This window comes from Callospermophilus lateralis, chromosome 6, assembly GCF_048772815.1.
Source record: "Callospermophilus lateralis isolate mCalLat2 chromosome 6, mCalLat2.hap1, whole genome shotgun sequence".
NCBI lineage: Eukaryota > Metazoa > Chordata > Mammalia > Rodentia > Sciuridae > Callospermophilus > Callospermophilus lateralis.
In genome coordinates, this window is record NC_135310.1 from 39,992,044 (window position 1) to 40,064,132 (window position 72,089).

General features: G+C 37.3%; 2 protein-coding genes and 1 non-coding gene across 6 annotated transcripts in view; 1 reads left to right on the forward strand and 2 right to left on the reverse strand.

Moving 5' to 3' along the window:
* Positions 1-4,710, reverse strand: part of Ncoa7 (nuclear receptor coactivator 7) — a 148,441-nt gene extending 143,731 nt beyond the window's left edge. For all 4 annotated transcript variants that reach the window (XM_076858280.2, XM_076858279.2, XM_076858278.2 and 1 more), the window contains exon 1: positions 4,442-4,710. The gene's annotated coding sequence lies outside the window, so the exon portion shown is untranslated. The remainder of the gene's footprint in view (positions 1-4,441) is intronic.
* A 10,705-nt stretch (positions 4,711-15,415) lies between these two features.
* On the forward strand, positions 15,416-15,487 carry Trnae-cuc (transfer RNA glutamic acid (anticodon CUC)). Its single transcript has one exon. It is a non-coding gene; the product is annotated as a tRNA-Glu (tRNA).
* Positions 15,488-30,158: 14,671 nt separating this feature from the next.
* Positions 30,159-40,819, reverse strand: Hey2 (hes related family bHLH transcription factor with YRPW motif 2). The gene is made up of 5 exons (XM_076859768.2): positions 40,560-40,819; positions 38,700-38,778; positions 38,486-38,569; positions 35,980-36,061; positions 30,159-32,166 (listed from the first exon to the last, which is right to left on the reverse strand). The coding sequence occupies exons 1-5, from the start codon at positions 40,640-40,642 to the stop codon at positions 31,481-31,483; spliced, it is 1,014 nt and encodes a 337-aa protein (XP_076715883.2). The 5' UTR covers positions 40,643-40,819; the 3' UTR covers positions 30,159-31,480.
* Positions 40,820-72,089: the final 31,270 nt, after the last annotated feature.

A 72,089-nucleotide genomic window follows, 5' to 3' on the forward strand; every position in this document is an offset into this window, starting at 1 on the left:
GGATTCTTTAGAAGGTTTGAACAAGGAAGTTTAGAAAGAACAATAGCTGAAATACATAGGAAAGAAGAATGCAAATCACAGTCAAAACATCTGAGGCACTGGACAAGGGTAATGGGAATGAAATCAATCAGAAAAATGGTTAAGAGACAAATTAGCAGGCTTTATATTTATATTTGCCACAAATGCATAAAATGTCACTACAATATTCTCAACTGATATCACCATTACTCATGGAGAGGGGAAGCAGATGCATATTCATTTATACCTTTCAAACCACATGAAGGTATTACCTATTTTTTAAAAAAATGAATTTTAGAAAAAGATATGGAGGTTTTCAGAATGTGATATCTCAGGTAAAACCCTCTTCAAACTTCCTCCTATGTTTGAAGTTGCACTTCTGAAATCAGATTATTTTTATATCAATGACTCAGACTACACCAGTGACTGCTGATAAGAGACAACCTCCCTGTTGATGTAACATATGTACCAAACTTAACCTGGAATCACATAGTGGTAACTAGAAACATTCAACCAGCCTAATAGTTGTTTAAAAACACAGAATAAAGAAAGTCTGGTCACTTGGCCCAGGAAACACAATCTTTTAAATTTCATGGTAAATAAAAGAAACTCAGAGAATATCTGATTTATCAAAATGCCTATGAATCACCAATGTAAAGGTCAGATTCCAATTTGGTTTGGTGAGTTTTGAGCTAGTTTGGGCCAGCCCTTTGGCTAAAAATGACTTTTAAAAAATCATATAGAATCTCCCAGTTTCATATACCGTATAAGGCAGGTGGCTTCAGATGTATTTGACTTAAACCGGATGACTTAAATTGAATGGACATAAACTTAACAGCTAAAAAAATAAGTGAAATTCATTTTTACAAAACCATGTAATGTTGTTTGGCTATATATAACTCAAACACTAAATTTATAACACTTATTGAAAACACATTTAAAGTAACTTATTGATTAAGGTTGTTGATTAAAATCACAGTGCATCCAGGGATCAACTCTCAAATGTTTTCATTTATTTGGTTTTATGTTTTATATTGTACCTTGTTCACAAAGGATGTGAGTCAGCTTAATATAATTCAATAATTTGTGAAAATATAATTAGATAAAAATCAGAATCAAAAGAGACAAGATAAAACAGATATACTCAAGATCAAAGGGGAAAGTTAGAACATTGCTATTTGGTTGTAGGTTTTCAGGTGGTTTTATTAGAATTGAGTTCCAAATTTTACTATTTCTAATTGCCAAGTAAGAAATGAAAACAATCAATTATATGATTCTCATTTTGCATAATGTAAAAAAACAAAGACAACACATTAATTGTTTAGGAAAGAACAGGTTTTCTTTGGCATCTAGAGCTAAATGGAATTTCTTGCAAGAGTATTCATACAGGAACAGTAGAAGGGACCATGATCATAATCACTTATATAGTGATACAACAGTGGGTCTCTTTTCACTTGTCTTTATGATAAAAATGTGGACATGATAGAGGATGGGGGCAGAGGTTTGAAGGATGTAAAACACAGTAACCAAGTTCACAGTTTCTGAAGATCTGACTAGACTCCTGGCCTAACAATTAAGATTAGAAGGGAATTGGTGAATATTATGAACTTTGTTCAGCTGAACCTCTGTAAACATCGTTTTTCTTAAATAAGCTTCTGATCAAATTTACAAATAGACAATACATATTCTCTGGCATGTGCAGAAACAAAGGCATTTTCTATTCCTGTTGAGGGGAGACAAGCACACAAGAATTATTCCTCAACCATCTATATTTCCTTCCTTTGAAATTCAAAGTTATACAAATGTATTCCTGTATATTTTACTGCAATTGTAACTGTGTCATTCTAATATTTGTGAATTGAGTGGATTCTGTTTAATTTACACAAAAAGCGAATTATAGGCTGATTTTAAAAGGACAGCAAATGACATTTAGCAAGGAAAGGAGAGGTTTTCTAAAATAAAACTTTGAGGAAGACTCAGAAAGATATAAGACAATAAATCAGGTTCTAGGATTGCATTCCTTGGGTGCTTGTGGAGTCAGGGCTACAGGAGGTTCTAGAGGCAGGACCCAAGAAGTGAGTCACCCAATCCCAGAAACATTGCGCATTTGGATGCAGGACACACACAAAGAAAAGAAATGCCTCTTCCATTCTGCAATTCTTTATGATTCCAAGGCCCAGAGTTATACCACATTAAGTGCTCAGTTTCCAGATGTCAAATGAACAAATGTTTATAAGTAACAAAGAGTATACTGTAACCATAGAGGAGGGCTCTTCTGAAATGTATAAAGTGAGCAAGAAGGAACAATGTAAATTAACTGCGCAAAACACTTGATTATAAATTGTGTAAAATGTAATTATCTTTATTGCATGGGGGCATCTACTTTGTTTTAATAAATGATAACAAATTAGGTTTTTTCATAAGTTCCCTTCGACTTTGTTTCCCAAGTCTTTCCACCTTTTACCTAAAAGTATTTTTCCTTCACCTATCTCAAGTTGATTTGAGATATAATAATAAGAAAATATGGTTTACCATATTGGGTGAAAATAAGTTTTTTTAAAAAATTTTAATATGTAGCCAGAGGAGTAATGATGTACTAAGATGACAAAGGAAGAAAAGAAAATGAGACCCATCCCAGATAATTTTCTTAAGTAGAGACCAAAAAAAGTTTCTACTGACTCATATATTTATGCAACATGAAAACAAAAACAAAAATCATAACACAAAATATCATAGGGCAAGAGTAAAGCAAATGAAATGTAATGCAGTAATCCTTGATTTTTTTTTTCTTTTTGCCCCCAAATAACAGCATTTGAAAGGAGGAAGGCATTGAATCTCTCAAACTCCTCAATTCCCTGGTTGGCAATCCTCAAGACTGATATGCTTCCATAATGAGGAAAGAATTTAGAAATTTGTGTCTAGAGCTGGAAGTGTTGCTCAGTGGTAGAGTACTTGTCTAGCACGCCTGAGGACTTGTTCAAACCCCAAGCACTAGGTGGTGGGGGTAAATTGTATCTAAATCACATATTTTGAATCACTTGGGAATCACAGACACATCTAAATGTTTGGTTTTTACCTTTAAACCACACCCCACCTCTAAAATGAAGTTAATATGTCACTTATTAACCAAATCACAAGTTTGATCACTAATGAGGCTGTAAAGTTTACAACCTCAGACATGAAATAAGAAGGAGAATTGCCTCAGTTAATAAAACATAGAACAACAGCACGTGATCCTAAAAATGCCAGGATTCAAATATAAATGCTGAAATAACCAATTCTGCCTATTTGTACAAAATCCAATTAAATTTCCCTGACCACAGAAAAAAATACATTGTGGGTTTCTGATGAAGTTCAAAACAGTACACTCAGCAAATAACTAATGAGCATCTACTACTCATCAGACGCAGGGTTGGAAAAAAAACACGAAGATTTTTGTCCTTTTTCTATTTATAATGATTAAGTTTTGTAAATCTCTAAATTTAAAAACGTGAATATATAATTGCGTTTACAATGATCACTTAAACTCTAAACCTTGTTGTTTTACATGTAATAAAAAACGACAGCCTGTGAACAAAGAATCTTACTAAAAATTCTACTATATGAACTCTACACCTAGCGAGGAAATAAGACTTCATAACCAGTTTTTCAGAAACGCTAACCATAACACATAGTTGCAAGTTGGGCTCCGCACAAGGCTGCCTCTGCTGGCTGAGCTGGCGCATCCTTCCAGCAGAACCTCAACTCCCGACACCTGTATCAAACTTGCTACTCTTAAACCCATCCTTCCTGTAAGCAGGAGGCTTTATCTAAGGAGGCTACACCGGAATATCTCTGCCTCATTCCATCTCCTGAATAATCTGACTTTTAGAAAGACCTCTAAGCTGGCCCTAAAATGTTGACGATAAGGGTTTGCGCCATCAATTTCATATACCATCCGGCCAACTGTGAAATACACAAAAATCCACAGCCACTTTCATAAGCCGCTAAAATAACGCTTTGCTCTTCTGCACGTCTGGTGAAAAAAAGACAGGAAGAACGTATCTGCCAACCCAAATGAAAAGAAAAAAATGCAGTGACATATTTCTACCTGAGCTGCTGAAAATCCAACGGTCTTCTCCCCAGATAAACTACATGCCAACCTGTCCTCCCCACCTCCGCCCAGCCCACACTCCACCGGTCCCCAGGGGGTGGGCGGGAAGGGTTAAGCTCTCCTTCGCCCCCAATCGGCCTCCCGAGCTGAAAAAGAGTGTTTCAGGTTAACAGGGGGCTGCGCCGAGCGCCATTAGCACACCTCCGAATGCTCCGCCGAGCCCTAGCGGGAGGCAAGTTTGGCGGGTCCTGGCCCCTGCCCTGGCTTCTCCCCAGTAGCAGCATAAGCTGCGGGTGGCCGCGAAAGCTGGGCCCCGCCTCACCCACCTACCTACAGGGCGGGGGCGCCGGCTCCTCGGGTCCGGGAGAAGGGGCTCGGGCGCACGCATTTCTGGGAGCGGTGGCCTCTGCGGCTGGGCGCGGGGGAGCGCATCCTCTGGGGAGGGTGGAAGGAGGGGTCAGGGGAGGACCCGAGTCGAGGAGGAGCAAAGGCCGAAGGAAGGAGCGCCCGGAGCGCGCGCCCGCGGTGCTCCGATTTCGGAGCTGGTGCGAGCAGCAGCGAGGCCTCGCCCACGCGCGGCGCTTCGCCGCCCCTGCAGCTGCGCCTACGGTCAGGGCATCCGCCGCGACAAGCTTGCGGGCCTGGCCGAAGGCGGGGAGCTGCGGGTGGCGCAACGCGGTGCAGACGCCAGCCTTTAGCTCCGCCCGGCCCGCGGCACGCTCGGCGCCCCTCCGCTGCGGCGGGGGCCGGGGAGCTCGGTGGCCAGGTTCCGAGGGTCAGGCTGTAGCTGCAGCATCCTCCTTGCGCCCGCGGCCTCCGAGCTGAGGGCTAGGTAGCCGGGTCACCCCCCGGCTGCTGCAGCCGGGCTGCCACAGCCGGGACCTGGCGACTCCGCCCCGGAGAACTGCGCGCGCGGCCTCCGGCAGGCCTTGGCCTTTTGTGACGCCTCCTGAGCGAGAGCGCATTGTTGGCCAGGCAGCTGACCGCGGAACCTGGGGGTTTGCTTACCTCGCCCCTGGCGGCAGCCTCTACAGCTGGCCGGCCTTGGGTCCCATTCTTCGTGGGATGTAAAGCTTTGAGAGCAAGCTGGAGTTAGAGCGTCTCCTCGAGCCTTAAAGCCCCTTGACTTTTCCTTCCAGTTCAGGGACGACTGGCCACAATAAATTCATCCTTCTGTCTTTTCCGGCGTTGCGCTTAGCAAAGGGGCCCACCATCTCCTCCCCCTCCCGTCCCCAGTACAACATCCTGGATGCTGCCAAATTGCAATCATTACGGCAATAGGAATGTAGCAATTGGGCTGTCCAGCCAGCTCTTGGCAGAGACCCTAGAGAATCTTTGTGTGAAGGTTTACATCAGCAGCAGGGCCTATGCCCATGGGGTTTCGCATCCGCATTAGATGTTGTTCCCTCCACAGTCCCATGACTAGCAGTGCAAAATGACTAGGGAGATCTGGCGGTGAAGTTCACCCTTAGGCCTGGGCACTGGGGGAAGTGGGGCGGACCCTCCCTGAAGATCCTGCAGCTGGTCTGATAAGTTGGTGTGTCAGAGGCCATCTACACAAAGTAGATATGGGCCTCCTCCTTGCCTTGTTGATGCTGCTTAGGCTGTAATAGCCTCTCTGGAAGGCGGAGCAAAGCATTTAACAGTCCTGGGCTTTGGGATTTCAGTGGCAGGTGGTGATGTTACACCGTCTTGCAAATATGGAATCATAACCCAGTTCTGCAGTGAGCATGTATAAATATGGACATAGGTTTTGCATCTTTCTGGTCTGAGTGTGAAGAATGAAATTTTGCTTTCTCTTTTTAAAGGCATTGTGGGTTTTATTTTTGTAAATCATTTAGTGTTTATCAAGGAGAGAAAATTAGGTTTCTAAAATATCAAAGCTGATTTAATGTATCCGAAAATAAGTAAAAACACAAAACGTGGCATGATAGCTCCAGAAAGTTGGAGCTGCTTCCACAATTCTTTGATGAATACTTTTATGATTTTGAAATCTAAGTGTAATTAAAATGGGACCAAACAACCCCCTGCCACCATCATGTTGCATATCAAGTTCAAATTGTGATACAATAGTTTTGATATTATTTTAGCTGAGTTCTTTTAAGCAAATTGGAGGTTGGGTGTGGAGCAGTGTGAGAGCTGCACTGCTCTGGATCAGGAAAGACTGGCCCATGACTAGGCTACTTCCTAAGAATCTTTGGCTGATCTAAAGCCCTGCATTATTGTCAAATGATACTCATGTTGTTGTGTCCTAATTCAGAATGTATGCATATATAGCAATGTATAAGTACAGGATGAAGTCACTTGGAAGAAAAATTTGGCAGTTACTCTTTTTTTTTTTAAGAAAATTATAAGTTCCAGATGTCTCTGCAGAAAATGTCCATTGAGTTACAATTTCTTTTTACTGTTTTCCATTCTTTCATCACCAAGAGCAGCACCCTTCTATTTCTCTCTATAGATCTCATGTTTTGTCAAGAAACAAGCGGTAATCCTGTTTTGTGTGTGTGTGTGTGTGTGTTTTAAACCCAACAAAGATATATAACTATTTTAAAAGTAGTGATTGTCACTTATAAAACATTTGTCAGCCTTTCAAAAGCACTACAAGTAATGTTACTATCTTCACTATCTTCATGAGCTCCTCTATGATTACATGCTGTGTCAATGCTAATTATAACATTCTATTACAGTGAAGGTCCTGATATAATAAAAATTTCTGCTCCCCAGCTTGGGGGAAATCTTTCTCCTAAAGGATTCTTCACTCATTCTATTAACTGAGCCTTTGCTGACTTATCTAAGCCTTGTCTTTATAGAGAAATTAGACAAGATATGACTGTTTCCATATCATCTACATCTGTGTTATTCAATATTGTACCCACTAGACATGAGGGGCTATTTACATTTAAATTATATACAATTTAAATTTTGAATCATCAGCCCACTAGTCATATTTCAAGTTCTAAAGAGCCATACAAAACTCATGACTACCCATTTGGACAGTACAGAATGTTACATTTTCATTATTACAGAAAATTTTAGAATAGAAGGTCAAATTTTAGTTGGTAGATAAGATATGCATAAAATAATGGGAAATGAGAGCTCACTAAATAGTTCACTTCAAACTGAACCTCATTAGACAATCTGTTTCTTAAGAACATAGTAATCTTTAAGTTTTCAGACTACACCTCCATGGCGTGCTGATCTTGGGTGAATTACTTAATCTCAGTTGCTTTTTCCTTAAAGGGGAGATGTAAGAATACTGAATTCATAGGGTATATACAAGGACTAAATAAGATAATTCATGAAAGGTGCTTAGACTAAAGTCTAGAATGTGGCATCAATAAAAGTTACTTATTGCTATAACAATATATGATATTATGACAAAGGTTTTTAAAAGTATATCTCTAGCACCTCTGTACCTGGGCTAATGAAATATGCTTGGTAAAAGCTGAGCTAATAAAGAAATGTAATGCTATGTTAGTTTCATGGATAAGAGGGCCTCTTTTAAATTTAAAACTGACCTTTCTTTATTTGATAAAAGACAGAAACCATTGTAAGACAATTTAGATTGAACAGTCATCTTACTTTTTCTGTGATAAACAACACTTGTTTGATGAGACTTTAGGATAGATACAGAGAAGCAGAGATATTTTTAGTTCTTAAAGGGAAAAAAAAAATGAGAGAAGTCACTTCATCTGCCCTGACCTTTGTTTGTTTATTTGTTTGTTTGTTTGTTTTGGTATCAGGATTGAACACAGGGGCACTTAACCACTGAGCCACATCCCCAGTTTTTTTTATTTTTTATTTTGAAACAGGGTCTCACTAGGTAGCTTACAGCCTCAGTAAGTTGCTGAAGCTGGCTTCAAACCTGTAATCTTCCTGCTTCAGCCTCCTGAGCTGCTGGGATTTCAGGCATGCACCACCATGCCCAGCTCCTTTGTTGTTTTCAAACACATCACTGGTAACCTCTGGCAGAACTGGAATTCCAAGAATATTGACAAATACCTCTCTGACATTTTGCCAAACAAAAGGTTCCCTGGATAAGTAGTGAACTTGCAATCACTGGAAGTATTGAAACTTCTTAAGTTTTCCCTACAAAGGAGTGGAGATTTGTGCATTGGGTAAAGAGTTTAGGCTATTGGACATCTCCGCTTTTTCTAGAACAGAGAGAAACACCTCCTTTCATATGCTTGACTGGGGCTGGTTGAGACAATAGGCCACAAACACTGATGACATCTGTGTGGGCATGTGAGTGGCCACCCACCTCTGAGGAGGTAGAAAAGAGTTCATGATGTTATAGTGTTGAAGGCAGTGGCTCAGTTTCACAAACTGGGATCTCTGGTTCATTGATTCATTAAATTACCATCTTGGGTTTTGAGAAGAATGTAGAAGGATCCTTCTGTGGATGGACCACTGTTCAATACTTTTCTTTATGTCTTATAAGTCTGAAGAGGAGATGGAAATCATTTTATCACTTGAAAGGAATCCGAGAAAGAATTTTGTACTGAGAAAAAAATTTGATACATATACAAGTGGATTGTTATCATTGAACTTAGGGCTAACTTTTTACCATAAACCTAATAAATTTAGTTTTTCTTTTATTCACAGCTATTGTCTAAAATATCTGCTTTTGAACAGATTTCTACTGTCTTATTTCTGCTAAAAATAATCTGCTTGATAGCTTGAGAATTCATCATATTTTTTTTTACACTCTGAAAAACATTCAGATAAGCCGAGTCATTGGTGCTAAGACATAGTTTATAATTCTGAAATGAATCCCTAAATTTATTTATTTTTTTTCTCCCCTAAATTTAATATGACAAAAATAATGGTTATTTGGATTTACTGAGTGAGAGGAATTTATGGTGAATATTCTAAAAAGTAAAATTTTTAAAGGAAATAATTCTAGATTCACAAAATTATGCAGAAAAGGTAGGGGAAAGTTGGGTGTGTTGGCACATGCCTGTAACCTCAGTGACTCCCATTATTGAGGCAGAAGGATGGCAAATTAGGAAGATTCTGTCTCAAAATTAAATAAATAAATACAAATAAAAAGGAAAAAAAGTGATAGGGAAGTAGCTCAGTGGTAAAGTGTCTTTAAGGTTCCATCCCCAGTACCAGAAAACAGCAACAGCAAACACACACACACACACACACACACACACACACACACAGAAGTTGCACATTTCACCTGAGGGCCCCCACCTGCCTGCGCCTGCCCATGGTAATATCTTACATAACTGCATTACAATATCAAAACTGGAAATTTGACAATGGTACAATCCACAGAGCTTGTTTAGATTTCACCAGTTTTACACAAATTCTTTGTGTGTGTGTGTGTGTGTGTGTGTGTGTATGTGTGTTTGTATCATGTGCAATTTTATTGTGCATATTGAATCTTGTACCAACACAATAAGATACAGGACTGTTCTATCACTGCAAGACTCCCATGAACCACCACCCCTTTACAGTCATATCAAACCTCCTCTTCATCACATCCCTAATTCCTGGCAACCATCTGTTTCTGTCTCTATGATTTCAAGAATGCTATATAAATGGAATCGCACAGTACATAACCGCATGGATTGGCTTTTTTTTTTTTTTAACTCAACATGATTCCTTTGATATCCATCCAAATTTTTATATGTATCAATAGTTGCTTCCTTTTTATTGGTAAACATCCATGGTATGATGTACTGTTCTTTGTTTAATAATTCACCCATTAAAGGACCTTTCTGTTGTTTCCAGTTTGGGGCATTATAAATAAAGCTATTGCTATGAACATTCATGTGCAGGTTTTGTGCAAACATAAGTTTTCATTTCGCTGGGACAAGAGCCCAAGAGTTTATTTGCTGGATCATATGGTAAGAGAATGTTTTTTTTTGTTGTTGTTTGTTTGGTTGGTTTTTTTTAAATAAGAAACTGTCCTACTATTTTCTAGGTTTGCTGTACCATTTCATAGTTCTATTGGTATTCATGCATGCTGAAAGTTGTATTTTAACCTATTAAGTAAGTTTACTAAAGTGTAAGTGATGTATTTTTTTTTTCTATGCTGTAATTGCTTGGTGACTTGAGTCCCACCAGATTAAACTCTAAAATCAGGATCCTGTTTTGTTCATCTTGGTGAATTTGGGGCCCCTTACCCATTGCCTGGCATTTATTAGAATCAATAAACATTGTTGAATGGATGAACAAATTAATGAGCAAAAGAATAGCTGAGTCAGATGGACATCAAATTGAAAAATAAACTTGTAATAAATTATAACTGAATTTGAACTAAATATCAGTTTTCTTCTAGTATATAACAACATTTTCAAATCAGAAATTGGCACTCTTTAAAGGTGAATCACTTATGGGAAAATTAATAAAAACTAAGTGCTTAATTATGTTGATCCAAGTTTATTTGTTGTTGTAGTTTGGTGACAGCAAAAGATTGGAAACAATCTATGTGCCCAATGATATGGATCTGCTTCAAAATCTACTCCACAGAATACCAGGCAGCCATCAAAAATAATGTGGAAATACCATGAAAATAATGGGTCTCTTTCAAAAGATACTGTGAAAAAGGTTAGAGTAGGTAGATTATGCTTTTACTTGTGTAAAATAAAATGGAAATTAAAAAGAAATTAAAAAGAATAGATATCTGCATGGACATGTTAATTCTCCCTAAGTTATAAAGTACAGAGGATATCTGAACCATATTGTGCCAGAAAGTTAAGAGGTGCTCAAAAACTTACAGGGAGATGCCAAAAGAATACAGGAACTAGCTTGGAGGGACTGTCTTCTGGCAAAATTTGAGGCAATTTGAGCATTAAATGAATAATGCCAGCAATAGATTATTATACCTTGAAAAAGAACTAATAAAACAGATAAAGAATGTATGACTTCAAACAGATGCATAAAAGTAAATAAAAAAGTGGAAAGTTCTTTACAGAAGAATGACAAAATTAAAAATATCATCATTTGCAAAAGTAACAGCAATCATTGATTCAGGCAATGATCATCAGTGGAAGTGAAAATCATTAGGTGAAAATTGAAGAACAGAACCATACTACAGTCTCAAAAGTGTTACTTGAAGTGATAGTTGCTTTTCCAATAGTTGCTAATTTCAAGTGTAAAAGGCACCTTTATGGTGGAGAAGTATGGCAGACATTTTATTTTAAAAAATTTATTCTTAAAAAATTTATTATTGTAAAACTTTTTTTTAGTTGTTGGTAGAACTTTATTTTTATTTATTTGTGGTGCTGAGATGTGAACCCATGGCCTCACACATGATAGATAAGCATTCCACCACTGAACTACAACCCCAGCCCCTAAAATTTATTCTTATTAGTTTTACATAATGGTAGATATCTATTTTGATATATTTACACAAGCATGGAATATATCTTATTTTAATTAGGATCCCAGTCTTTTAGATGTACATGAAGTTGAGATTCACTGTGGTGTATTCATATATGTACATACAAAAGTTATGTCAGATTCATTCCACTGTCTTTTCTATTTCTATCCTGCCTCCCTTTTCTTCATTCCCCTTTGTCTAATCTACTTTTATCCCCTTCCTTGTTGTGGGTTAGCATCTACATATCAGAACATTCAACCTTTAGTTTTGGGGATTGGCTTCTTTTACTTACCATGATAGTCTCCAGATCCATCCATTTACTGGCAAATGTCATAAAGTTGTTCTTCTTTATGGCTGAATAATATTCCATTATATATAATGGAATATTATATATATATATCTCACAATTACTTTATCTATTCATGTGTTGATGAGCATCTAAGTGCTTCCATAGCATAGCTATTGTGAATTGTGCTGCTATAAACATTGATGTCGATGCGTCACTGTAGCATGCTGATTTTAACTCCTTTGGATATATACCAAGTAGTGGAACAACAGGGTCAAATGGTGGTTCTACTCCTACTTTCTTGAGGAGTCTCCATATTGCTTTCCAGAGTGGTTGTACTCATTTGCAGTCCCACCAATAATATATGAGTGTGCCCCTTTCCCTATATCCTTGAGAACATTTATCATTATTTGTATTCCTAATAATTGCCATTCTGGTTGGAGTGAGGTAAATTCTCAGTGTAGGTTTAATTTGCATTTCTCTGATTGCTAGAGATGATGAAGATTTTCAAAAATATATTTGTTGACTGTATTTTTTCTTTTGAAAAGTGCCTGTTTAGTTTCTTTGTCCATTTATTGATTGGGTTATTCGTTTTTTGTTGTTGTTGTTGTTGTTGTTGTTTGTTTGTTTTTGTTTGAGATCTTTGTATGTTCTGGAAATTAATGTATGGCAGATACCTTAACCAAATAATCAAACTTACCATATTAGTTTTCTGCTAGTGCTATAAAAATTACCACATTCCAGGCCTGATGGTAAGCTGTAATTCTAGTGACCCAGGAGGCAGAGGCAGGAGGATCAAAAGCTCAAGGCCAGCCTCAGTAATTCAATGAGCCCCTGAGCAATTCAGTGAGACCTCTGTCTCAAAAACTAAAAAGGAGTAGAGATGTGGCTTAGTAGTAAAGAACCCCTGGGTTCAATCCCCACTATTTAAAAAAAAAAAAAAAACACTTCTACAAAATAGTTTCGACAGCAACAAATTTATTATATTACAGTTCTCAGTGGAGATTTGGTAGGGCTGTTTTCTTTCTGGATACTCTAGAGGAGAATCTGTCTCCTCTCTTTTCAGCTTCTCAAAACTACCTGAATGATCCCCTTCTTCCACTTTCCAAGTTAGCAATGGCTAGTTGAATCTTTTGTACATCCCATCACTTTGAAACTGACTCTTGTGCCTCTTTCACTTACAAGGACCCTTGTGATGATTTCGGTCCCATCCAAGTAGTCCAGGATAATTGCATCCATCTCACGTTTCCTGAATTATTTACATCAGCAAAGTTCCTGTTGTCATTTTAGGTGACATGTTCTGGGGACATTTCTGGGGGGTGGGGGGAGCATTATTTGACTATACAGCATTACAGATAATGAGATATGATTTATGTGTATTCTGATATCATGTACTGAGAAGGATATATCACTTACGACAGTTTTTCTACCAAAATAAATATTTCAAACTAAGTCGAGAGATGTTCTGAAACAACTACCCTCCACTATTCAAAAGGGTCAATGTTGTAAAAGAAAGACGATTGGGAGGAACTGTTCCAGATTACAGAAAGGAACCTAGCGTCCTAACAACTAAATGCAAGATATAATCATTCATTGAATCTTGGATAAAAAGAAAAAAAGAACTATAAAAGATGTGACTAGGATAATTGGAAATTTGGATTATTGACCATATAATAAATAACAATATTATATTAAACTTAAACTTCCAGAGTGTGATAATTGTATTGCTTCTTCGTTGGAGATGTATGACAATGTATTTAGAAGTGAAACAATATCTGCAACTAACCTCAAACGACTCATGAAAAAAACTAGAATGAGAGAAAGCAAACATGGCAAAATATTAACAATTGTGACTCTAACTCAGTACTGCGAAATAAAAATATAATGCAAGTTACATGTATAATTAGCATATTCTAGTAGCTACATTTTTTTTTTAAAAAAATGAAAGTAGAATTAATTTTTAATGTTATGTAACCCAATAAATGCGATTATTACCATTTTAAAATGTAATCAATGCAAAAATGTTTTGAGATATCTCACATTTTCTTGGCCTACTAAGGCTTAAAAATCCAATATGTATTCGATGCTAAAAGAACACCTAAATTAGTACTAGCCACATTGCAATGCACAATAACCATATGTTGCTAGTCATATGTTTCCAGAGAAAGGGAAGGTGCATGCTCATTGTCCTACACTTACAATTTTTCTGTAGATTTTTTATATCTCAAAATAGAAAGAGGAAGAAATGACTAGATATTTATATATGTATAGACTTTCTGGGAGCATACATAAGAAATTACTAACAGCGTTTACTCTGGAAAGCAAAAATGAGTGATTTGGGGGAAAGGAGCAGGAGGGTGGTTTTCACTGTACCATTGTACCCTTTTGTACCTTGTGACACTATTGTGATTAAAAATATTAAATTTTAAGCTACAAATCTGAAGGTGGTATCTGCTTTCTCGTTTTGTTCAAAACCAGATTCTCTGATGCTCAGGTTTGGTTACCCCAGACAGAGAAGAGCTCCACCTGCTGATCTTGAGCTCCTAGAATTCCTTGGTGCTAAAAAGGGGTGGCCGCCTAAGATGTAAGGAAGTTCAGGGATCTCTTAATTCTAGATAAATCATATCAGTTGTTTAAACTCCACCCCTGAGTCGCAGAAAACAACAAACAGCATTTCAGCACAGCTCACCTAATTCTGTGGTGATGGATGACGACTGTGACTCCCAGTGGCGCCGGATGTTGATGTGAGCAAATTCATTACAAATTGATGTCTCACTTAAGCCTCCTTCCATCTTGCAGCACAGCGGGATCTCGAGGGTTACCTTTCCTCAACTGTAGCTGCCGCCACTTTCCAACCCGAGTTATAACCTATGGTCGCCTGCTCCGGTTTCCTAGTTTTTGACCTGAAGCTGGGCTTTCTTGAGCTCCTTTTTGCCGATTACCTCAGTTCGCGGCCGTGTCTAGTGTGAAGTGAAGCCATGGCCCGGGTCCTAACTGTCTGAAACACGTGAGGACACGCTGGTTCTGCTGGGCAGGCCACCGACCGCTCACGTGATACATAGGTGACATGCCACTCATCTTACTTCGTAATATATTCCACGTGATCACTAGTTATTCAGCAATATATCACACATATCACGTGATAGCTCTTGTTTATAAGTAATTACAAACACACTACACACACGCGCACACACACGCACCCTCGGCCCTTCCTCACTCAGCGCACGAGCTTCTGTGTGTGTGCAGTGTCAGTTGCAGTCTGTGGTTAGATTCAGGACTCAAGAGCCCCGTGACAGAAAAAGTCAGGAGAGAGAGACAGTGAGAGGCGGAGGTTGGCTTTGGATAAAGGAAATAAAGCAAATTACAACATCTGCACAGCAGCTTGACACTTATCTGGGCATACAGAAAGATTTAGATGTGATCAGAATGAGAGTTTCAGGACGTCTTTTCCAACATAGCAATCAGGAGAAGATTGGATTTCTGGGTCCAAGTATTTTTCCTTAAGAATTATGTCAGAGCTCCGCCCTAGCTTTGAAAATTGGCCTCGGTTTTGAGGTCTGAGACTCAGCAGAAACCAAGTAGACATGGCTCAGGGCCCACAATCTGCCCTCTACTGGTGAGAATCACAAACACAGTTGTGATAGGAAACAAATAGAGTGAAAGAAGCAACTCAGCAAGCTCCCTGGTGGTCTAGTGGTTAGGATTCGGCGCTCTCACCGCCGCGGCCCGGGTTCGATTCCCGGTCAGGGAAGTACTGTTTTTCGTTTTCTCTCCAATTTTAAAACCAGAAGGGACTTTTTATCTGCTTTTGATTTGATATTTACTGATTATTTACTTTTAATACTTAGTTTTGTGTTTTTAGAGACACAATTTTAAAAATTCAATTTCTTAAAAAATGTTACACTAAAATTTTAAATACGTTATATAATTATAGATATTATTTACAATGATTGAACATAAAGATTTGGGATGTATTACTCATCAATTTGTTCAACAGACTCCAAAATCGCAGTTTCCAGCCTTTAAAAATAATTTGAGTGAATATTTAATCCTTGTTATTTAATCTTTTATTTAATCTTGAGTATGATTGAATACCTGTAGGAAGAGTTATATCCTATTTTGCATCATGCTTAGATTTAATTTATATTTTAGTATATATTCAGATTATGTATTATTTGTGTAAAGTGAAGTGATTCCTACATTGTTCTCCTTTATAAATCCAAGAGTATCTGTTTGAGATATGTGGTTGGATAATATCTGGCTTCTTTTCTTTTAATTATATATTTACTTTTTAATTTTATCTAAGTTTTAATTTTTGTACAAAATATTCACATGAATATGGCAAATTTCTTACATGCAGGTGTCAAGTATGTAAATCATATAACTCCCAGACCTCCCCCCAAATGGCATCTGTGATTGGGAATTCTTACTTTCAGGACAAAGGGGAACTCTGAGAGTTCCCAAAAAGAAAATATGGAAATGTTGGAGTATTATAGAAGGAAAAATGGTGCTATATAGGCATTTTTTTAATCCTAAAATTTCAAAATTATTCTAATCTTTTGTTTTTGAGCTCTTGCGAATATTTTGTTTTGTTTCCATTTTGTTTTTAAATCTGAAATTTCACAACGGTATAAACATAGACTGAGAGCTTGATTATGTTTTGCTTTCCTTTTACCCGAGCTGAATATTTGTTAATAGTCCAGGAAGTGCATGGCCAGAAAAGATGTGACCTTGGTGCTTTAGGAACTTTCACTTCTCTGGGGGGAATTAAGACAGAAATGTATTTGGTATCATTGTCATTAACAAAAGTGATAGGCATCATCTATCGATTATTTGCTATTTGCTATGCTATGTGTCAGGTACTTCAAGCGGTTGGAGAGAGGGAGAGGGAAAGGCAGAGGGAGAGCAGGTGGGGGGGAGACTAGATGAAAACAGAACTTGAAAACTCATTCCCAAGTTGGATATAAAGGCTATTAGTATCTGGAATGGAATAGAAGAAAAAAAATGGGCATTTCATCTAGGGAATCCAGGAAGACTATATTAGTCAGGATTCTCCAGAGAGATAGATAGAACCAATAGGAGAAAGAAAGAGAGAAAGAAAGAAAGAAGGAAGGAAGGAAGGAAGGAAGGAAGGAAGGAAGGAAGGAAGGAAGGAAGGAAGGAAGGATCGTTCAGGGATTTATTGTAGGAATTGGCTCATGTGATTATGGAGACTGAGAAGTTCCACAACAGGTTGTCTGTAAGCTGGAGACCATGGGATGCCTGTGTGTGGCTCAGTCCAAGTCTGAAAGTCCTAGAACCAGGTTAAGCCAATGGTGGAATTCTCAGTTGGCGGCTGAAGGTTGAGACTCTCAGTGGGCTATGGGGTGCAGAGGCACTGGTATAAGTCCTGGAGTCCCAACATCCAAGATCCTAGAGTTCTGATGTCCAAGGGCAGCAGGAGGAGAGTAACGAGGTCGGGTGGGGGGAGTTGGGTGGTGCCTGTCCACATTGAGGGAAGATTTTTCCCAATCAAATCCACACTCACTACCCATCTCCTCTGGAAATACCCTCACAGACATACCAGAAAATAATGCTTTACAATTCTCCAGGCAATCCTTAATCTAACCAAGTGGATAACTAAAATGAACCATTACTGTGACCAAGGCTTGGCATCTGCAATAAAGGCAGCTATATCAGGTGGCCTATATATAGCAATGGACCTGTGCTGGGACAAAGTGCAGGATGAGTCAGATAGGCAGATGGAGCCAGATTATGGAAGACTCAAAGGCAAGCTAAAATGTCACAAAGGGAATCCAAGAGGATTTGGTGACTGATAGGACCTACCTACAGGGTCAAGAATAGGGAACAGTCATTAATGACTCCATGATTTGTGGTCTGTGTGGTTAGTGAAGTTAAGGGGCATAAATGGTAACAGAGAGGCTGACGTGAGGAAACAATGGGAAGAGAATGTAAATGCAGTTTGATCCCTTACAGAGTCAGCATAGCCAAAGTGGCTGGAAATACAGGAGTAAACTTTGATTCTAAATTCAGGTTGAAGAAATAGATTTTGAGCTATTAGCTTAGAAGTTTAAGAAGATTCTAGCTCTCCCAAAGAGAATCTATAAAAAACAACAGAAGACCAAGGATTAAGCCCAGGGCAGTATGATATAGGAAAATGACAAAAAGCAGAATAACTAGCAAAGGAAGCAGCAGAAGTTCAGAGAGATGATAAAAGGATAAGAGAGATTCTAGAAGGAGGCAGCAGTGAAGAGAATGGGTTATTATAAGGAGGCCAAGGAGAAGGTGAAGGAGAAAAGACAGGTGGTGAGACAATGCTGATGGGTACAGAGAAGACTGGTGGAAGCCAGATGAGAGTAAGGGAATCTGTCTAGAAGTTCATTGCTATATACATAATTCAAAGAGCTAAGGGTCTGGACTAATGTAAGAAAGAGACAACAAACTTATACACAAACTAGATGTTAAAGAAGAGCAAATATGGAGATGAAAAAATGTCTTATGAAGGCAATGAAAACATTCTTGCTGAAAAGTTAGAGACTGTGAATTAGTCCTCACTATGCCAATATTAGGTGAGTTATCTGGAGTAAATGGTCCAACCTCTCTGAGCTTCTGGACCCCTTCTTGCCTGTACAGTGGAGGTGTACACTTCACAGGTATTTTTATTTATTCATTCTTCATCAATTTAACAGTTACTTAAGGAATTCTTACTCCATGCTGGACACCACTGTGGGCTCAGGTGTACGAAAATGAACAAGTCTGTCTCTACTTCAGTTGAAGGGGAATCAAAGGAGAAAATGATTAAGGTTTTCATCATCATCTACTAGTTTCAAAAGGGAGCTTCTTGGGAGGGAGGCAAAGAAGGAAGTCATGTTGCATTTAGATTTGGACCGAGGTCATTCAAGTGAAGCTGCCCCATACATAAGTTGATGTTTGTGATTAATGGTAATGGATTTGGAGGCAATTCAGGTCTGGAGTGAGAACTTGAGATTGAAGAGTGAAAATACTTGGCAAGAGATAGAGTGCAGCAAAAAGAAGAGCCAAGATTTGCAGGGTTGACTTTGGCTGAAGGAGGACAAAGGAGAAGATTCTGAAGGAGGAAAGTCAGGAAAAGCCAGAGTCAAAGAAGCTTCTTGCCTTGGAAATATTTAATTAGGGGTTTCCAGGTTTTTTTTTTTTATTTTTTTATTTTTTGTTTTTAGGTTTTAGTATCTTTCTTATTTTTTTTTTTTTTTTTTTTTTTTTACCATTCTGTTGTTATTTTTAGTCTAAGAATTGTACTTTTCCTAAATGATGTTGTCATTAGACACAACAATGTATCAGGTCATTTATACAAAGCTAAAGCTTGCTACTTTGTAGAACTAGAATATCACATTCAATTTTGTGTTTACAAATAAGGGGGAAATGCTCAAGAACTGTTTGCAGAAATATTCCAGGTATGAAGAGGTTCTTTAAAAGCAAAAAACAAACAACAACAACAACAAACCCAGGAATTATTTAATATGCACTAAAAAATTTGCTGTATAGCAAAAGTACTTTCCTGGACTTGTCCAATACTTTATTTTAAATATAAAATCATCATTCACCCAGGATTGGCTTACTAAACTAGATGATGATTTGAGCTGAGAAATAGTAAAAATTTGAAGGATGACTGAGAATACTGAGGGGTGGGAATTTTCATGGACTTTTAATAATGAAATAAGAAACCAAAAAAATAAGATTGTTAGGGCTGTTCTTGAAAACAATCATATCTAGTTTGAGTACCACATAATGCTATTTTATGTGAATAACAGCTCTGTATTTTCACCGAGAAAAGAGCAAGTGGAAATAGAGTTAAACTTAGTCATTCTGAAAGATGTCTGACACTTATTGAACTCCTTTATTTGCTGAACATTCCATTAAGTGCTTTATCCATGATGAAGACATGATGATCTGTAAAAATGTTTCCATCCCTTTTGCATATTTTTAATTAATTTTAAAATATCATTTCCATATCTCTAGTTAATTATTATTTTGAATTAAATCGTTATTTTTGTCTTCCTACTATAATGAGAAGGCTATAGAAAAATATTTCTAGCCAGGCATGGTGGTGTACCCCTATAATCCTAGAGGGTTGGGAGGCTGAGGCAGGAGGATCACAAGTTCAAAACCAGCCTCAGCAATTTGGTGAGGTGCTAAGCAACTCAGTGAGACCCTATCTAAAAAAAAAAAATACAAAATAGATAGGACTGGGGATGTGGCTCAATCGTGGAGTGCCCTTGAGTTCAATCCCCAGTATCAAAAAAAAAGAAAGAAAGAAAGAAAAGTATTTCTACATTAGGAAACCAATTTTAATTTAAACCATGGACCTAAATGATCAATTAGCTTTTATCCTGATTATCATATTCTCTGAATTTTTATAATATGTATACTATATAGTATTTATATAATCTGCTTTTTTTGTATAAGTTGTGCTTTTGTATGCTTCCTGAGGCTAGAGTTCATATTTGTACTTATGTGTTCCAAAGTGATGGTCCTACAATTGGTGGTCACATTTTTTTTGTCTTGATAATTATTATGATTCCCCCAAAGTGATAAAACTACAGAAAAGGCAAGAGCTCATTGGCAGAGAGCTCTGTCTATGTTGTATTCATCTTTATGTCCTTCAGGCTACGTTTGTACTTGGCATATGAGAGTGAGTCAAATGACTCCTGAGTAAATAAATGAGAGAATGAGGCAAAAAGCTTGAACTTGAACTTGTCAGAAAAAAAAACAAGAGTGATTGACAGAATCTTTGAAAACAGGATCAATCTTTCCTGACCAAGGAAATGCAGATGAAGATAACAAAAGAGATTCTGTTTATACCCTTCAAAGTGGCAAAAATGGAAAAATCTGAAAATATCAGCGGTTGGCAAGAATGTAGAACGATTAAAAATCATATACACTAAGGGTGGGAGTATAAATTGGTGCAATAAAATAAATTTAGAGAACACTTGGTATTATCTAATAAAGTTAAATGTTCCCATACCTGCAGCTCAGTCCTCAGGAAATCCCTACATGTGTGCACCAGGATGTGTGGTCAAGATTGTTCACAGCAGCTCCATCCGTAAAGGGTCCCAAATGGAAACAATCTAAATGTCCATCAAGAGTAGTGTGGCTAAATATATTGCATACAGTCATACAATGAAATATAGTAAAGTAGAAAATAATGTATGGATTCCTCCTGAATCTCAGGGAAATAATATTTAACTTAAAAAGCAAGTCAAAGTATGATCCCATTTATATGAAGTTTTAGAAAGCTAAATGGCAAATGTTGTTTATTGGTATATACATAGATATACACTAAATAGAAGCAGGTCAGTGGTTATTCCTAAAGAATAGAGAAGATGGAGAAAAGATTTGAGAAAAAGCACAGAGGGATATTTGAAAGTACTGGCAGTGCTAAATTGGGTGGTAGGCACATGTGTCCATTTTCATTTAAGTATTTATATCTTATATATATATATTAATCTTCTGAACAACTGATATTTAATTAAGATAAAAAATAAAAAGAAATAACATAATGTTTGAGCTAACTTTTTGGAATAAGATCATATAAGAAATACTTAATTGAGCAAAGTTCCACTCCCCTATATAACAATCGTTTATAATGCGGCTTTTTCTGCAGAAAAAAAGTTCCAGGGAGGTTGAAAATGGCAAGTGTGAAAGTAAACCACAAGGTGGCAACCTCGTCTCATATGTCTTGTCCTGATTCCTTAATCTAAGTAACCTGGGATATGTTGGTTATGGTTACAATCTGGAGTTTATTGTGTCCATAGGAAATAGCAGATTTTTTTCTTTAAGTTTTTTTCTTCTCATTTCATTAATTGTGCTTTATTTTATTTGGATATACTGTGCTATCAAATTAAGATTTGGGGGAAGCCATTGAAATTCAGTGCAATGAGTATGTTAGTCCAGTATGTGACATTCCCTCAATTTTCTCTCAGTAAGTCATGCATTCATGTATTTATTCATTTAGCCAATGTTCACACATATTTGTTGAGTTTCTTTCCTGTAGCAGACAAAGAGCACAGAGGTCCTGAGACTCGATGGTGAACAAAAACATTGTCATTATCATTTGCTTTCAGTGTAGTGGTAGAGACAGTCATCATAGAATCACAAATTCAAACTGCAACTGACATTTTTTTTCATTCTCTCTCTTTTTTTAAATTTATATATGACAGCAGAATGCATTACAATTTTTATTACACACATAGAGCACAATTGTTCATATCTCTGGTTGTATACAAAGTACATTCACACCAATTCGTATCTTCATACATTTATGTTGGGTAATAATGATTATCACATTCCACTATCATTTCTAAGCCCATGCCCCCTCTCTTCCCTTCCAACTCCTCTACCCTAACTAGAGTTCGTCTATTCCTCCCATGCTCCCTCTCCCTACTCCACTATGAATCAGCCTCCTTATATCAAAGAAAACATTCAGCATTTGGTTTTTTGGGATTGCCTAACTTTGCTTAGCATTATCTTCTCCAAGGCCATCCATTTACCTGCAAATGCCATGATTTTATTCTCTTTTATTGCTGAGTAATATTCCATTGTATATATATGCCACATTTTTTAATCCTTTCATCTGCTGAAGGGCATCTAGGTTGCTTCCAGAGTTTAGCTATTGTGAATTGTGCTGCTATAAACATTGATGTGGCTGTATCCCTGTGTATGCTGTTTTTAAGTCCTTTGTGTATACACCAAGGAGAGGGATAACTGGGTCAAATGGTAATTCCATTCCCAATTTTCCAAGAAATCTCCATACAGCTTTCCACATTGACTGCACCATTTTGCAGTCCCACCAGCAGTGTATGAGTGTACCTTTTCGACCACATCCTTGCCAACAGTTATTGTTGTTTGTCTTCATAATAGCTGCCATTCTGACTGGAGTGAGATAAAGTCTTAGAGTGGTTTTGATTTGCATTTCTCTAATTGCTAGCAGTCATGAAAATCTTTTCATATATTTGTTGATTGATTGTATATCATCTTCTGAGAAGTGTCTGTTCAGGTCCTTGGCCCATTTATTGATTAGGTTATTTGTTTTTTGGTGTTTAACTTTTTGAGTTCTTTATATACCTTAGAGCGCTTTATCTGATGTGTGAGGTGTAAAGATTTGCTCCCAAGATGTAGGCTCTCTATTCAACTTACAGATTGTTTCTTTTGCTGAGAAGAAACTTTTTAGTTTGAGCCCATCCCATTTATTGATTCTTGATTTTATTTCTTGTGCCAAAGGAGTCTTATTAAGGAAGTTGGGCCTAATCCCATGTGATGAAGATTAGAGCCTACTTTTTCTTCTATTAGACACAGAGTCTCTGGTTTTATTCCTAGGTCCTTGATCCATTTTGAGTTGAGTTTGTGCATGGTGAGAGATAGGCGTTTAATTTCATTTTGTTGCATATGGATTTCCAGTTTTCTCAGCAACATTTGTTAAAGAGGCCATCTTTTCTTCAATGCATGTTTTTGGCACCTTTGTCTAATATAAGATAATTGTAATTTTGTGGGTTAGTCTCTATGTCCTCTAATTTGTACCGTTGGTCTACCAGTCTGTTTTGGTGCCAATACTATGCTGTTTTTCTTACTATTGCTCTGTAGTATAGTTTAAGGTCTGATATAGTGATTCCACCTGCTTCACTCTTTCTCTAAGGATTGCTTTAGCTATTCTGGGTCTCTTATTTTTCCAGATGAATTTCATGATTGCTTTTTCTATTTCTATGAGGAATGTCATAGAAAGAGGGCTAGATAGCAAGTCAGAGATAGCAGAGAGAGGAAGACGCAGGGAACCCATCTCTCATGGCTTTGTAATATGAGGTTGAGAATTTTGTCTTTATACCAAGAGCACTTGGGCAGCCACAGAAAGAAGGATGCAGAGCAGCCCAAAGCTACACAGAAGCGCAGGGGAGCCAACAGTTTCTATCAATTCTGCCCTAACTGATGGATAGTAGCACCATTGCATTAACCTGTGTGTGATTAGTTTTTGATAGTACATTACTTAAAAATAGCAATATAATTTCACTATCAGCAATATTCATTAAAGATTGTTTTTTGAACAAACATGATCCTGGAAGCATTTATTTGAATCAGACTAACAACCATTACTTTTGAAAACAGGAAACATAAACTATAAAAGATAAGAAAGAAGATGTTTATTTTATGCTCACACTGTCTCAGAAAGAACCATAAGTTGGAATTTAGGAGAACTGGTTCATGTAACTGTGGGAAAGATTATCTATTTGGGGGACTTCAGTTTTTTGAATCTGCAAGATGAAGCACTAGTAGTTTATGTTAACTCTGGAGTTCTGTGAATCTCAATTTTTTTTCATGGAAAATATGTATATTTCATGTCAAGAGAATAGATGTTGGAGGACTGTCTTGGTATGTATTTAAATAAATATTTGTTAGTGGGGAAGTAGAGGTTGTATGTAAGACCTAATGAGGCTTACTTTGTTTCTTAAGACATTTAATAAACTTAATTTGAATAAGTTGTAATCCTACTTATTGTTAGTATACTATGTGCCAGGTCTTATGAACCTATCTCACTTAGTGCTCAGAAAATCCCTATGAGATAGATGATTTAAAAAATACATTTTACTAAAAAGTAAAACAAAGCCTACATGCACACATTCAGTAATTTGTTCAAAGTCACAGTTAATGTATCTACAGATGTTTTTAGATCTGTCTGATTTCAGGATCTTTTAATTTTTTTACTAGTTACTACACTCTTTGAGAAGTGTTTTTTAATGACATAAATACTGAATAGAGACAAGTTTACTAGAATTATAATATGGATTTCACATTTTTTTCAAGTCAATCTGTTGAATTCAAATGCCAAGAATTTTGATAAGCTCTCAATATTAAAAAAAAAAAACTGCTCAATAGACTTGATTTAAGTAACTAAACATGCATTTCCCTCCATATGGCCATGAATTCACCATATCTTTGCCATAATGTGTCTTACCAGAAGAGATTACACATACAGAATTTTGACTCCACAGCTATATATTTATAAAGAACAGTTAAAAATTAACTTTCACCACTTGTGTCATCATGTCATATCTTGAAGGCAATTTGTGATTTTTTTTCTGCTTCCTTTCTTCTCAAACTATCCATACCCAGAGCAATAAGGCTTCCTACTGAATATTGGCATTTGAGAGTGGCTAAAAGCATTTATACTGAATTTTTGGTGCTGTGTTGTTTTGATTCCTCTTGGGAATATTTGTGGTTTTGAGAGCCACATCAAAGGAGTGGCTCTGGGGTGAGAACTGGTCAACATGGGCCAGATAAGTCATGGTTTTAGTGCTAAGAATTGTTCCCATGACAGTCATGGAGAGATGGCACATTGTGTTTCAAGTCTGTTTTCTTGGGGTAACACACAGGCTTTATTCTGCTCAATGATTCAGCACTGATGGACTCACGATATCTTTTGCTGAGCTATGTGGCCCATCAAGCCTTCTTTCAGTAACAGTAAAGGATGTGTGTCACCGTAGGCTATCATGCCCATGAACTTGATTACCATGCTGCACTGAGGTTCTGATAATATTACCAAACCTGACCATTTGAACTATTCTTTTTATATTTTGACTGGCAGAAAGATGTCAACATCATAAAATAAATCTAATAGTGGTTGCTTGTCAGACAAAAGTATTAATTGACTTAGTTTCCATTTAGGGGTGGTTTGTGGTTGTGACAGAGAAACACATTTTGGTGAGAGTAAAACATGGTCTGCATGCATCTATATTTTGCTATCATGACTGTAAATACATCTCTGTCATCTGCCAGATTCTCAAAGAAGTCTACTAAAAGTAGCTGGCCAGGGGCTGGGGATATACCTCAGTTGGTAGAACGCTTGCTGAGCATGCACAAGGCCCTGGATTCTAATCCCATAAGCACCTTAAAAAAAAAAGTAGCTGGCCAGGACAGACTGGCCAGGATAAGGGCCTTCTCTAACAACCTGGTCAGGATAAAGTCTACAGAAAGGCCCCATGAGACACATTGCTTGGTTAAAAAGAAACAAACCAACCAACCTCTTAAGGTTTTCTGTAATTAGGGAAAAGAGTTTTTGTTAAAAAGTGCTGAAAGATCTAGGATTATTATATGATAAATAATATCCTGCTTGATAATTTATAATCAGGAAAAAAGGGGTTAACTTAAGACACTCGGTTGTTCATAGGAGTGTATGAGTAATTATAAATTTATCACCTTTATACAAGTGAAACATTCAGAATAATAGTCTTCTTTCCAAAAATACATTTTCTTTCCCATGAGAAAAAAATGAATTTGTTTTCATAATAAGGAAAACACAAAACTATTACAGTGTAAACATGATGGAAAAAATTTAAGAATCCCCCTGCTCAACTTATTCAACCTCTTTACATTCCTTAAAAAAGCTTATATTTTATTACTCACAAGTATCATTTGATATGAAATAATCTCGTTGCTCTCACAAACTGACAGACTGACAACAGAGATCAAACAAACCCAATATTTAGTTTATAGAAGGCTGATATCTGAGAAGCATGTAAAAATGTCTCTGGGACTAAGATTAAAATATAAATATAATATATATATATATATATATATATATATATATATATATACACACACACACTCTTAATGGTTATAGAAAACATTTTTAATTATAGGCTAAAGAGTTTAGGTTAATTTAAACCCTAATAATGAGAATTGCTTAAAAGTGAGCAGGTTACTGGGCAGCTCAGTATAGGTCAAACAAAGAATGTTGTTTGATGACATGATAGACCTGAAATGTTTAAAATTAAGAATAATCCAACATTAAAAACAACAACAACAAAAAACCCAACCAAAAAACTCTTTTATATTCAGTGGAAGAATAGGGACTAACCCCCTCACCCCCGCCGCCGCCACCAACTCATTTTTCTTCCTGCTTTGTCTTAGTTCCTCAACATTTTGTCTCACCTTTGTCAACCACATTGAGTGAGACTATAGAATATTATCTGATAGACTTTACAGAGCTCTGGTAGATTCACTGATGAAGATAAGATAGGTTTAAGCTGCTTGGAGTTTAAACTAGAGAACTGCCCAAAGAATCTTCCTTTAGTGTTGTATTATAGAATCAAGTACAATTTCTTACCTTTCCATCCTTTCACATACTGAAGAGGTGAGATGCTGGTGTTTATGTTAATACTACAGACACATTCAACCTTGCCATCAGTCCAAAGGGATTGCACACAGGTTGGAATACTAGGGTTCCAAAACCTTGGGTCAAAAGCCACAGCCTATAGGCCAAAAGTATGGGCTGAAGAGTCAAACAGGCCTAAGTTTAGTCATAGTTCCACCTGCTAGATAGGATGTGGAGAAATTAACGTCTTGTTTTCCAATTCCTAATATACTAATAAGTATATTCTTACCTACTTCATAGGAAAGTCATGAGTTTAAATGAGGAAATAGATTTCAAACACTCAGCATGAGGCTTAATATAGAAAACAACCAAATAATATTGGCAGTAGTACCACAGCTGATTTTCTTTCTTCATCATGTCTTACAGAGGGTGCTGGTTCCTATAGTGACAGCAGAGGATCTGACCAGCCTTATTCTTTTCTTTTCCTTTGAAGTAAGAAGTGAGGGGACCTTGGTGCCTACACAACCACTTCCCATATGCTCTGGCCCCTTGCACCAGATTGTGTAAGCTCAGGGGCTTTTCTTCTTTTTAATATCTGCCATTGAAGTTCAAAGACTTGTCTTTCCAAAGAGTATCAGCTATATTCACAGTTTATGAGGTCATGTTTGCTGCAATGCTTTGTTGTAGTTGCTAAAATATTCACCACCCTAGTCACTGCTTAGATCTTAAAAGAATTATAAGAGGAAGCCACACTCCACTCCAGTAAAACTCAGAATAAAAATGGTCTCAGTGGGCATCTAAAACCTGAAAAACTAAAACAAAACAAACAAACAAACAAAACTACCCTTAGATTACTAAGCATACAAAGTCAATGTAGATTCTTTAACTTCACCAGGACCCTATCCTAATGACATATTTTAAAGGTAAGCTAAACTAGCCAAATTTTAATCCATGAATACCTCTAGCCATGAATTTCTAAAATTGCATTCATCATCAGTATGTTAATATATTGCTTCAAAACTAAGGTGCATTCTTTTTCATTTTTACATGCTGCTAATTAAACTATTTTATGATCAATGTATATATAAAGTTATGTTGCAGCTCTTTTTCCTTAAAACTTGATCTTAGGCCAGTAGGATATCTTGCAACTGATAACATCTTAAACATACAAGAATATGGAATCCTAACATCATATTGCTCTGTGATGATGTCATCTAAGATGATTACTTGTACTTTGTGATAACTTTATGATGAATAAAAAGAACAAGTCAAATACATAGATAATCCAAAAGCATTCATTATTGCTAATACCTTTGCACACATGGAAATGAGAGCCATAGGTTTAGTTAATACTTGGATTTTTGTTGTTAATATTACTTTTTAAATCCCTCATATTTCTTCAAATATGCTAGGAAATATCTTATTTGTTTTAGCAAAAGTTCTCAAGAAAAACAAAAAGCCCTCCCCACCAGTTCCCAGAAACCCCGTCTTTCCTCTCAACTATGCCTCCTTCTTTTCAGCGTCCCTGCAAATATCTAGGGCAGCAACATACCTACCTGTCACTGTTAAATGTAGGATTGTACTTTCATATGCTCAAAGATTATCTTAAGGTACACTGACTACACACTACTCAAAACCTGACACATACTGCGCAGTGCTGGGTAAACAACAGTTACTCAATAAATACCTTCTGACTTACTGATGTGAAATCCAGAACTGTGTTCTAGTTGGGCATACATAAAGCTATTAAAGGAAGGAGAACTCAAATTCCCCAAACTGCTGCCTTTTCTTTTTATCTAACTAAAATCTCTATGAGTTAATTTTGAGATCCACTTTTACACAAATAAAGGTCACCAATAAATCAAACCATAAAAGTTCTTTTTTCCCCCTGAAACCAGTTGAAAGGGAATAATCCCTTTTTAATTTTGGTTACATACGTGAAAATTACCATACTTAAAAGTGGTACACCTCTTCACAGCACACTTGAATGAAAGATGGTAAACTCAATGATCTGGTTAATATAAATAATTAAATGTGATTTAAAAGCTAATGACATAAAACACTCATCATGGACCAATTAATTTGAAGCTACTGAAATTACTGACAAAGATTATTTTAAGGAACACTGACTTATCAACTATGAGGCAAGTTGGTTTGCAAACATTTAATCCATTAAACTGAAAAATAATAAACTATATTTTATAACTTGGGAGGAAATAATGTAACAGGATAAATGAGGGAAGGAGTAGGAAAGGGGATTTATCTTAAAATATTTATTTCCAATTTTAAAAAGTTCTTGATCTTTAAAGCAGTTGGCGTTTGAAAAAAGGAAAAACTGTTCTCTAAATGCTGTCATTACTCCAAGCACAGAACTGACTTTAAGATCTTAAAATAAAAATTACTTAATATGACTATTATTCATAAATCATGATTAAAAAACAAACTTCAGAGCTGGGACTGTAGCTTAGTGGTAGAGTGCTTGCCTAGCATGCACGAGGCCCTAGGTATCACAAAAAAGAAAAATAGCCCCAAACTACCTACTTTCATCAAAACTATCTGAAGGCATCAGAACTACAGGGTTATAGACAGGAGGAATAAGATGATTTGCAACTATCTCTTTTTAACCACTTATGGACAGAAAAATAACTCTCCTTCTTTTTACTTTGAGCATATTGATATACATAAGAAGAATTTTTTTCTTTCTTTTCATCTTTTTGGTCCAATGGCTTCAGGAACTTTATATCTTATTTTAGATATAAAGATCTTATTTTATATCTCTTCACCAGAGGGGACAATGCCCACAACAGATCCATATCAACAAAATAAATGTTCTGGATGCATGCATATGCCTATTATGCAGTTAGGTGATGTTTACAGACACTTTACAAATATTTTTGAGTTACAAAATGCATTACACATTCTAGATCATTATCCATATGAGGTATTCTCACATTTGGAAGTATTGAATTTGCACTTTACCAAGAATTATGGTTAATACTAAACGGCAAAGGAAAATAAACACTTCTTGCCTCCAAATGTCTCCTCTGCCTATGTTTAAATGACTTATAAACTCATATAAATGCTATTTCAAGTGAGCTGTGAATTATACCAAATGATTTTGAAATATATATAGAAAAGCCATGTAAAGGAAAGCCTCACTTGAAATTCATATCAACTTTCCATCTGAAAATCAAATCATCCACATAAAAATAGTCAAAAAGAACTTCATTTAATTAGTGAAATGTAGACTTTTGCATAGAAAGAGGTTACAAAGTAATGCGAAAAAGACTAGGTACAGTAATTTTAAAACAAATATTTAAAAGTATTTTTGCATAATGTTTAACATTTTCATAATGTTTATTGCTTTCTCCACACAGCAGAGAAATGAAGTGCATAATAATACATGCTGTGTTTTTATCTTTCAAATATAAAAATCTCACGTGCTCAATTTCAATGTATTAAGAGATTATTTTGCCATTAAGCAAAAATCTAAAAAACAAAACAGCATTATATAGTACTAGTCTAGCCATGGGCAAAAATAATTTATGTACATCCCATTGCATACATTCATCTTGATTTGGGATCAAATGTGATCACTAACTTGAGCAAGAATATTTTAAAACTGTGGTTTTTCTCTTCCCAATGTTCTCTCCTTTTCTCATCACCTCCAGAAATACATCTCCCCAAAAGGTGACAAGATCAGATGTTATATGTTATGTGGAGAAAATGAAGAGGATAAATATATAAAAATAGTCCAAATGAAACTGAATAAATTAATCCAAAGTCTTGCAAACTGGAGGGTTTCCAAGTTGGCATGAATTGGACTCTGGTAGGCACACAGTAGGCAATTGCTTCTAGATGCACTATATAAATGTAAGGTTTATATAAAGAAGCACCGTATTTTGAACCATCTAAAAAAATTGCCTGGGGGCTTGCAGGCAGAGCAGAAATGCTTGTTAATCTGGGTTCTGATGGAATAATTGTTTCTACCAAATCGCTGCTAAATGTTACTGCTTGGCAAGTCTGTACAAAGAAAGCAAACTAAGATCAAACTAGGTCTTTCAACTTGAAAATAATTTGCAGCAATCTTTTTGACCAATAAAAACTGTTGGTTTCAACAGAATATTCTGGCATTGTCTGAAGCCTAATGCAAGACTTCTGTTCCTTTCCTTTCTTAACCTAATGCCTACACTCTTCTTGTGCAATGTTGCATGTTCAGAAGAAAACCTTCCTTAGCTCAGGCACTTATGAAAGATGGATTTCTTTTCCCCATTTAGGTTCCAGAGAATTCAGTCATGACATTTTTCTTCCCCAATTCAGTTGTGCAGATGCACATGTAACTGAATGTTATAGTCCATGTATTTTTCAGGAAACTTTTAATGGACACAAGTGTTGAGTTTTCAAAAGTTGCTGATGTCGGTTCGGTTACCAAGCTGCCTTAAACAAAAAAAGAAAAAAAAGATAATACCACATTTCCACTCGTGAGGTTTGTGTCTCAAATAGCTTTATTGTTCCTTTGTGGATCTGTAGGTATCTGTATGGCTACCTTCATGGTGCAGAGGTTTTAAGCCGACTCTGAAATGAAGAACATTCAATTACAATTGCGAGAAGTTCAAGCATAACTTAAAAAGCTCCAACTTCTGTCCCCCAGGGTCGGTAAGGTTTACTGTTTGTTCCGCTGCTTGTCTGCTGGGGACTGGACGTGGCTGACACTGATAAGGGTGGGCTGATTGCTGTTGCTGCTGCCACTGCTGCAGCTGCATTTGGGGGGAGCATGGGAAATGCTCCCGCGAAGGACAGAGGGAAGCTGTGTGCAGCTGCAGTGGCTGCTGCAGCTGCGGCATGGACGGTAGCTGAGAGGGACAAGAGAGAGGTGGAGAGAGGTGGCACACAAGGGGCGACGCTGCCGGTTGATGGCATTCGAAGGGCAGAATCTGCATGGGCAAATGTGGCCGTGAGGAGGGCAGAGCCATGGGCAGGAGGCACTTCTGAAGTTGTAGAGAGGCGACAAGGCGTTGACTCCGAGGCATGGAGTCCGTTGGGTTGGAGCAAGGCCGCAGGAAGATGGTGGAAGGCTGCTGCCCAGTGATGGGGATGAAGGGAGTGATGGTGATGGGCCATTGAGGATGTCATTGCGGCTGCCTCCCGCTGGGAGGCGCAAGTGCTGAGATGAGATACGAGGCGCACGCGTAGTGGATCTGAGGAGTCCAGGCCTTCTACAGAGCTTAGGTATCTGGCCACTTCTGTCAGGCACTCTCGGAATCCAATACTCATGAAGTCCATGGCAAGGGCATGGGCGTCAAAGTAGCCTAAAAACCGGTTTGAGGAGAGTGGGGTGGGGGTGGGGAGATGGAAAGATAAGGAGGAGCAAAATGAGATTACATGAGTCCTACTATGCCCTTAGGATATTTAAGTAGAACGACAATCTTTTCTGAAAATATTTCCAGTTATTTATAGTTTTAATTTCTGTAGAATAAAGTATGCTTTCAAACTTGCATGTGTGACAGCACTGGTAATGTGTCACAGTTGTTCTTGCAAGTAAATATTAGGGGCGGGGGATTAATAATGTCCCTGTTTCAAATCTTCCAGGGGAAAAAAAAAAAAGAAAAAGAAAAAAGGTGTCTCTTCTTTAGCTTTGTGAGATAATGACATTCCCCAGTAAACTTTTTCATGGAAATAGAAAAGGCTTCTAAAAGGCTTCTCTCCTCTGTCCCAAGTGTTAGAAATTACAGGGCTTATCTGAAACATCTGTAAAGTGCAAATTAGCAGTTTGAGGACTTTCTGTAGATATGTGCTATAATTTCACTAATTCATAAGTACTTTTTGACTCACACTTTTTTTAATCAACAAAGTGAATACATCTTATCATTATTTTGTATGAATTGAATGAAAACAAAATGAGGTTTTTTTTTTAATTGGTTGCTAATTTGAAGATCTGATTTTTCTGTCAGATAATGCAAGGGTGTTCTAGTAAAATGAGATTACTATTGTATAATCTTTGTTTTTCTGAAGTTCAAATATGTATCTCCTTTGTTGGTTATTTGACTTTTATGTGGCATCTGCCCAAGGGAAAAATGTGTATTAATTGTATCTGTGTATATGCCCCAACACCCCATATCTGTAGGTAATTACCATAAAAATAGCTAAAGTTGGGCCTTATAAGTCTTCTTTTATCCAGAGATAATACATTATAGGAAATAGTGATATCTGATTGTTATAGTGCCAATTAAGGGCATGATAATAGATATTTTTGGGGGGGGGGGGAATGGCACCTTCTTTGATCACCAGCCTGTCCAAATATATCCTTTTCTGATTCTTTCTAATTTGCAATTTCTTTTTAAAGTAATTTTCTAATTAGAAGTTTACTGTACTCACATTTTGGATGTATGTATACATGAATGAGAAATAAGATTAATTTCATCTAAGGCATTTACTATATTATCTTTTTATGGTTTTGGCTCAAAGTATTACCTGTTTATCATCTACTAAAAATTAGACTAACTTAAGTTAGAACCTAAGTATTTTGGAAAAGAGTAGTCACATAGAGTCAAAATTGTAAAGCTAGAATTCCAACAGAAACCTGGAAGTCTTAAAAAAGATGTTTGGGGCAAATGTATTCACCATTAAAACAGAAACAATAGCACAATGCTGATACAAGAGAATATCCTGGACTGTGGAAGATAGGCAGCAAAACTAGCTATCATCCCAAGACCTTAGCACAGCTAGTCAACAAAGCCTCTGGGGTTAGTAGGAGAAGCTCCTAATGTCTCCATGAAAAGATTTCACATTTCAGTTCTGAGGGTTCTCTGCAGGGCTTTGCAGTCTTTTGATTTCCATGAGAGGAGGAGGAAGGTAATGATTAGGTTCTAGAAACCCAAAAAGATTTAGAAATTTAGGTGACTCTACCAAATCTTCTCTAGAACTACCACATTATCAAGATGGACTATAAAGAAAGAACTAACAGATTTGAAACTCCAGGAGCTTCTGAGAAATTTTATTTGTGGTCACGAAGTAAGTGACGTTTGTGGATTGCCAGCTAAATTGCTGTATATGGCTGAGTCTTTTGTTGCATCCTACAAAATACAAACTATTTAATTCCTATCCTGTTGTTGAATGCAAGAGAGAAATGATGATGAGTAGCTGTGAATGGATCTCAGGCCAACATAGCACACATGTCCATAACCTTGCTGTGTGCCAGCATGATTCTATGGACTTTAAGTCTTGAAGTGCATTTACTCACAACAACCCTGTAAGATGAACAAACATCTTCATTTTACAGATGATGAAATTGGGGTTAAGCAAGGGTTAGTAATTTATCCCAGGTCACAGAGCTAACAAACCGTCAGGCCAGGAGTCAGGAAGAGACAACCAAGTTAGAGTCCATGCTCTTTACCCTGACATTCTGAGATAGCTGGGAGTCTTTAATTATGCAAGACCAAACTGCCAGTCCCCCTTCTTTAAGACCCACATATTCTCCTGTTCTATGACCTTTCTAATGACCCAGCAGTCAGGAGATTTGCATAATGCCTACTTGGAAATGTCTGCTCAAACTATTCCAGGATGAATTTTAGGACTGTTCAGGTAGCCATGAATAGCAACCAAGATGGAACTCAGCTTTTATTATGAAGCCAAAGAACAATATTACTCTTTAGAAGTACAACTCATGCCAAATATTTGAAACCCTGATAACATTTCAATGTCAAGGGAAGGAGAGCAATTACACTTCTTCTGTACCATCACTAGCTCAATCAGTCTCAACGTTCTGAGACTTAGGTGTGGAAACATCCATGATGCTGGAGAGGTCTTTGGAGCTCATCTTGCTAACGGAAGCCTCAAAGAGCAGCAGATTACTTCTGTGGAAGTCAAAGGCAAGGCAGTGGCCAAGCTAGGCTGGATCATTAGCTTTCTATAATTTAACTCACTTCTCTTCTTTATATTACAAGAAATGTTTGTATCCAATATTACTCTTTATTCATTTGGGATGGCTTCTTGGGAAGGTATAACCTGGATAAGCCATAATGTGTGAACTTAATAATCACTCTGTACTTCACACAGATAAAAGATGGTTAAAGGCAGGGTAAATAATCTACCAGTTCTCCGACTGGTAAAAAGTCATTTCCCTCCATTGACTTGCTCTGCCCTGATTGAGAAATAATAGCTATTAGTAGAAGGCTAATGCTGAGCACAGGAAGCCTCCAGTATTTAGTTTAACACTTAACTCCTTATAGTACCCTCTCTCTATTCAGTGGTCAAATATATTGAATAACACTCTTGGATGAGATGAATAACAAAGGCTTCCAAAGAATGAAAAAGCTACAAACAAGCAAAATTAAAGCTGTCATCCATCAAGTGATATTTGGGGAAGGGGATAATGAAATCTGAATGATATTGTAGCTTTTACTATTTTTAGCCTGAGATACTACTGATCCTTCTCTGATCCCTTGAAAATTCTTTCCTAAGGTACTGTCTAGTACAGAGAATCTCTCTCTAGGGAACTGGGCCCAGAGGAGACTCCTGTCTGCTCAATTATGAGTCAACTTTGTTCATAATTTCTAATATAGACATTTCCTAACTGAACTTCAAATGTTTTGTTTAGTTTAAAGCCAAGACCAACTAAACTCTGAAAACAATAATAAAAATAATTCTAGTTACTTCTTTTACAATTCTTACATGATTTTGAGTTCTGGCCTTGATTTAATGAAGTAAAAAGAAAAAGGAAGAAGGAAGAATTAGGAAGAGGAAGAAGAACAAGAAAGAAGTACTGCTTCTAACCTCCTGTTTATATTTGGATGTTTGTGTGTTTGTTTTGTCTTTCTGTACAGATTCCAGCGTGCGCTTCTTAAATCCCAAACAAATCTCTGACCAGGCTGCTGTGAATGAAGCTTTACTCCCACAGTATTATGAAAGCAAACACAAGCCCAGGGTCAAGTGCTTCTTTTGTTACAGAAGTTCTTTCCCACGAGTTCAATCCTGCCATTAGCATTGATTTCCATGGCTTTAATCTGGGGCCGCCTATCTCAGCTTGTTAAAGAACAGTTCAACTATGACTTCCTTACAATATTAGAGGGAAAGATGAAAAGAGAAAGGTAGAAAGGGAATAAAAAACAAAGCCACCAACTTACCTTTACCCCCTGTTGCCTGAAGCATCTTCAAATGATCCACTGTCATTTGCAATATTTCAGCTTTTTCTAACTTTGCAGATCCCTTCATTAAAAAAAAAAAAAAAATACAGTCTCCTAAGTCTTTCACAAATTAACTTGGAACATTACAGATGGATTTTAGTTTTATAGTTTCAATTTTCCCTCTCACTAGAAAATTCTAAATTTATTATCTTCATAGGGAAATCTGAATTCTTTCCAAACTTTACAGGGAAACACCTAATAATAGGCACTTGCCATTTTAACTTTTAAAGACCAAAAGAAGACATCAAATAAATGATTTTTAATCATAATTATATTCCTAAGATCACTCCAAAAATGTATTAAAATTGCAAAAATGTCAAACTTTGTGTTTCATTTCTACCTTGGTTAATATTATATTTTATTAGAAAACATTCAATATTCATATAATGATGGAGTATAGATCAGTTGAATACCAACTCTGGAATATAAGGGGACAGGATTTTAGCAAATTATTGCTAAAAGTAGATGAGTCAAAAATAGAAAATAGCTCAGTGGAAGACTGTTTGCCCAGCATACATGAGGCACTAGATTCGATCCTCAGTACCACATAAAAATAAACAAATAAAATAAAGGCATTCTGTCCATCTACAACTACAAAATTAAAAAAAAAAACAGAAAATTCTGATAAAGCCTTAAGGTGATTCATAAAGACCACCAGTAGCAGACCAAGAAAAAAAAAAATTAGTTTTTTTATCCCTTAATAGTTACCAGCAGGTGTCACTGTGAATTTCATGATCACAAACAAAAAGGAATATTTACAACTTATTTAAGAAGCATAATAAATGTTTAAGGATTTTTAAACCTTTAAAAACAGTTCTTAATAAAATTTGTCTTGCAAATGTATTTTTATGCTCCCCTTTTTAAAATAAGGCAACCCCTGGAAATCAATTGAAATACAAATATACCACCTCAAACTGTCTCAGGGGGCTGTGGGTGGCTTCTAATTTCCTGGAAGAGCTAAATAATTAAACCAATGTGTTCTTTCTTTCTTTCTCTCTCTCTTTTAAAGGATTCTAAAGTTTATTCCAGGTTTCTATGCTTTATTTGTTTTGTAAAAATTATCAGCACCCAGGACATGGCAAGAGTGTTAGAATTATTTAACTCTAAAGTTTAAACACTCTTCTAATCATATTGTGACAGGGCCAGCTCTCTAGGGTTTGTAGCCAAACCCTGCTAATGGGAAAGCTTATGTTTATGGTAACTAGCTGCCAAACAACTGAGGTTTGTTCTTAAGGTTTGTTTTAAGTCAACATTTAAGGAGAAAAAAAAATTCCAACCAATCAAGGGAGTGGAGGGGCACACCAAACTGACTGTTCCTCATAACTATAGACATTTCAATATTCAAAATTTTAAAAACATTTATTATTGACATTTTAATTTGCACCCTTGTCATTGAAAATGCTACTAATCAAACATATAATTTTTGTATTTAAAACAAAAACAGTCTCAGCATATAAATTGGGTGTCTTTCTCTTAAAGATCCATAATCAATAGCATATCATATCCTGTATTTCTGTCAGTGTTCAACTTTTCCATGAAGATGTACAAGGAGTTTCTGTGAAAGTGACCAATAAATAAAAACTATAGTTTCTGGAAAATCTCCAAGGACTTTGCTGGCCTTGCTTTAGAATGTTTGTGGATTCATGAAGTAAACAAACAAACAAAAAATGGAATAAACAAACAACTGCTTTCTGGTACCCTACTTGGAATTCAATTGAAAATATTTTCAACAAGGACATATGCCACATCCTTTGAAAGATGCTCTTAGAAATCCGTGCCATTAGCCACTACAGCCAGAGAAACGTCGCTTTTCTAAACCACAAAGAAAGATTTAAACATTTGGCTTTCTGCTTTTCTAACTGAGTAAAATTGGTTTTTGTAAAAGAATATTTGAACCCTGAAAAGAGGCATTTATGACTAATTTGATTTTTGCCAACTTTCCAAAATGTGCCCCAAATCAAACATCATTCTATTAACCCAGCGATTAAAAATGAAAGCAAGAGGCTTGGTAAATAAATTGTATTAGTAGTATTATTTAGGAAGTAGAACTAGAAAGTTACTTCCTGGGCTTTATTTATTTTTTTAATTTAAAAGATTTTTTAGTAGTTTGAGAAAAAATGATATTTCACATATATGTTTTGAAGAATGTTACATACAGCACAGTTTTAAACAAAACCACTACTGGTGTTCATAGAAAGAACAGAAGAAAGCATGAACACTGTTACCCTAAAGGGGAAAATAAGCTAAAGAATGGAAATGTTTTTCAACTTCATGATGGATTATGTTTTTAATAGTTTTGCCACAACAAAGCATTTTATTGAAATAGCTGCTCTGTGCCAGATCAGGGCACATACACCATTATTTTAATGAGCTTTAACAAGAAACTCACATTCCCAGATGAGAGAATCAGATTCTTTGGGCTTTGGGGGTGAGGGGGGTAGCTTACTTGTTTTTCAAAAGCAGTTGGCACCAGTCGTCTCAACTCAGATAAACTGTTATTTATCCGATCCCGGCGCCTTTTCTCTATAATCTATCTCAAAGAAAGCAAAACAACAGAAGTTTATGAATACATAAATGATAAAATTACTCATAATGGAAAAACACAACTGTTACATATTAGGCTGGATTACATGAAATAAAAAGAAAAAAAAATCACATACCCCTCTCCTTTTCTTTCTTGCCATAATTTGAGATGTTGTTGTTGGAGAATTCGATCTAATCACAGAACTAGTACTTTGCCTATGAAATAGGAAGAGTATGTCAGGTGCTGCATTAACATAACAATGGTTTCTACTGGGTACTTCGTGGCACCCATTAAATATTCAAAGTGTACAATTCATGCCTGTGTTATTTTATTCTTAGTTTTTACTTCCCTTCTAATAACCTTGCTTTGGGCCCTTCTGTCTCTTTTCAGGCAGGAATTATGCCTTTGAAAGATATTTCATTGGTAATCCAGATGCCATTTCTATTGGTCCTCCCTCCTGTCAGACACACTGAACAAAGTAATAACACTTTCAAAAATAAGGATCATATGAAACAGCACTATCAAATAGTTATCACACATCAAACTGTTGCCCCTAGATGCAAACTTTAAAATGTAGAGAAGTTATTACTATTTCAAAACTTCAATTAGGAGTATCTTAAACAGGGGGGGAAAACCCCACAAATTTGATGTTCTGCACATTAACATTCCCAAAGAATAACCTAAATTACATATGTAATGACAGCGAAATTAAAGTTAGGCTTAGTACTAGGTAAAGGCTTTACTTTGAAAACGAAACCATAGGTGTCACTCAGCTTTCAAACTAAGCTTAAATCTCCAGAAGCTGCAATCCACCTTCAGTTTACTAATGAAAAGGCATTTTTATGTTAAAAATTAAAATTATTATTTGGTCTCATAACTTTCACACTCCTTTCTAGTTTGTATCTCTTTCTCTTCATAATTCATGAATACTATGCTTCCTTATGGCTCAAATTCCCCAGGTCCTGTTATTTGTTCTCTTTCATTTCAGAAATACTGCACACACCAGGTTCCTATTACCTCACCTTCTCACTTCTGGATCTTATTTCTGAATTAACTAACCCCTTCATTCTCACTCCTTCTCTACTGGTTTCACCTTTCACGTGACATCTTCCGTTTTTTCAGACCTCATTTTTAAAGATGACACAACACTTTAATAAGAAGACACTTTGTAAATGTTTCATGTAAGTATGGTTGCTTTTGCTGATTCCTGACTCTGATTTGTTTAGAATAAGAATGTGGAAAAAAAAAAACAGTTTTCCAAAGGCAGGAAGAATTTCACTCTTTGAGTGACAGCTGCAGATAAATAATTAAGGTGCTTCTGGGGATGCCAATTAGAAGCAATTATCATTTGACCCGCCTTGGCTCTAAAATGCCTTGGTAATCTCCCTCTGTCAGAGGAAAGTAGAGGTCTGGCTTCTGTGATCATAATGCCGATCTTTTCCAGGCTTAAGAACTATCAGTCAAAGAAATGTCAGATTCGAACCTTACATCTGTCACTCACTCGCCTGATAGACAAATCACTCACGGTTAACCTGCACAATTCAAGCTACTTAGGCTTGACATCGAAGATTGTTTTAATTGCTCCAAAACCCAAACCTCTCTAAAAATAAAAAGTTAAATTACTTCTCTTCTCCTGAGCTATTTTGGAACTGCCTCCAAATACAGCTTCAGCGGCGGGGGCATCTCCAGTTGCCCGGACGTGCCTATCGGCTCGCCCAAAGCTGACAGCTTGGGACCCTCCCTCGCCAACGCCTGCACTCTCCGGTTCAGTCGCGTCCTCAGTCCTCTGCCCCACCCCTGGAGAGAAAACCCACAATTCTCGCCCCACCCCAACTTACGCTAAACGAGTGCCCACCACTTTAAGTTTCTCCGGCAAAACTTTATTCTCTCTAGCAGGACACTGCAGACAGAAGCCTCGGGATTTCCAAGAAACCCTCGTGCCCGAAGCTCCCTGACACCCTTTGGCCCTGGCAGCTCGCGCCCAGCGCGCGCTCACCCAGAGTAATTGTTCTCGCTCCCCACGTCGATGGTCTCGTCCACGTCGCTCTCGGAGGTCGTCTCCTCGCAAGGGCGCTTCATCTCGGCAAAGACCGTTCCGGGCGCAGCCCTGCCGGAATCACCGACGCTGAGCGGGGTGCAACACCCTCCCCGCCTGCCTCCTCCTTCTCTCCCTCCCGGGACTTCTGCAGGCGAGGCTTCAGCGGCGGCGCGGTCGGCTCCTCGCGGCTCTTTCCCACGCCGCAACCCTTCTCCGCAGCAAGAGCCGGCGCCGGCCACGCCCCCCCGCGCGGGCGGGGTCACCTCTCCCACCCCGGGCTTGCCCACCCCTCCGCCTGCCGGGCACCGCCTCCTCGGGGGCCGGCGTGGCCCGCTATTGGCTGGGGTAGGAGGGCGTGGCCGCGTTCGCCAATGCCCGCCTCAATGCTCTGGCAAAGGCGTGGGAATGCGGCCGCCGCGCACCTGGGACCCTGAGCAGCGCGCGGGCTGGGAGAGGCCGCGGAGAGCGTAAGCGCGGGCTGCTTAATTCCAGCTAGTGAGCGCGCGGTCTCAGACGCCAGCGCGGCGGAGGCGGAGGCGAGCCGGCGAGGGGCGGGCTCTGGATCTGGGGTTTCGGCCCTCCTCAGCTCCCGGCGGTCTCGCCCAGGGAGTCTTAGTTCTGTGTTTAAAGAATAACCCCAAGCGCGTGGCTGAGTGTGAACAAGCGTGTGTGACGTCGGGAGGCGCCGTGACTTAACCGAACCGCCCCGCTCGGCTGTCCCTTGTCTGGAACAAAACTGCTGACTGGCTGACCCCAGCGGTCACATTTGCCCTGTGGGGTTTTTGAAAACCTTAAATCAGTGTTGCTTTTTTCTCTCTGACAACTCCTGAGGCTACTTCCGCGGCCTCTGAGCTGTGGACAGATAAAGACGCAAGTTTCCCCGACCAGGTACTTAACCGCTGGCAGTCAGAGGGTTTGAGAGGGCCCGACTGATGTCCGATTTGCTGTCCCTCAGTTATTTCCCTGTTGTCTTTGGCCACAAGGACTGTTTAGCAGACCCGGCTGAGCACGCCGTGGGCTGGAGTTTTGTCTACTCAGATGGTAGGAAGGACTCGAGTAAGGAAGAGGGGATTTCAGGACACACTTTAGGATTTCCAATTCGAGTTTCTTGGGCTTGGGTAATCCAAATAAGTGCATAACTTCTTCCTCAACCTCCCTGGCGTGTGCAATCGCAGCAACCGAATTAATGAGATTCAAGACGTGAAGATTCGTGCTTGGAAATTCAATTTCTTTTCTAAATTCCCAGTTCATGTCCAGTAGTTCTTAGTACACGGGCAACGTGGGTTGTCTAGGACTCCACCTCTTCTTTCAAATTATGTTTTTAAGCTACTTTTTCTGCGTTTAGTGGAATTTTTGAACCGGCTACGCTGAAGTATCTCCGCGAGGGCAGGAAGTGAGGGACCGAACCTGAGACACCGGGGTCCGCTCACCCTCCGTGGCGCTTAGGTACCAGGTGGAGGGCGGCGTGTGGTTTGGGGTCCAGCCCGAGACTCCACGCTTAGCATCGGGACAATTCTGTGCTTGGTGGTTTAAAAAAAAAAAAAAAAAAGCGTTTGAGAAAGGGCATTTTGCACTCACCACGTGCCTGCGCCACTTACGGATTTATATTTTTCTGGGCTCTGCCTAGAGCATCTCTTTAACAGTCCATTCTCTCCTAATACAAGACCTGTAGGGTCGGGAAGGAGTAGAGGAAAAGATGTGGACAGGAAAAGACTGAACCCGGGCAAGAATTGCTCTCAGGGAGTGCAGGAAGGAACCGGATCAACGTAGAGGACCCGCAGTGTAGGTGTTAAACTCTGATTAAAACATAAAACTCCTTCCCCATTTGCCTCGGTTTCTTTTGTGCGGTCCCCGAAGCGGTGCCTTCAATAACCGTGTGAACAGAAATCCGAAACGTCCCATTCTGCCTTCTGAAACGTAACCCCGGGCTAATCACACCATCGGCGTGGAGCGGGTGGGGCCTGGTAGGGCTAGACCCGGGTCAGTGCCTGGCCCCGGGTCCCCGGGTGGCCGTCACTCTCCATCTCGGCTCTCAACCTCAAGCGTGCGCCCGGCCTGCGTGGGACTTCGGGTCTCTGTCCGCGGTAGCTCAGGCTGCTTGAGAGCGGTTGCTCAGAACAGAGTAGGCCAGCACCCCGACGCCACCCCCGCTCCAGGTCCCCGCAGTCCTTTTGAGGGTGAGCCCAGTGCACACAGGTTCCCGGCCCCAGCTCCCCAGACTGAGCGCGGGAGTGGTCAGTGTGCCCCAACCACAGGTGAACGCTCGGCGGCTGGTCTTCGCGAGCTCAGCCTTCACAACTCTGGGTGAGGGCTGCACGTTTTTCAGAATGCCTACAAGTGCAATTAACATTTGCCACGCGATCAAATTAGCGGGCGCTTCCAAACGCCTGAGGGAAAACCTAAAATCATAATTGGGGAAAAAAAAAAAAAACCTAAGTCCCCCCCCACCAGACTAGTGTATTTAATTATAATGATTGCGAAAAATTGCAGAAGGAAATGGTTTGCTTGCAATAAAGTAGCAACTGGTTAAAGTTTTTCCATATTTGTCTTTGAAGACTTACCCGCTGTACCGTGTCATAAAGAAAAACACAGCAGGGACGAAAGCACACACGGATTTAGTATGTGTGTGTGTGTGTGTGTGTGTGTGTGTGTAAATAAAAGCAAAGAAGGTCATATTTTTAAAATGTTTAGAACAGTATATAGTAGGCATTGTATCTGGTAAAGAAGAATGCTTAGAGCAAAAGACAGCATTTTGAACTCTATGAAAAGGTACGCTCATTTATTTTTAAAATACTTAATACAGAATTAGAGCGACTTTTCCATTAGATCTTTTATTCCCCTCAAATAACTTATTTGTCTGTCCCCTTAGGTGCCTTGTCCTTCTCCTGTCCCTCTAGTCTTGGGTTAGAGGAAGAAACAGAGGAAGTTCTCTTAAAGACCCCAGCCTCCAGCATGCTTAAAAAAAATCGCGGATTGGAGGTGGGGGGCGGAGTAAGGAGTTTTGGGTGGTGTAGACAGAAAGAAAAGAGAGAGAAAATGAGAGAATGGCGGGATTTTAAGCTTCATTGCCCTTCGGTGACATCCTTTTCAGGGAAAGTTAGTTGAAGGCTTACTAAGACTAGAAAAAAAAGATGCCCGCGAGTAGAGAAAGTAACCTGCAGTTACTCTCTTTCTTTTTGAAAGATTTGAATAACGAGATAATTAGACTGATGGATAAGGTGGTAGTGATGGGGGGAGGACTGTCCTAGAAACAAAATGCTATTGAGAATGAAAGGCCAGGACGACAGATCTAAAGGGAATATAGGAAGGGAGACTGTGGCCTTCGTGAAATTGGTCCTTTGCCCGTGTTTTGTGTTTATGTGATTCAACTATCTTAGTGGCCTGAGAATGGTATGTCCAGTGAAATTTGATCAGAAGATATCCAATTCAATGGTTTGCTAATTCCTCTCGGAAGACTTTCCCCCTACTCATTTATTATGAAGTTAGTTTTCGCATCCATATTGATACATTTGACAATCTTGACCAAGTCTTATCTTGTCCCACAAAGTTTGTGTTTTGTTGTACAAACCAAGGAAGTGATTGCTTTACTGTAATTCTAAAAATTATCTTCTGGAATTTTGGGAATGAATTGGGTTCTCTTTTTATTATTTTTGGTCTGCTTTTCTCTTCATTAAAGCCCTCTGATTTTTTTAAGATCCGTGTTCAACACTTTGTTATTTGAGGCTTTTCTGAATCCTTGAGACTATTTAAAATTATTTATAAAATGTCATGTATCCCAGCATTTGGCTCAGAAAGCCATCAAAGGCATATCACTTTAAAAATGTTTGAAGGTAGTTTTGAGAGAAGTGAAGTCAGGGCAGTTCTGTTATTTAGAGAGCTTTCTACAACCTAAATGCACATAGTTCAAGCAGAGAAGTCCAATATTTTACACCTTTTGAAATGTAATAATTTACAGGGCTCTCTCCCACATAGGGAGGATAAACAGGTTCCTCTGATAAGTGCTAGTCTATTTGCAATTGCTGGGGCAGGTGATAAGCACAAGTGTATCTGTGGGCGGCCTGGCTGGGAGGTCTTCCTTGAATACATGGCTATGCTGAGCTGGCAACGCCTTAAAATGAGTGAGAATGCTGAGCCAGGGAAGTGGAAGCCAAGGGTAAGATCCTTGTGAATTTCAATACCTTTCCTAACATCATGCTGGCAGGAGACAGGCCAGTCTAGGGTCACTGTGGGACACAAATTTGCAAGCCAGTAAAGCAAAACAAAGCTCAAAACCAAGGATAAATTTTGGCCCACCAAATTTTCAAGGTTGGTCATCTCTAAGGAGCTGATTTACCTGTTTTAACAATATTCACGACTAAGTCAGCTACAGTCCTGCATTATTTCTTCCCCATTAGGAGCTATTTATTTGTTATATCCAATATTCTGAGAAAGGATGTCTAAGATCCCAAATACTCTTTTCCTGGAAGTTACAATGTTTAAATTGATCTCTGCATTAAGGGAAATTTTATTTAAAAGCTCTTATTTCATGGTGTTATTAGTGCTGTTATTAGTGCTTAGCACATGTTCAAGGATGAAGACTGTTTTATTGTAGGACCCTGAAAAGGAGGTTGTGTAGCAAGTAAATTTTTCCATATTCCAGTAAATAGCAGCCAGAAGATATCAACACACTGTATTAACTGAACTCTTCATGAGGATTAAATTTATGTTGGCAGGGTTTTCTTTTAAGGAAAGCCTTAAATGTCCATATTCTTGAAATTGTTTGATTGGCAGATTTTTCCCCTCTTTTAAGGATATAGAAAAACACATTCTCTTCTGTCATGAAAATGATCTTTTAACTAATGGTATCCTCATCCTCTGGAATAATGAGTGGCATATTGTGGGTATAATAAATGGTTTGGAATAATATTTTTGTTAAAATTAATGAACCCTCTGCTTTTTACTATAGAGTTTAGATATATTGATATAAAATACAAATAACCATGAATTAAAGGGCCATGAAAAGATGAGGAGAATATACTTAAATATGAAGAGGAAAACATATATTAAGAATGGGGCCTTAGTTCAGCCCTGAGCTTGCTGAAAGCCAAATCAAAAGAAAAAAGAGTGAATTTTCTAATTTTTATATTCATATAATTAGAAGCACATAGTTTCTCACAAAAGAAAAACTTTATCTAGTCACTGAATACTAAAAGAACTACATGATTGTCTTGGTCACAGATTTTGAAAATTATTTAAGATAATTACTTTCTTTGTCAAAAATTATCTTGAAAATATCTCTATTAATTACAACAGGAAAAATAAAATTGACTTGATGCATAAATGAAAACAATAGTTTTTCTCCTAATAGGTGGAAAAAACCATCCACTAAATTGTCAAAATTAATTAATCGACATTAATAGGACCAGTGTCTCACATGTTCCAAAAAAATGTGAATTCTCAGTAAGAAAGTGTCTGCTTTCAGTTTCAAACAGAAAAAGAAATTTCAATGAGAGATTTCTCAATCTGTTTGGCATTACAGAGACACTCTTGATATTTTTGAAATATCAAGTACTATGGAAAGTTTTAAGACTAAACATATTTGCCCATAGAATGCAAATAAACATCTATATTTTCTTTTTAAAAAAATATTTATTTTTTAGTTATAGGTAGACACAATATCTTTATTTTATCTTTATGTGATGCTGAGGATCAAACCCAGTGCCTCATACGTGCTAGGCGAGCGCTCTATCTCTAAGCCACAATCCCAGCCTTATATTTTCTTAATACATTTATTGGAACATTTTTATTAGATATGTACAGTTTTATACCCTCTTATTTTAAAATTGTTAGGCAACTATCTGGAAAAAAAGAAAACCAGAATAGATTAGAAATAAGAATTTGCTAATTTTAGATTTACTGTGGAAAAAAATACAGGCTATTTTTGGACCTTTGTGATTTGTCAACCTATTGAAATATATACTGTCCAAGAATCATAGAAAAATAACAAGCTCCCCTCCCCTACTTGACAGGGCTAAATTTATTCTACCAGGTAAGAATTTAACTAATTCTTAATATATATTGATTAAAAGGTTAAAAGCACAGCTGTTTTTTTGTTGTTGTTGTCATGCTAGCTTTCAAAATGATTTAATAATATAATAATATGTTGGGAATATTGAACTAAATCTTTTTTAGAGGTAGATTTGGGTCTAAAGTAATAGCTTATGTCTTTTCTAAGAAATAAATACTTTAAAGAAAATAGCAGTTGATTGAGGGATTTCAATATTCACTACTGCAGTGCACTCTTTGAAAACAGAATGTAATGCTCCTTAACAGAGAGCAACTAAGCTCAGCTGCAGCCTGGAGAAAGGACAGCACAGTATGCCTTGAATATGTAAGAAAAGTAGACATTTGTTTCCATAGCACTTTTAATCTGATTATTGAATTATGAATCAGCACTCACAGTGCTGGAGGATTTTGTTGTTGTTGTTAAGCCCAGCTATCAGGATTTTCCTAGAATAACAGTCTCAATGGAAACATTAAAGAAAATCTGAAAGACAAAATGTGATTATAAAATAGAGTACAAAGAAATTACAGATGTAGGCATGTATGTATACCTCTGTCTACAAATAGAAGTAACTATAGGTTTTTAAAAAAAAGCACAAAATAATTAAAGGTTTTATAATTGACATGACTTGGCTTTTGGTATATAAAAGGCCAGGCCTATAACTAACTCAGGAAAATTGCTGCATTTTGGAGTTAAAACCATTTGCAAATGGGATTTATTGATTTTAATATATTTGGGGGTATTAATTTTTGAGAATTGTATTCATTATATTTTAGTTTAATTTACTTAAAAACTGTAAAATAAAATAATACCTTATCTTTTGTCTATTCTATTGACTACATTTTAGAGAAGTTTCTTCATGAAGTTTTAAAAAGTATACCCTTAAAGCCACACATTAGTATTTTGTACCTTTTAGGATAATGGGAATAAAATTGTTATGACAGAGAGTTGGAAGAGTAATTCTTCCTGTTCAGATGGAACACTTGAAAAATCATGTCCTCTTTGCATGAACCATGACATATTGCATAATTAGTTATATACTTGTGTGTAGAGATTCTAGATGAGATAAAAATATTTGAAAAGAATTTTAGATGTTAACCATATATTCATGTTTTTTGGAGTGTGACTTTGGAGAAGAATGTCCATACTTTAATTTTAACAATGAAACACTTTGTTCTTATTTTAAAATGAAGTTTGAGAACATTATAGTGGAGACTAAATAGATATAACTCTGTGTAGTATGTGGCAGGGTGGGAATGATCTAAAAATGAAAGAGGTTATAAGCAGAGATCATTGACAGAACTGTTAGTGTGTATACTTGAAAGTAATAAGACTAACTTCCATTAGTCATTGCTTAATTTTTCTCTTAATTTCTTCATTCTCATTTCCAGGCCATTAAGATACTGACCACCTACTTTGAGCAATGTTTCCTGCTAAGTAGTGTGGGCGAGATATGATGAACAGGATTCAATTCCTGCTCTCTGGAAATAGCAGGGAAAATAATATGGGAGTCTAAACAAACAACTGGTATATAAAATGGGATGTACTCAAGGCCAAAGTAAGCAGAAAAGTACATGTTATGGACCCAAAGAAAGAAAAGATTTATTTTAAAAGGGAGATTTCAGCAGTGGCAGCTCTAAAATGTTTGTGTAGGGTTAGAGACAGTAATCTTGTGGGAAGGAGGAGGATGGCCCATGGATTTTTGTTTTCAAGCTCCATTTATGTAACAAGCACACTATTTTTACTTAGATATTATATCTATTGTGCTCTTAAACATTATGGGAGGTGAGCATCTACACCTATTTATCCTTTAGTACTATCATGGGGTAAAGAGGAAATGTGGCATTTGAGCAGGTCCTTGAAAGATGCACAAAATAGCTACAACTTTAAATAGACCTTTTTAGAGCAGAATCAGCATTTGTAAAGACATAGGGATCATCATTTGCACTCACAGACTGAAGAGTGCAAATGATCATTAGGCAAAGATGGGTGGTGCTTAGTTGGAATCAGGGAAATGGAAGGAAAGTGAGTGGAGGGGAGAGAGTTGCCTTGGGAAATGAGTCAGGCTGCAGGCAAATCGTGGAGGATCTGGGTAGTCACCTAAAGAAAAATTAAGATTCACTGGAGGATCTGGGGTTGTGGCTCATTGGTAGAGCACTTGCCTCATGTGTGTGGGGCAGTGGGTTCCATCCTCACCACCACATAAAAATGAATAAAACAGATAGAGGTATTGTGTCCATCTACAACTAAAAAAAAAATTAAAAGAAAAGAGATTCACAGGAGGCTTTAGAACATAATTCATTAGCTGCATTCATTTATTTTAGTCAAGTTTCTTTCTTGTTCTGGATGTCTATAACTCAAATCAAAACATTATAGCAGAGGAAAAATTTCAGGATAATTTGTCTTGAGAAATGAAATTTTTATATTCTTTGTTTCTCAATGCAAGACATTTTGTCATTAGAAGATGCTATACTTTGGGTATTTTATGTCCCCCAAGGACCTGGTGTTAAAGGCTTGGTTGGTCCCTAGCCTTTGATGTTACTGGAAGGTAGAGGTACCCATAAGAGGTGTGGCCTTGGGGAAAGAAATTAGATCATTGAGTTCATGCTCTTGAAGGGGATATTGGAAGCCAGACCCTTTGCTATCTTTTGCTTACTGGTTACTATGACACAAACTCCACCATGTGGTTCTGCCATGATAATACTCTGTAGCCTCAGACCCAAAACAACAGAGACCATGGAATAAAACCTTTAAAATCATGAGCCAAATAAACCTTTTCCCGTTGTAAGTTATGTCAGGTATTTTTTATAGTGATGGAAAGCTGACTAACAGAAATATTGTCAGGTAGGACTGTGGACTGAGCCCTTGGGAAGCTCATTGAATTTAATTAGATTCTTTGGGTTTGTCTAATATGACCCAATTTGTATGAAAAAAAAAAGTTCACTTCCTGCTCTATGGAGTACTCAAGTAATTATGCCATGACTTGCACATCAGTATTTATGGATTTTTTTTTGTGAGATTGTCAAGTTGTTTTTAAAATCAGAATACACTTATACTCTCAATGATTAATAGAACTTTCTAAAGTGATATTTTCAGCTCATTGACTTCAAAGTAACATATAGTACAGGAACTCTGGGAGCTATCTCTGGATTTATCCAGAGTAAATACCTTCAGTGAAATATTAAGCCATGATGTTGTCCTGCTACTCTCTTGCTGAAATAGACAAAAGAGGTTACAATTACCTTTCTTTGAAATGTCATAAATAAACATTCAAGGATTTTAGAACTCCTGTGTCATTTAACTTTTTTTAGATAAAAAAAAGAGGTTCACACCCCTCCCCCAAGGCTTTGTTGAAATTAAAATTACTTGCATTTAAATATTGAATATTCAATAAATAAGCAGCATTAATGCTTACTAGAGAAGTGCAAGACAAACTTGAAGGTATGACTTGTTCTAGTAGTCCATTGCAGAGCAGATAGATAAAGACAAAGCTCCTATTAGTCAGTAAAGGTTAACAAGGTAGGATTCTTGTCAAATCAGAGAGATTAATTTGCAGCACTGAAATCTTTCCTTAGAAATTACTATATTTCCGACTCTAATCTACTGATCAATCATTTAGTGAGCTCTTTGGAAAACTCAAAAGCAATGGAATTTGTGATTCTTGCCCTTGGGGAATTTACTATTCAGAGAATATGTTAATAATGATAATAGCAGATACTATTAAACCCATGGTTGTTATGTGTTTAGCATTTGTTTAATCCAAAAAACACTATGTGGATTAGTTTATTTAATCCTCCCCGGAACTCCTTGAGGTAGGTATAATCATAGCTTTATTTTACTGGTAGGGAATATGACCCAGTGAAATTTAAGGGTCCAAAGTTCTATGGATCTTAAGAAGCAAAGTCAGATTCTATCCAAGGAATCTAGTTCTGAGCCATTGCTTCTACCAGACTGGACATGGCTTTCAGGAATAATACATGTGGCACAGACAAAAACAGGGCAAACAGGTAGAAGTGATACACAAAGGCTATTTATAAGTGTGCTTTTTGGAAAATCAAAACATATTCTTAAAAAGTATGTGTTATCTGGAAATTTGTTTTTTGGATTTATTCTCAAAAAGCCTTTCTTCTCACAACAGGCTCCAATTTATGATTGTGAACATAAACTTTGGAATAAACAGCAAAAGGGTCAGTCATACTCAGTTCTGCCACTAGCTGCATGACCTTGAGCATGCCACTTTTTCTGAAGTGGGACCTCATCCAATGGAGTTATTGATAGCTATCAATAGGTAAGAGAACAGATCAAATAATGTATGTCAAGTGCTTAGTAACATTTGAAACATGGAAAGTCATGGAGATAGCTGATTAACCAAACCTGGCTCCTGAAAGCAGGTAACCAAGTTCCTTGATTTTTTAAAATTAAAATTAAAAGTTTTTTTAAAAATTTTTTTTGGTTGAACATGGACAGAATACCTTCATTTTGCTTATTTATTTTTATGTGGTACTGAGGTTTGAACCCAGTGCCTCACACATGCTAGGCAAGTGCTCTACCACTGAGCCATAACTCCAACCCAAATTTAAATGCTTTTAAAATTACTTTTATATTACTATAACAATACCCGTTCATTGCAAAATAAAAGTAAATTCCATTAGCAATAAGAATAAGAACATCTATCTTTTTATTTAAACCTGACAAAGACAATCACCTTTAATACCTTGACAATTTTCCTTCTGGCTTTTAGTTTAGTTTTTTTTTCCCTTCTTATAAGCCATGAAATAATTTTGCCAAATACTCGTTTTAACTTGATTTTTAAGCCTAAATATACATTTTGTTGCATATGGATTTCCAGTTTTCCTAGCACCATTTGTTGAAGAGGCCATCTTTTCTTCAATGCATGTTTTTGGCAACTTTGTCTAATATAAGATAATTATAATTTTGTGGGTTAGTCTCTGTTTCCTCTAATCTGTACCATTAGTCTACCAGTCTTTTTTGGTGCCAATATCATTCTGTTTTTGTTACTATTGCTCTGTAGTATTGTTCAACCTCTGGTATAGTGATGCCACCTGCTTCACTCTTCCTGCTAAGGATTGCTTCATCATTGCTAGGAATTAGAGAAACACAAAACAAAACTACTCCAAGATTTCCTAGCTTCATCATTGCTAGGAATTAGAGAAATACAAAACAAAACTACTCCAAGATTTCATCTCACTCCAGTCAGAATGGCAACTATTAAGAATACAAACAACAATAAATGTTGGTGAGGATGTGGGGGAAAAGGTACACTCATATATTGCTGGTGGGACTTCAAATTGGTGCAATCATATATTGCTGGTGGGACTTCAAATTGGTGCAACCAATATGGAAAGCAGTATGGAAATTTCTTAGAAAATTGGGAATGGAACCACCATTTGTCCCAGCTATCCCTCTCCTTGGTGTATACACAAAGGACTTAAAAACAGCACACTACAGGGACACAGCCACATCAATGTTTATAGCAGCACAATTCACAATAGCTAAACTCTGGAACCAAACTAGTTGCCCTTCAATAGATGAATGGATAAAAAAACATGTGACATGTATACACAATGAAATATTACTCAGCAATAAAAGAGAATAAAATCATGGCATTTGCAGGTAAATGGGTGGAGTTAGAGAAGATAATGCTAAGTGAATGTCCTAGCCCGGCTGGCTGGGCAAAATAACCGAGGGGTGACGAACAACTTGTGTACCTTGATATAGCAGGAGAGGGAGCCGTTTATTGTAGGACAGGAGTGGTATTTATACATTCCACATAGCTTATCTTAATTAGCATAAACTAGATACAGCAGTCAACCCATAAGGAATCTCCACACTTAATGGTTCGCTTTTGTTACTTCACAAACCATTCCCTCTGGCATTTTGCCAGGCGCCATCCATACTTGTTTACAGACTCTAACGTTTCTCTGGCAAAATGCCAGGCGCCATCCTGACTTGTTTACAGACTCTAATATTTCCCCCTTTTGTTTAATTTAAATAACGACCATAGTGGTTTTTACACAAACACCATAAATAATCTGCTACAAGTAGAAGGGGAGGATACAAAATGCCACAATACCAAGTCAATTGATGGCTCCATGCAAGAAGCCCTTGGAAAATTATACCAGCAATGACACCCTTAGCAAAGATACCAAGTTACAATTTGTTGTAGATTACAGTTTGTTGTCTCAGTCCAGGTAAAGCAGTGTCTCAATAGATTAACTCACAGTCCAGGTAAATCACAGTCTGGGTAAGTTCTGTAGGCAGCTAGCTTAAATCACAGTCCAGGTAAGTTCTATAGGCAGCTAGCCTAAGCTATAGCAGCAGAAACAGCAACGGCTCTGAAGTCTCGTCCTGACTGTTTACAGACTCTAACAAGTGAAGTTAGCCAATCCCAAAAAACCAAATGCCAAATGTTTATTTTTTATTTTTTATATAAGGAGGCTGATTCATAGTGGGGTAGGGAGAGGGAGCATGGGAAGAATAGAGGAACTCTATTTAGGGCAGAGGGGTTGGAGGGGAAGAGAGGATGCATGGGGTTATTAATTGATGGTGGAATGTGATGGACATTATTGCCCAAAGTATGTGTATGAAGACATGAATTGGTGTGAATGCATTTGTATACAACCAGAGATATGAAAAATTGTATTCTATATGTATAACAAGAATTGTAATGCATTCAGTTGTTATATATAAATAAAAACGATTAATTTTAAAAAAGAAAGAAAAACCAAATGCTGAATTGAATGGTGTTCTCTACAATTCAGGACTGGAAAAGAGAAATGAAGATTGATATGGTATGAGACAACTTCATGGCTATTCCAAGAATAGCTCATCTGGAAAAGTCAATGATGCTTCTTTGCATAAAATACTAGAAAAAACTATTATATTGGTGTTATTTATTCTTTTCCTTTTGTATTTATAATGGAATAAATATTAACTTTGTAATCATGTGGACCTGGGCTTAATTCTTGGTGGTATCATTTAGTAGCTTGTGTTATGGAAGTGAAATTAATTTTTCTCTCTCGATTTTCTCAACTGAAAAATATACCTCACGGAGTTGTTTAAATATAAATATGTTAAATACAAAACTCCTAGCAGAAAATGGTTGGTTGTATATACTCAATAAAGGCCAATTTCCTTTTCCTTTTTTTCACAAATTACAATAACAAAAAGTAGACTGTTTATAGGAAAATTTTGTAACACCTAATGGCAACTTTGCCTGGATTAATAGCTTAATAAAGGTAATGTCTTAATTTTTCATAATACCTAAATTTTTCTGTGTAGCTTTCATTTCATACTTTGCTAAATTATGGTGCCTGCAAAGTGCCTTGAACTTTTCTAGCACAAAGTACACTGTAAGCAGGATGGAATTAAGATTGTCTGAGGTCTATGAAGTTCTATAGGTGCATTCTTAATGACTGACAGTATACATGTTTATACAGTATGTTGCCCAGATGTTGCCCAGGAACACATTCTTGCCTGAGTCCTGCAGCAGTGTTTTGCACCTGTAACTGCGGAATAAAAGTTGTCCCATCTATCATTTATGTAGCTTGTCCTCATAGAAGGAGTCTGATAAAGATAAAAAATCCAGGACATCTTAGTATCAACAATCTTTTCTTCTTCAAAGACATCTTTCAAACAAGGCTCTAATAGCCCCTGAAAAACATTAATTATATAAACCTTGCACACTATTGCTTTGTGGGAGGTGAAGTGTTTAATCAAAATGATCATCTGAGAAGAGTGTGGCTGTGTGAGGGCAGTATGGAAATACAAAAAGTGGAAAGTGGGAACCCAGCATGTATTCACTGCTGATACAGAGTCAGCTGTGTGGCTGGCTGGCCCCATGTACGCTTCTGCTACTTTTTATCCTTATAAATAAAATACATGTTATTCTTTCTTAGAAATCTGTGATATGAGCTACTTACATTCTGAAGACAATAATTGTTATGATGAGTTCTACATGCTGTATATTCAGTGTCACCCTGAGGTCTGGGGTTGAGTTGCTCTGTATTATATAATTGAAAAAACAATCCCAAATTGAGCTCAATCTGATGCCTATATTAAATAATGACAGAGGAGACTTGGGGGATCTTATCACTGAAGAATGATTTAGTAGAGAATTGAGCCCCAAAGTAAAAGCATAATATATGAGGTTATATGACACTGTTGCTAATATATATTATGTGTATTTCTACATTTTTTATTTCACTTTATTTTAACCTGAAGTTATAACCTGCAGTGCTTGCATTTCTAGTGATTGAGAAAGGTAGTAATTAATATTTTGGAGGGAAATGTCATTATTTCTAAGAGTCTAAGAGAAATTACATACATATTATTATTTATTTAAATCTTTATTGATGCTTTTTGGACTATCATAATACTTATCTATTTATTTGCATTATAATGATATTGAATACTTTGATATTCAATGTTTCAGCACTGATAATTTTTTTACATTTTAGGATTTCTTATTATTTATGTCTTTGATTTATCTTTAATATAGTGGGAAAACAAGTTAATTTTTTTTGTTGTTGTTTGATTGGCTTTCTTTCTTTCTTTCTTTCTTTCTGGCAAGGTACAATTAGTGTATAAAAATAACAAAAAGATCTTTTTGTGTCCAGCACTGCCTCTGGTTCATCCAAGTTCTCAGTTATTTGCTGAGTCAGAACCACTACCATTACCATTTTTTTCTTGTTTGAAATTCCTGCTTGTTTGATTCTTGACTTGTTTCTGATAAACTCATAGATTATTTCTACATTAGTTTTTTTTTTTTTTTTAGAATGGAAGGATTCTTTCTGTCTGAAGTCCTATTTCATAGTTTATTTGCCTAGAAAGCATACAAACTGTGGTGATAATTGAACAAATCCACCTGGAGTGGACATTTTCTTCCTAGTGTCCATCATTCCTTTTCCCTCCTTTCTTACAGAACTCACATTTTCTTTTGTTTGATTTTTGTTTGTTTTCTTGCAGTGCTTGGGACTGAACCCAGAACTTCATGTATTGGAGGCAAATACCCTACCACTGAGCTATATCCCTAGTCCCCCACCCCATTGTATGGTATCCATTACTTTGGGTGGGATTGAACTGACTATAATCCAGGATGCTGAGCTGGTATTAACCAACCAATCAGAATAGTCCCCTCCTGCTTCTTATAGTCTTACATAAATATGTGTAGCAGTTCCTTGTTCACATGGGTTCAGGGGGATTCAGTCAGTGAGCAGATGCAGAACTCTGAGTCAGAACATATGAACCCCACCTTCTTAGGAGACTCATTTTGGAACCACAAGGGAAGTCTAAGGATAATAAATGAAGGGCAAAACCAAGAAAACTGCATGAGCAAGGTCTCTGCATTGAAGCTGTCTGACCTTGGAACTTTACTGTTATGTGGAACCATTAAGTCCTGTTTGCTGCTTAAGCTAGTTTGTACTTGATTGCCTATTTTCATAGGGGGAGATATTTTTATATTATTTTACATATAAATGGTAGAGAATACCAGACTCTTTGGTAACTATTTGATTAAGTTTTAGCTTCTATAAAGAGGCACAACTAATTCCAAAAGCATTACATTTTTCAGACTAGAAGATAAGAATACATTATGCACTTTAGATAACAAAACCACTAGAAAAATTTGTAGATGTTTATGACAAACTCATAAATGACATCATGTTTTGATTTTCAAGAGTATCCATGATATTATTATGGGCTTTTGCATGGCACACTCAATTCATCTATCTTTACACACACCTGATACTTATCATCACCCTCCTCAGGTACTATTTGTAAGGGAAAAAAACCCCTATTACAATGGAGGTTAAGAATAAATCATCACAATAACAAAAGTCCATTTAGTTAACCTCTGCAGAGTTGGTGTTTTTTTCATGTCAACAAGTATTTTGCTTTGTATTCTGCCTTGGTTTCCATCATTGTTCCTTTCAAAACCTCCCAAGTCAAACTTTCCATGAAGAGCTATCCAAAACTGAGCATACACTGGGAATTCTGCTTCTCATGACCTAGTTGTATCACAAGAGGGATCAAAGGGGTTTTGTTCTGTTCCTATAATCAGCTATTTCTTTGAGAGGGCAGATTCATAAGAGTTTGAATTATGATTAGAAATGCAGACAAGGCAAGCAGCTACATGGCATTTTAATTACTTCCCTCCACTCCAGTGAAAAGCAACACTGGGGACAAACAAATGTCAAAGGTTAATTTCAGTTTGATTCTCTTTAAAGAGCAAATAATTTGACTGTCTCCTTTCTTCACAACCTTTTTCTTTCCCACCCCCCAATCTTGAGTCCATTTGTTCTTCTAGTCCTGCCATTTATTTCTAAAAGATCTACCTTTTGCACATGTTAAGATTCTTAACATGACAGATTCTTCTTCCTGCTGGACTCTGTATGATATAATACTAGTACTCACAAAGGGAACAGATGGCCTTTGGAATTAATTATAGTAGTACCTTGCTTGATCTGAGTCAGCTCATTAACATCCTCAATTAAGTGGTATGGATAATTCAGCATATGTGATTCTTATAAGTCACTTTCTGATATATGAGTTTGCAAATGAGTATATATGGAGACTTTTCTCCTGTCCTTTGTTGTGAGGGGACAAAAGCAAAAGGCAAGGAAACAGACTCATCCGAGGGATTTATTTAAACTCCTAGAGACTCAAACTTTAATATCCAGAATTTTCTCTAAGAACAGTGTACATTTAACTCAAGTTCCTATGTTTTCTTTTTTTTTTTTTTATCATATATTACTCTTTAATTAGATCTTTGTTTTACAATATGTTGTTCTTGTCAATGGGATACTTCAAAAATGTAAGCCTGACAGGAAAGCATTTTTTAAAAACGTACCATTGGAAGGAAAAAAAATTGTCATCTTTTATATGATATGGAACGTAATCATCTGGGAAGCTCTTTCTGAATATTTCTTTTCAGTCTATTATTCTTTAACCACAACTTTTAAAACAATTTGAGATTTAGAACTGATCTCTCGTTCCTAAGAAAGAAGTGTGTCCACTTTCTATATCCACTGTCATTAGTACTCTCTGAATGCCCCCCCGTAGGTGGCTGTTTCTGGATAAATCAGTTAGACTGGTGCACACTCATGTAGGAAGTCCTGTCTCATGGCTGATGATACACAGTGTTCACAACAGTAAAACACTTCAGGAGGGAGATGGGATTCAGAACAATGCCCAAAATATTGTAATTAGGGGAAATAACCCTAGATTTAACATTTTAGATCTCTCCATTATGAGGAATTAGCCTCAGGGAAAAGGAGAGGACTCTAAATGTACCGATTTGCCCTCACCTACTCAACAGCAGCTGAATAAGGCCACTTCAGCCAGAACCCAGGACAGTACTCTCCCCTTCAGCTCAGTCTGGCTGTCCAGTGGGAGGTGTTGAAAGGGAAGGGCGGGGGCACTAAGTACCTAACACTGTCAAGTTCCTATGTTTTCAACATATACATCTGTAATTTTATTATTTATAATCATCATTGAAGTCTGAAATAATTTTCTTTTTTTTTTTTTCCAATTCAACTTGATGAGCTCTTCTTGGCCTTCCAATGTATTCAAAATACTGTGCTATCAAGACAATTAAAAAAAAAAAAAGAGTTTTCCAGTTGCTATTGTTGCCTAACAAACTACCCCAAAATTGACTGCTTAAAATAACAGTAGACACGTTGTTATGGTCACATATTCAGTGGGACAGGAATACAGGAAGGGCTTCAGGGAGTGCATATGACTTCAGGTGTCTCACACCATTGTGCTCTGACAGCAGGAGACTTGAGAAGTTGGACTCCTTTAGGTAGCTTCAGGGACCCCACATTATGGTCTTTCTGAGTGACTTCTTGGTGGCTTCTGGACAATTAGACTGTTTACATGGCAACTCAGAATAAGTGTCAGGCTAAACACATGGAAATTTTATCACCTTTATGTAGCAGAAAGCTTTTCTTTCTTTCTACTCTTGGGGACTGAACCTGGGGCCTTGCACATGGTAGACAAGTGTTCCTCCCCAAATCACTGTATCACTTTTAAGACCTTTCTGTGCCTTCGAAGTCATGGGATATCATTGCTGCTGCATTCTATTGGCTATGAATTGTGCAGTCCTCCACCCTGCAAAATTCAGGGGGAGGTTAAGTAGACTGTATCTTATTGAGGGAATGACAGGTTCTATAAAGTACTGGAAATGTGGTCATCTTTTGAAAATACAATTTGCCATGATGAATGAAATGCAATATCTTTTCCAAATAAGTTCACAATCTAGTATAAAAACCCTGATTCTGCTGGACGCAGTGCGCATGTGTATAATCACAGCAATTTGACAGGCTGAGGCAGGAAGATCATGAGTTCAAGGCCAGCCTCAAAAACTTCAGCAACTAAGAGAGACCCTGTCTCAAATTAAAAAATAAATAAATAAAAATAAAAAGAGCTGGGGATGTGGCTCATAGCCTAAATGCCTGTGAGAGTTCAGTCCCCTGGAACCACAGTAAACAAAAAATACCCCTGATTCTCGAAGTATACATTGAAGCACCCCAAAACTCTACAGCAAACTAACAAGGCAACTGTAAGATGTTTTCCTTTTTTGATGGAAACAAAGTGACATCAGTTGAAATTTATACAAATTATTTCTATTAATTTGTTTGGACAGAATTACTCAATAAACAGAACAGCTAAGCATTTCTTTGCCCCAGTTGTGTTAGCTATTTTAGGACTCTAAAAAATGATCACTGCAGAGAGTTTAGGAAACTCTGGAATAAAACCAAGGCATAAATATCCAAGTGCAGTACTATAGGGCCCATAACTAACATTCAAAGGGTGAAGGACATTAATACAAATGGCACCATTAGCCTGCTCCTTTCTCTTCCCACTGTAGCTTTTACATTTGTGGAGTCATATGCACATATGTAGGTACACCCAGCTTTAAGGTCTGAGCTCTGTGTCCTCTTTCCCCTTCCTATTCCAAAAAAAATAGCTCATCCTTTGCCCCCAGAGTGAGCACACCTGAGGCAAATTAACCCTTTGAAGGAAGGAGTGAAGGAAGAGGCCAGTGTGGAAGCAGACTCAATGTGGATTTACACAAGGAGTTCTGGAGTGCCAGGTAACCAGAACATGATCGAGTATGCATGTGCTCTTGGTGCTACAGACCTTTAGCCTATTTGTAGAAATGTGGTTGGAGGGACTTTTAAAATATAAATGTCTGAGCAAGGCCTGGTCTAAAGGTGGTTGTGAGATCCAGCACAGAACCCAACATATAACTGATCCTTAACACTTATTTGATGAATAAATTAATTGAGGATATGTATTAGCTTTTCATTACTGTGACCAAAATACCTGATAAGAACAACTTAGAGGAGGAAAAGTTTGTTTGAGCTCATAATTCCAGGGATTTAGTCTATGGTGGGCTGACTCAATTGCTCTGGACCCCATGTGAGGCAGAACATCATGGTAGAAGACTGTGGCAGAGGAAGGTTCTTTACTCTTGGCTGTCAGGAAGGAGAGGTGTGGTGGGAGGAGGGAAAGGGAGAGGGAGAAAGAGAACACGTGCATACACACACAAGCACTCCAGGGGCCACAGGAAAAGTGCCCCCTTTCAGGGCATGCTGGCAGTGACCCACCTCCTCCAGTCTTGTCTCACCCATGGTTTCCACCCAGTTAGTTCCTTCAAACTAGGATGGAATGATTATATTACATCTCTCATTTCACCTCTGACTTTTCTTTCATTAACACAGGAGTTTTGAGGGGGACACCTCATGTACAAACCACAACAGGGCAGATTCGGATAATTATGATAAAGGTACTGCTGCTATGGAAACTGAAAAAAGAACCATTGATTCTGACTAGGGGTCTTGACTAGATATATTGCATTCAAAGTTGAGGGGAAAAGAAGTAGGAAATGGGATGAGAAGTCAGTAAACTACAGTGAATAATGAAACTAATAAAGGCAGAAAATTTAAATAATGTTCACCAAGAGTGAATCTTGGTCTAAAATCTTTCTGAACACTTACTGAGAAGCTGTCTTTAAAAAAAAATACTAAAGTACAAAAAGAATTATTTACAAAATGTAAAAACTCACCAAGCCACAAATACCAAAAAAAAAAAAAAACCCAAGAAAAATTTGTTTTTAAACTAATCATACATAATGATATTGCCTTTTAATATCAGTTTTATTTTCTTCATAGAGAACAGATAATTTTTATTTTAAAAATGATTGATAATTCACACAATTTGTACCCTATCATTATTAGTATTATCACATGAAATTTTATAATTGCTATCAAATTGGGAAAACCTCTTATGTTGTTAAATTGTTAAAGCCTGCTTTTTATTTTTAGTATAAATGCAGGTTTATTCTCTTCAAACCTAATATTTCTACTGTTATGTTTATTACAATTACTATAAAATTTTGAGGAATATGGAGATTTAATATGGCACATATTGCATTATCAAATATATTCCTGATGAGAAAAATAAATCTGTTTTGATTAGATCTTGATGAGAACCAAATCTTCTGTTAAAATTCTACACACTTGATGATTAGAAGAATTTTCTAAGATTAGCTTCTGCCTCCAAATAATTTCAACTTGTCTCTCTTCCATTACCACCTGCTGTCAGAGGTGAGCATGTTGTAGGAATCAACCACTGGCCCTGCACCTTTGTGTCAGGAGGCCAAAGAGTTGGCGAGTGGGCAGAGGGTATTTTGGTATCTCTTCTTACACTGGGATACCTGGCAATAACTTTCATAAAAATAACTGTGAACCTATAAAAAAAAAGGGACTATAGTGAAACATATGCATCCACTACTACTCCTTAGTCATATCCCCTAAAAGCACATGGCTAGCCATTCTCACCTGGTATGAGCAGAAGCTGAAGTGGAAAGAGACAATGCTTAACTAATTATAGTTAAAAAAAAAATACTTTTGTGAATATACAAAAATCCTGTGTCTACATGAACCTGTTGTTTTGAGAAAAGCTCAAGCAAATTAAACACTAGAAGCGTAAGGTTGTTTTTCACTTCTATGACCATTCTCACCATTCTGCATTCAGTAAAACAGAGAAGAGCCCAATAAGAATGTTCTGTGAGAGAAAGAACACTCAACTGGAATGGAGAGAATTGGAGATTTCATCCCAGTTCTCCTAGCTCTGATCCTTTGGATTTGTTGCCTTTTTTTTCATCTTCAAAAGAAGTGAGAAATGGCATTCCACTTATACAGTCCTTTGTGACTCCACTTGGAAGATAAGTTATATTAAATTATGCAAATTATGTGTATTTTAATCCATACTGATTCTGTCATTCAGTTAATCCTGTCTTTTCCATGACTCATGCTAATATCATCATATAACCAATGAGTAAGAACTTAAAAATAGTTGAACTCTACAATAAAGAAGTGTATAATAAAATAGTAATGAGAGTAGATCAAATGAGTTATCATTCTGAATGCTGTCATTGAAAGTATACCAGAGCTGGGTGTAGTGGTGCAGGCCTGTAATCCCAGGAGGCTGAGGTATGAGGATCGCAAGTTCAAAACCAGCCTCAGCAACTTAGCAAGGCCCTAAGCAACTTAGTGAGACCCTGTGTCAAAAATAAAAAGAGGGCCTGGGGATGTGGCTCAGGCAGTAGTGCGCTCGCCTGGCATGCGTGCGGCCTGGGTTCGATCCTCAGCACCACATACAAACAAAGATGTTGTGTCCTCCAATAACTAAAAAATAAAATATTAAAATTCTCTCTCTCTCTCTCTCCCTCTCTCATTCTCTCTTAAAAAAAATAAAAATAAAAAGAGGACTGAGGGTGTAGCTCAGTGGCAAAGTGCCCCTGGGTTCAATCTCCGGTACCAAATAAGGAAAGAATCAATGAATACTGGAGCATTTTTTTTTGTTCCAGTTTTCAAAAAGGTTGTCTTTCAAAAACAAATTGCAAGGCACACCAACTCTTTGTAAAAACAATTCAAATGCAGAAATTTATATAGCAAAAAATAGAGATCTTCAAATTTCATTCTTGAGGGGAATAACTGCTAACATCTTGGACAAGTTTGTGGCCTTCTAGAGGGATACTCTGCAATGGCAGTGTGACATTTTGAGGTATTAACTGAGGTGTTTTTTCTCTCTTTGTTTCCTAGTGGTCCGGCCTGTTACCCATTCCATCAACTAACACATTCTGCATTCATTGCCGCAGAGAAAAGATGGCCTAACTGAATGCAATTTAAAAATGACTTTTCAAAGTCAAAGTTTTTATTTTCTAGTCCTTGTGAGATAGAAAAAGACACAGGATATAGAAGGAATAATATGTAATAAGTCAGAAAAAGTCTTAGGTCTTTCAAGATTGGATTAAAATGATTTCAATTCTTAGGAATTGAGAGTCAGAGAGGGAGAAGGACTTCTGGCAGGTTATACTGCCTCTCTCTGAAAATTAGTAGAAGACCTGATTTTGGTGGAGGAATTACAATAAGGTGCCCTGGTAAGTGAATCTTTCCCAGGGTCAGTAGCTTAGACGGTTGACAACCCTTTTGTGCAAAGACAAAGATTTCTCCTTCTTTCAGCAGTCTTAAACCTCTGCCAAGGTCTTGATTTAATAAATTTTAGCCCTACTCATAGCCAAGTAAACATCTTTGAGCAGTGTTCAAACCACACAACTGTGTGAGGTATGCTTCCTTGTGCATTCCTGAAAAATGAGGTTCTCTACCCTATCTTCCCAACTTAAGTGAAGCTGATAGTGGAGAGACAAGACTCAAGAGGCTTGGGGAATTGGAAGGCAGAGAGTTTGTGCCTGCTTTCCTGGTAGATACTTGGTTAGGGATATTGACAAGGTCTCAGGAGCAGAAGTGCTAGTGGTATAATGACTTGTGTGATCTTAAAATGGGTGACCAGACAGGGTGAGAATGGATTTTAGGACACCAGCCCTGATACATGACATGACCAAGGATGAACTGTCCCCTTGTCCACATATTGGCCCTATAAAACCTTCCTGGAACTCAAATGCAACTTTATGAATTAAGTTTCTATCACCGTAGAAAAATAGGATTTAAACAGAAAATAAGTTTCCCCTTAAAAAAAAAAAAACTTATACAAATTGCTAATCTATCTGAGTTTGTAAACTGAGGTTCATTCATTGCCATTGTAATGCTAATAAAATTGAGTGTACACTTAAAAAAGTATTTTGAAAAGTTTCCCATGTTAGGACATAAAAACCTACCTCCCTTTGAAGAACACCTCCAAGCAAGACACAGCACAGCATTCATCCAGTCATTCTATGGCTGGACATTCAGGTTGTTTTAATGCTTCATTCTTATGAATGTTGCAGTAATAAATATCATTTAACTAAATCAGCCATTATTAGCAGTCTCTTTGTACCTAGGCACCAGGTACTGAGAGATGTACATTTCAGGCAGGCAGACAGATAGACACGATCTAAGAGATCATGTGCTAAAATTCATGTTCAGTTGTCAACTATTTTAGATTATATTTTTGTCAAGTGAAATATGTGACAAGTCTATATTTTAGACAAAAAAAAGTAGAGATAGCCTGGAGGGGTGGAGATAGAAGGCCAGGAGACCTACTGCTGTGGTCAGTTTTGTCTCCTTGTCTCCACCTCTGTGTCTCACCTTTAACCTGAGATGACTCCAAGTCCCAGGACTAGTCAGGAAAACACAGTTGAGATTTAAGTTTTGGGTCTGACAGAGGCAGTTGGCTTAGGTGTGCTTTATGGCTTTTGTGTCTCATGCTTCTGTAATTTAATACTAACTATTCAAAGGTTTTCCTTTTTTGTTTTTTTCATTTTGTTTCTATAATACATAATATATCATTCTAATTAGAATACATATTGCAGTGTTCTGTACTGAAAATACTGTTCCAGAAGAGGAACATTTCCTTGTTTAGCTTTCAAATATACAGAACTTACCCACAGATGTTGGCAACTACTGGTTCTTCCATAAGGCTTTCTAAAGATTGAATGAATCATACACATCTGTACAACTTCAATATAGTGGGCACAAGCTCATCTTCAAGTATATAGAGACTTAAAAATGTACAACTTTATCTATTTTGGTCTCCCTTAGCTTTTTGTGAATAGTTTCTCTAAGTGTTCCTGGTGTAGAATGGCCAGTTCACTTTATGTGACTTTAGAAAAGGGTTGAATTGACCCAAATGTTCCATAGAATATTCCTGCAGTCACTCTGGGTGGATAACACAGTGAAAACAACATATGTACCAATAACAGCTGCCCTGTGTGTGTGTGTGTGTGTGTGTGTGTGTGTGGTAAAATTAAACAAAAGTGGAAATATGTTGGATTTTTATTTCTGAGAATTAAGAAAATAAAAAATCTGAACACTCTGCCCAAACTCTCAATTTTGTTAACAGAAGAAGTGGGAGCAAGACCCCATAGAAGAAAACACAAAGTGTAGTAGAGTGGTGATAATGTGGTAACTTCCAGTTAGTGATTGGGGATCAAGTATATACGGATAATGTATTTTTTCTCTTTAAAGATTTTATTTTGGCTAATATCAGACTCAAATTTGCAAGAAGAATTAAAAGAATTTCCATATACTCTTTACCAAGGTTCCCAAAAGGATAAAAATGGGAAGTTGAAGATCTGATGCCACTTACCCCTAAATATTTTCAATGTATATCCAGAGATCAAGGGCCTTCTTTTACATAACCGCATGTAAGTATCAACTACATTGATATATAACTATTACTTAATATATAAACATTTTTCAACTTGTCCCTATAATATCCTTTATAAAAAAATAAACAACAACAAAACCCTTCCAGATCACACATTGCATTCAAACCTGGGACAATTCTTTTTTTTTTTTTTTTTTTTTTATGCCACTGACAATTGGGAAGTGTATGGCATATGGTACTGTGGAATGTTCCTCAGTTTGAATTGGTCTGAAATTTTCTCATAATTAGGTTCAGGTTATGCACTTTGGGCAGAAATTCTACAGGAGTGGTGATGTGCCCTTCCCAGAGCATCATTTCAGAAGGTGCATGAGAACAACCTGTACCATTACGGATGATGTCTAACCATTTGATTAGGTGGCATGTGCCAGGATTCTCCACTGACTTATTATTTTCAACTGTAATTAATAAATATTTTGTGGGATAAAATTTTGAGACTATGTAGATATCCTGTTGCTCATCAAAGTGGTAAATGCTGGTTTAGTGTCCTCTAATGATTCTTGCCTAAATCAGTTATTTTATGATGGCAGGTAAATGATGATTTTCCAAGTATATCATTCTTTTTTTAATGGATTCTTTTTTTATTTGTTCTAATTAGTTATATATGACAGTAGAATGCATTTTGACATATCATTCTTTTTATATTTATTAGTTGGCTTTATATTATAACAAAGAGTTTTCTCTTGTAGATAGGTATGCATATGCATATGTAAGTAACTCACAAGTTCTTATTTTATACAATGAATTACAATCAGTTACTATTTATATTGATGCTCAAATTTATAAGATTTGACTAGTGGGACTACTGGGAAGTGATGCAAATTGACTTCTTTGTCTTTGAAAATTTTGTTCTTTGCTTTTTCCCCAATCATTCTTGAGTACTTTCTAACCTTCTGGCATCAAAAGATATTCCAAGCTTAATTTGTACTTTCCCTGCCCTGCTCTAGTTTTGTTTTTTAAGCAGAGAATAGATATCATTCCTTCCAGCCTTCTAAGCAGAGAGTTGGGAAATAGAACTATGCTTCTACATGAACACATACAGTGTATATAACCTGGAGTTCAGGCTAATATCTCCAATTTCTACTCAAAGCCTCACAGTTCAGTATCATCTCCTTTTCCATATCACGGTTTCCTAGGCTTCAGTCTGTAGTCTCTGGCTTCATTTGTATGGGCTTGTGGTGAGGCAGAGCATCATGGTGGAGCGGACATGGTGGAGCGGACGTGGTGGAGCCGAGATTGTTTACCTCATGGTGGTCTGAAAGCAGAGAGAGAGAAAAAGAGAACACAGAGAGGGAAATGGGCTGGGAGTAAGATACTGTTCCCAAGGGCACTTCCCCAGGATCCCATCCTTTCAACTAGGTCCCACCTCCTGTAGTTTCCACCATGTCCTGGTCTTCCATTCACCAGTAACTCAATAGATAAATCCATTGATGAGGTTAGATTTATCATGATCCATTCATTTTCTAAAAGCCTGACCTCTGAACATTGCTGCATTGGAGACCAAGCCTTCAACACCTGAGCATTTGGGGAACATTCCAGATCCAAACCGTAACAGTGAAACACATAATTCCCATTGGCCACAATATATTTACTTATTCTCTTGATCTTAGAATACACAAGAAGTAGTTTCAGAATTACTAACCTATTTACCTATTACTGATTAAACTTCAATCATCAGTCAATTCTTTTTATCTTTTGACTGAAGGTATATGATCCAAATATCCTACTCAGAATTTTCTTGGGTTAGCTGCAGTAATTTTGTTCTTTGCTTTTTTTCATTTGTATTTCATTTTTGAGGTCCCAAAATCCTTGTTTCCTTGAGTATATGGAACGTTATCATGATATCACAAGCCAGGATTATATAAAACGGTTATCATTTCCCAACATTCCTTTTATTCCAACCTCAGTGTTTCTGTTTTTATCTGCATGTTTCTCCATGCACAAATGAGTAGACATTGTATGTATTTTCTAAATTCCTCTTCTTATATAAAAATAGCTTACTATACATATACTTTATTTTTTCATTTAACAGTATATCCTGAAAACCATGCCATATTGGTAACTAGAAATCGTATTCTTTACTTCCGCTGCATAGTACTCCACTGTGTAGATTTACCATAGTTTATTCAACTACTCTCCCATAAATTGGTATTTAGGTTGTTACCAGTATTTTAAAATTATTGCCAGTACCACAGTGAATAATTTTAATAGTCAAGTAAAGATGTAGTTTTCTATTGCTCGAAATGTATTTTCAGGATAAAATCCTTGAAGTGAGATTGCTGGATCAAAAGGTAGATACACATGTAGTTTTGTAAGGCAATATAAATTCCTACCCATAAAGGTCCCATGCATACCCATCAGCAACAAATGACAGTGATTATTTTAAATTGTTGCCATTTGACAGAGGAGAAATATCATCTCATAATCTTAAAAAACACATATTTATCTTAATATGAAAGAGGTTGATTATATTTTCATCATATGATTTTTTTGCCTTAGATTATGTATGTGTGTATAGAAACAATATATGTTGCAAATATTTTCTTCTAATTCTTTGATTGTCTCTTGATCTTGTCTTTTTTGATGTTGATTTTTTCCAGCTATTTTATTTGTAAAGTAACATGAACATCAATATTTTATTGTATCTGGATTTGAAACATACTTAGGAAGGCTTTGCCTCCACAAAGGTTAAAAGAAACCCACTTATGCTTCCTTTGAGAACTTTCGAGTCTTCATATTTTTAAATTGGGACACCTATTTAATTTGGAATTTATTCTTACTGTGTCAAGTGTAGATTTGATTTTATCACTTTTTAAATGGCTACCCAGTTGTCCCATTTATTTAATTCTAAATTTGCCCCAGATATTTGAGAAACACTTTTACCATATACAATTTTTTTGAGTCTACTTTCTATTCTGACAATACTGTTTAGTAGACCATGACTTTGTGTTCATGGAATAAATGGAATGAATGAAATAAATATGCTTACCTTTGAACACTTGAAGGAGTGGCCAACTCTACCTTGAGAAGAAAGTGGTAGATTTAGAATCATCAATTCTCTCCTCAGAAATCTCCATATCTGTAACCCAGGACCCATTTTTGACAAGACTCTACCTAAGCCACTCAGAGAAAGAGAAGTCCACTTTGGTTAAAAAGATATTAAAAGCAGGAATCTCCAAAAAGCTAGAGACACTGTTTTCATGTTTGTGGTTGAGCTTGGGGAGGCAAAGAAGAATGGAAATAAGACCTGGTTTTTCCACTTAGTCGGGTAGTTGAATTAGCTGACCTTTAAGGTCTCCTCCACTGAGTTTTATGGTTCCGTGAATCATTCCTCTGACTCAGGCCAACTTAGTGATGAAATGACTCTGGGAGGGGTGGAGGTCAGAGGTGAGAACAAGGGTAGGAGAGAAGAGATTTTAAATGACAAAGTACAGAGTTAAGAAATGAATTTTTTCCCTTTCAAAATCTAAAATCATAGCAGAGAGAGCAAAGATGTGCATTGGTGGAAAGAAATGTTGGATGGATAGGTAAATGGCATGGGGCTGTGTTGCAGTTATGGTGGGAGAGGATTGCAAGTGATTGGATAGAATTTTGAGAATGAATAAGATGACAGCAAAAATCGCCTGCCTGTTTCCATGGTGAGGACAGTGTGTTGCACTTGTGACAATGTCCTTAGAATGGTTTTACCTTCAGTTCATCTGTTCTGCGTGCTTGCATAAAAAAGAAAAACTACTTGGATAAGACAGTGTAATGTAAAGCGGTGAAGTTTTCTGAATGGAAGCAAATGTGCTACATTTTTTAAATGATCTTCAGATTTTAAGGCCACACTTAGAAAAACATTAAAGTAGAAGAAACTTTTCAATGTCAGAAAGTTAGTATGAAGCCAGGTGAGGTGGCATGTGCTCATAATCCCAGCAACTAAGGAGGCTGATGCAGGAAGATCACGGGTTCCTGGGCAAGTAGCCAGACCCTGTCTCGAAATAATAATAATAATAATAATAATAATAATAATAATAATAATAATAATAATAATAAACCAAGCACTGAGAATATAGCTCAGTGGTAGAGAATCTCTGGATTCAATCCTATACCCCCCCAAATTTTTTAAATGACAAAAAAAAAAAAGATGTTTGTATGAGCAGACTGTAAATATCTTAAAGCAACTTGATCTTATTTGGCTATTCAATGATAGAAGATATTTTCCTAGCCAGATACGCTAGCTCACGCCCATAATCCTTGCAGCTTGGGAGGCTGAGGCAGAAGGATTGTGAGTTCAAAGCCAGCCTCAGCAAAAGTGAGGTGCTAAGCAACTCAGTGAGACCTTGTCTCTAAATAAAATACAAAATAGGGCTGGGGATGTGGCTCAGTGGTTGAGTGCCCCTGAGTTCAATACTTGGTACCAAAAAAAAAAAAAAAAAAAAATTAGATGACAGAGGAGAGGCAGTTTGTGAATCCTTGCGGTGGAAAGTGCATATGTCATTTTGATTTTGTCTTAAAGCAATACTCAAAACTACGATACAGAAGGAAAAGAAGAGCTGGTGAGTGAGAATGAGAGAGGCACTGTGGTGACTTATATCATGTTTGCCTGTCATGTCAATGACAATAATAATCATGATTGATAGAAAGGCATGCTGCAAAATTTGAGCTCTATTACTGCTGTGAGGGGGTCTTTCTATCATCACGGGGTGAAACAAATCTAAGAGTGAAAATTCCTGAGCAAGCTACACCATGAATAAGAAAAAAAAAATAATGTCCACTCATAAATGGCTCCATGGTCTCCTGCCGCTCTTTGTTTGGCAAACTCAACTCTGCTTTGCTCAATTTCTGAATGATTGAGCTGCAAAAGATAAGTAGCCCTGACTCATCCTTCTGTACCCTATGTAGCTCTTTCATTCTGAATTGTACAGAGAGAACAATAAAGTATCTTTTATTAGCCCTTTGAGTAAATGTATTAATTTAAAAAACATTTTTTGAAAACCTCCTCAGAACCCAGCACAGGGATAATTCTTTCTATAGTACTTCTGGGGCTAGGGTGTAGCTGTGGTAGAGTGCTTGCCTAGCATGCATGAAGCCCTGGGTTTAATCCTCAGCACAGTCTAAAAATAAAATATAGTACTTTCCAATGGTCAATATAGGGACTATTTATATATTTTATTATTATCCATATAAATAACTAGCACATAAGCTCCAACAGATGAGGAACTTTGGTTACTGTTTTATTCCAATGCCAAAACATGGCCTGGTACATGATGTGCACTTAATGTTTGTCTAATGAATAAATAAATGAATAATAGATGGAAAGTGATCCAGGGATGAATAAAACAGAATATTTCACTCCTGAGAATCTCACAGTGATGTGTATAGGTGGAAATAGACAGGAAGATAGGTAATTATAAGTTAATGTGCTCACTCAAGTGATGAGGTATGAGATTCTAAGAACCATTTCCCAGCTTGGATTTGGTGACTGTGGTGGAAAAATATTATATAAATCTGACTATATTATTAATAGTACTTGTATAATCCTATTTTAGTCATGTTTTATTTTTTCCCATATTGTCCAACTTAATATTTGGCATCTGAACATGGATAGGCCAGTGAGCAAAAGCATGAGTCTAGTAATAGAAATAGTTATTGAAAGCTCAACTTCATAGCATTAATCCAAACATTTTCATTTTTGAATTCATTTAATACTCATAAGACCCTCTGAAGTAGTTATAATCATCATTCCCATTTTATGGTTGCAGAAACTGAGGCACAAAGAGGTCAACTGATTCATTCATGACATACAGTTAGCCAGTGATGGGACCAGGACTGATTCCAGAGACTTTGTTCTCAGTGCTCTTTGATCATAATGTGCTTTCAGGACTTTCTTTACACTGGGGCATATGTGTTCAATAAATTCAACATTTCCCTTAAGAATATTTGTAAGAGTAGAATATTGAGATAAAAGAATAAACCTCTAATTGTAGAATTTCAGTCACCAGCCAGTGGGCACATTTGGGGAAGAGGTGAAAGGAATCTTTAACAATGCTCAATTTGCACCCCTGTATCCATCTACTGATTTGTCAAACAAATTGCAGACATATGGGTATGTCACAGCGGTCTCTGTACACAGTCACTGAGATGGAATATGGTGTACAAAGAGTTTATTAGGAATCAACTCTTTTGAAAAGAAGTGGGTGAAAGCGAATTGGACTAAGGGAGAAGTCAAATTGCAAAGCAAACCAATGAGGAGAACTGTCTCACTTGGTAGGAGCTCTGGAGTCAGAACTGTTCATCATAGTGTCCCAGATCAGCTTCAGGTCTCTATCGCCCTCCACAGTTGTTTTCCACTGCTCTTGATTTTTTCTCACTTGGTGGATACAGATGACCTCAGGCGAGATGGTCTACAGCTGAGGCCAGCCCCTATGGAATCAATGGAGGTTCGAAGTTGACCACACCACCCATAGCAAGGCAGCACCTCCTTCTATGAAGGGGGATCTGACACCTCTCTGTTTGTCACAGGGTACCAGGCTGTGGGCTAAGTGAAAGGAGTAAGTAGATAAAGAAGACACAATCTGACAGTTAAGTAATCCTAGATTCTGTGGACACAGTTACTGATTAAAAGAGAATCGTGATGATAGTAGATCCAGCAGTGTCTGAATCTAGATGACCCTTAAGTTTTCTTTACGTGGGCCAACACATCCTTCTTTTTGCCAGTTTGTATTGGACTTTCCAGAGTTTTCAAGATGGTAGAATACAGGAGGTCGCAT

What these genes read in the sequence shown, in the direction of transcription:
- Hey2 (XM_076859768.2), bottom strand. Translation starts at nt 40,642, where the DNA reads ATGAAGCGCCCTTGCGAGGAGACGACCTCCGAGAGCGACGTGGACGAG. An exon ending in CAAGAAAGAAAAGGAGAGGG is followed by an intron (nt 38,570 to 38,699) that starts GTATGTGATTTT and finishes TCTTTGAGATAG; the next exon opens with ATTATAGAGAAAAGGCGCCG. An exon ending in CAACTGCTTTTGAAAAACAA is followed by an intron (nt 36,062 to 38,485) that starts GTAAGCTACCCC and finishes TTTTTAATGAAG; the next exon opens with GGATCTGCAAAGTTAGAAAA.